This window comes from Schistocerca cancellata, chromosome 10 (assembly GCF_023864275.1).
Source record: "Schistocerca cancellata isolate TAMUIC-IGC-003103 chromosome 10, iqSchCanc2.1, whole genome shotgun sequence".
Taxonomy (NCBI): domain Eukaryota; kingdom Metazoa; phylum Arthropoda; class Insecta; order Orthoptera; family Acrididae; genus Schistocerca; species Schistocerca cancellata.
Window position 1 is genome coordinate 100,075,196 of NC_064635.1, and position 62,153 is coordinate 100,137,348.

The 62,153-nt window shown below is 43.6% G+C and overlaps 1 protein-coding gene and 1 long non-coding RNA gene across 2 annotated transcripts; both read left to right on the forward strand.

Moving 5' to 3' along the window:
- Positions 1 to 4,629: 4,629 nt before the first annotated feature.
- LOC126106171 (GILT-like protein 1) lies at positions 4,630 to 38,201 on the forward strand. The gene is made up of 5 exons (XM_049912410.1): positions 4,630 to 4,759; positions 11,495 to 11,644; positions 23,221 to 23,391; positions 34,637 to 34,783; positions 38,175 to 38,201. The coding sequence occupies exons 1-5, from the start codon at positions 4,700 to 4,702 to the stop codon at positions 38,199 to 38,201; spliced, it is 555 nt and encodes a 184-aa protein (XP_049768367.1). The 5' UTR covers positions 4,630 to 4,699.
- Positions 38,202 to 44,734: 6,533 nt separating this feature from the next.
- Positions 44,735 to 47,904, forward strand: LOC126106553 (uncharacterized). Its single transcript, XR_007523365.1, has 2 exons — positions 44,735 to 45,215; positions 47,762 to 47,904. It is a non-coding gene; the product is annotated as an uncharacterized LOC126106553 (long non-coding RNA).
- The last annotated feature ends 14,249 nt before the right edge of the window (positions 47,905 to 62,153 follow it).

Consider the following 62,153-nt stretch of genomic DNA (forward strand, 5'->3'; position numbering starts at 1 on the left):
GATTACTTTTTTACATCACCATTGTCCTAACTTGCAAAAGTTTAATCTTCAAGAATGGTTTATGAAACACGTATATAAAACTTTTGAAAGTCGCAGAATAGCACCTAGGCCTCTTTGCATCCGAGCTTGGAATCATCACTACCTAGATTTTCGACGATTGAGCCATGAGCTCACAACGAGACCAGCGTGGGAAAAAAATGGTTCAAATGGCTCTGAGCACTATGGGACCCAACATCTTAGGTCATAAGTCCCCTAGAACTTAGAACTACTTAAACCTAACTAACCTAAGGACAGCACACACACCCATGCCCGAGGCAGGATTCGAACCTGCGACCGTAGCAGTTCCGGACTGCAGCGCCAGAACCGCTAGACCACCGCGGCCGGCCAGCGTGGGAAACACGGAAAGATGAGTGCCTAGTTTATCCATTATTTCAAGAAATGACTTTATTAACTGTGCTCTAATGACACCTGCCACATAATATAACTTTGTTGTTGCCCGAAAATGCAATATTTAGCAGCGTGAGCAACACTACAATCATAATTAATTTTTGACCTTTATTATGGTAGGGTTGTTAGAAGTTGCAACGTAAAGTTAAAGCAATAAACATCCCTCGGTCGCAAAATGAAGTCTTTTTATCCTAGGTTTCGGCCACTTCTAAGAGTGCCTTCATCAGAAATAAAACATTGAAACTGGCCTGTAACATAAGTACAAAGTTCTAGGGAAAAAAATGTTGTTTACAAGTGTAAATACTGACTAGCAGTATAAAAAGAAAAGGCATAGTACTTACATGTCACGTATAACTATCAAGCGATAAAGCTTTAGTCACAGAATTTTAAAATAGAAAACATAGAAGGCAACCAACTGTGCGCTGGTTACAGCTGTCGAGCTGCGGTAGCATCAGACTTGGGCGCCCGCCTGGTGAACATTACACCAAAAGTGCCATTAGGAGCCGCAAATACAAACAGGCTACTTAACAGTCAAAATATAGACAGGCTAATATTGTGATGAACATTACCTGATAGATGAAGTAAGAGGCAATACTTTATCTGTCAGCAGCAGACATGGTAACAATTTGTCTACATAATAGCTTACAAGTACTGTTCAAAGGCTGAAATCGCCATTACAGAATTACAAAGGGAGCTGAATAACTCAGCGAGTAGAAATAACGATATAATATGGAATGTAGATAATATAAACCATTTAATGAACAAGAAATTATAAATCGACTTAGAAAAAACATTTCGGTAACTGCACGAAGGAACACGAAATCAAATATCAAGCAACGGCTTCATACCGTTGAAGAAGCTTCTATTACGTAGTTGTAGCTGCTCATGAAGAAGAAGGCCATCATTTAGAGAAAGATGTTTAACAATTTTCATTAACTCTCTGAAAGTAAAGCTCTTCAACCGTTTCTCAGCTACAGCGATAAGCATTCTCTCTTATTTCAGATATGTCGATGATATTTTAGTCATCTACAAAGGAGTTTTTGATGGCATTAACCGTATTTTCAATCTCTTCAAAGAACTTGAACGAGAAAATATCCTTCACCAGCGAATTCGAAAACGAGGCCCTTCAATTGAATTTTCTTGACTTGACGCTTACGGTAGAAGAAAGTAAAATCTCAGTTAATATTTTTCGTAAAGAAACATAAACCGATCGGATCGTATCTACGTCTTCCATGCACTCACAATCTCATAAGAACGCTTTCTTTGACTCGGCTATTCACGGAGCTGCTTCTGTTCTATTGCCGAAAGAAAAATTCGAGGAAGAAATTAATTTAATCAAAACGATAGCAGTTAATAACGAATACGAACCTGCCATAGTGAATAGCATTCTTAAACAGAAAACTGTTAAAAGAGTTACTACACTCGACACCTCTATCATTGAGTCCAGTCTAAAGAAGAAGTTTTTCTCTATTCCTTTCTTGGGGTCCATCTTCTGTCAGATACAACGCCTTCTTCGTAATAAATACAGCTGTAATGTTGCCTTTTCAACCAATAATAGTTTGAAAAAAAACGTGTTCATAATTTAAAATCGACCCGTTCCCCTTTGAAAGACTCTGGTGTATATAAAATTCTTTGCGACACCTGCTCTTCTTACTACGTAGGACAAACAAGACGTGCTTTTACAGTCAGATACAAATATCTTTAAAGAAAAAATGGTACTAGCACTCAGAATTAGTATTTTGCCGACCACCTTCTGATTACAGGTCACTCGCCTAAGCTGTTCATGATATCAGCATTCTGCACACTGAGAAGAAACGCGTAGATTAAATGTTCTCAAAGAATTAGAAGTGGATAGGCCTTGAAAAACTGAACACAGATCAATAGAGAAAACAGGAAGAAGTTGTATGGAACTATGAAAAAAATAAGCAAAATATACAAACTGATTAGTGCATGCGGGGCATAGGCAACATCACGGACAATAGGAGGTCAGAGGCGCCGTGGTCCCGTGGTTAGCGTGAGCACCTGCGGAAGGAGAGGTCCTGGGTTCAAGTCTTCCTACGAGTTAAAATTTCAATTTCTTTATTTTCGCAAAGTTATGATCTGTCCGTTCGTTCATTGACGTCTCTGTTCACTGTAATAAGTTTAGTGTCTGTGTTTTGCGACCGCACCGCAAAAACCGCGCGAATAGTAGACGAAAGGACGTGCCTCTCCAAGGAGAACCGAAAACATTTGATCGCAAGGTCATAGGTCAACCGATTCCTCCACAGGAAAACACGTCTGATATATTCTATACGACACTGGTGACGGCATGTGCTTCACGTGACAGGAATATGTTGTCGACCCACCTAACTTGCACACTTGGCGAAAGGGTAAAAAGATTCTTCTACCTCGCCCGATTTAGGTTTTCTTGTGGATGTGATAATCACTCCCAAAGAAGTGATGAAAACATAACAGTTTGTCACATAAACTGCAACAGATGAATGCAACAGTTTCACAGTCGCACAGTTTTCCCTGTGCTCTGTCAAAACAAACGTTTTTAACGTTTTCAATTTTTTCCGTGTGTAGACCGTCAAATCCTGCATATGTCCAAGTAAATCTGAACATGTCCTGGAATTTTGGAGAGCGTAGTTGATTATGTGTGAGTGCCTGAAGTTTGATAATTGTCTGAAACAAAAAACTAAACATTTCGCTGGAGGGTAGACTTGAACCAAGGACCTCTCGTTCCGTAACTGCTCACGCTAACCACGGGACCACGGCGCTCCTGAGCTCACGTTATCCTTCATGTTGCCTATCCTGCACGTGGACTACTCAGTTTGTATATTTTGCTTATTTTTTTCGTAGTTCCACACAACTTCTTCCCGTTTTCTCGATTGATCTGTGTTCAGTTTTTCAAGGCCTATCCACTGTACCAACTTATAACTAAATCTGAGGGGGGTGTGATGGGGAGGTTCCCTTGTAAGAAGCCTGTTTGTATTTGCGGCTACTAGATGGCACTTTTGGCGTAATGTTCACCTGCCTGGCGCCTAAGTATGATGCTACTGCAGCTCGATAGGTGTGAGCAGCCTACAGTGGGTTGCCTTCTATGTTTTCTATTTTAGAATTCTGTCACTAAAGCTTTATCGCTTAATATTTACTTTATACGTGACATGTAAGTACTGTGCCTTTTCTTTTTATACTGCTAGTCAGTACTTAAACTTATAAAAACATTTCTTCCCTAAAACTTTGCACTCATGTTATAGGCCAGTTTCAATGTTTTATATCTGATGAAGGCACTCTTAGAAGTGACCGAAACCTAGGTCAAATAATTTTGCGACCGAGCGCTGTCTATTGGTTTAATTTTAAGGAGAGGGGTTTTTGGCACCGTTGATTGGAAAATGTAATGACGTCACTGAGTAATGCATAATTTTCCTCGTCTGGTACTGATATCTTGTTACTTTGTTTGTCTCTGTTAAGATGTCACCCGTGGCAGAACGCGAACTTCTCTATGGAAATGACACAGACCAGTGTCTTTTTATGATCGAGTGTTATTCTGTGGTTTTTGCGAGCTTCCGTTCTGGCTTGCCTAAAGGACGGTGCGGTCTTTCATCGCGTGAGTCTGCCAGTTATCCGCTCCGCAATGGAATAAGTCTGCAGACCTTTGTAGCGGGGTGTGTTATCGCCTGCCGGCCGCGGTGGTCTCGCGGTTCTACGCGCGCATTGCCGGCACGGTAGCTCAGCGTGTTCAGTTAGAAGGTTAACAGCCCTCTGTAATAAAAAAACTGAGCTAATCGATCAACAACGAACTTAAACACATGTCTTACGACGTCCGCCCCGAACAGATGCAACGAACAAAAGTGAACAAAAATGAGATTTAAAAAATAAAAAAAAAAAACGCGCGCAGTCCGGAACCGTGCGACTGCTACGGTCGCAGGTTCGAATCCTGCCTAGGGCATGGATGTGTGTGATGTCCTTAGGTTAGTTAGGTTTAAGTAGTTCTAAGTTCTAGGGGACTGATGACCACAGCAGTTGAGTCCCATAGTACTCAGAGCCATTTTTTTTTGTTATCGCCTCGCGAGAAATTACAGGTTTTCCTGCTTGACACGGAGTCACCTCGTCGCAGCTGCGAGTCGCAGGTCAGGGTCTGCACCCGCGTTCCTACGCAACACCCGTCGGTGAGGTTTTGTTTACTTTCCGACGCACACCAGCCGGCGGGCAGCGTATAAATGGACACAGCTGCCGTCCCCTGCACTGTCGCCGCCGCCACACCGCCAAGATGTTTCTGCCACGGGGTGTTCTCTCTGCGTTCGGTTTCGCCATCTTGTTTCACGCACAAGTAAGTACCTCCCAATGTCTTCCTTCGTTCCTTAGCAGGACATTCGAGGATCACTGTAAAAGTGATGGGCGCTTGTTTCTCCATACAATTTTATCAAGACAATGAAAAAAAAAATTTACAATATACTTGATGCCTAACAAACGGGTCCTCACGGAATCGCATAATCAAATTTACTTCCTACAGAATTAGATTAGTGCCCATACATCTATTTTCTAATGCAGTATGCAACAGATCTCAAATGAATAAGTACACTACTGGCCATTAAAATTGCTACACGAAGAAGAAATGCAGATGATAAACGGGTATTCACTGGACAAAAATATTATACTATAACTGACATGTGATTACATTTTCACGCAATTTGGGTGCGTAGATCCTGAGAAATCAGTACCCAGAACAACCACCTCTGGCCGTAATAACGGCCTTGATACGCCTGGGCATTGAGTCAAACAGAGCTTGGATGGCGTGTACAGGTACAGCTGCCCATACAGCTTCAACGCGATACCACAGTTCATCAAGAGTAGCGACTGGCGTATTGTGACGAGCCAGTTGCTCGGCCACCATTGACTGGACGACTTCAGTTGGTGAAAGATCTGGAGAATGTGCTGGCCAGGCAGCAGTCGAACATTTTCTGTATCCAGAAAGGCCCGTACAGGACCTGCAACATGCGGTCGTGCATTATCCTACTGAAATGTAGCGTTTCGCAGGGATCGAATTAAGGGTAGAGTCACGGGTCGTAACACATCTGAAATGTAACGTCCACTGTTCAAAGTGCCGTCAATGCGAACAAGAGGTGAGCGAGACGTGTAACCAATGGCACCCCATACCATCACGCCAGGTGATACGCCAGTACGGCGATGACGAATACGCGCTTCCAATGTGCGTTCACCGCGATGTCGCCAAACACGGATGCGACCATCGTGATGCTGTAAACAGAACCTGGATTCATCCGAAAAAATGACGTTTTGCCATTCGTGCACCCTGGTTCGTCGTTGAGTACACCACCGCAGGCGCTCCTGTCTGTTCGAATGGTTCAAATGGCTCTGAGCACTATGGGACTTAACATCTGTGGTCATCAGTCCCCTAGAACTTAGAACTACTTAAAGCTAACTAACCTAAGGACATCACACACATCCATGCCCGAGGCAGGATTCGAACCTGCGACCGTAGCGGTCACCCAGTTCCAGACTGAAGCGCTTAGAACCGCACGGCCACACCGGCCGGCGCTCCTGTCTGTGATGCAGCATCAAGGGTAAACGCAGCCACGGTCTCCGAGCTGATAGTCCATGGTGCTGCAAACGTCGTCGAACTGTTCGTGCAGATGGCTGTTGTCTTGCAAACGTCCCCATCTGTTGACTCTGGGAGCGAGACGTGGCTGCACGATCCGTTACAGCCATGTGGATAAGGTGCCTGTCATCTCGACTGCTAGTGATACGAGGCCGTTGGGATCCAGCACGGCGTTCCGTATTACCCTCCTGAACCCACCGATTCCATACTCTGCTAACAGTCATTGTATCCCGACCAACGCGAGCAGCAATGTCGCGATACGATAAACCGCAATCGCGATAGGCTACAATCCGACCTTTATCAAAGTCGGAAAGGTGATGGTACGCATTTCTCCTCCTTACGCCAGGCATCACAACGTTTCACCAGGCAACGCCGGTCAACTGCTGTTTGTGTATGAGAAATCGGTTGAAAACTTTCCTCATGTCAGCACGTTGTAGGTGTCGCCACCATGTCCAACCTTGTGTGAATGCTCTGAAAAGCTAATCATTTGCATATCACAGCATCTTCTTCCTGTCGGTTAAATTTCGCATCTGTAGCACGTCAACTATGTGGTGTAACAATTTTAATGGCCAGTAGTGAAAAAAAAGGAAGTAAAATGAAAGTATGGAAAAGTCGGAATTGAAGATTAAAAGATTTCCTATCACTGCTAAGTATCCAGCAACCAAAATTGGCGATTGGTTTCGTGATCAGAAATAAAGAAATACGTGTTTTAGCAATTGTGGAAATTTAACTCCTATGGAGGTAAAAAGAACCGTCGTGTTGCTAGGGCCTCCCGTGGGGTAGACCGGTCGCCTGGTGCAAGTCTTTTGAGTTGACGCCGCTTCGGCGATTTGCGCGTCGATGGGGATTAGATGACGATGATAGAGACAACACAACACCCAGTCCCTGAGCGGACAAAATCTCCGACCCAGGCGGGAATCGAACCCAGGCTCCTTGGTATGCTAGTCCGTTGCGCTGACCACCCAGCTAACGGGGCGGATTTCGTATGGAGGTCTAACAGTGAATGAAAGCTTTCTTGAAATTAAATCATTATTAACCCATTTCTGGCCAAAACTCTATCGGATCATTTTTTGCAAACTTTTATACAAAAGTGCGTTACATTGAATGATTAATTGAATAAAAAGTTGTTTTGGAAATTTTCAGTTTATTAGAACAAAAACTGCAAATCGTCCCATTTTTGGGACATTGGCCAAATGCGCTATGCAAATTCACAACCTTATTCTCCATGGATAATATTGTAAGAATCAACACAAACAATAAATAAAGAATGTTTTAATATTATTGAATGTCTGTTCAGTATGAAATGAAGCAAAACACTTCCCGTGTACACCAACATTGCACCTATCACAATTTTTTTTTCTTGCAGTAATCTCATCTCTTCTGTGTTTTACTCTCTTCTGTGTTTTATGTGACACAATGAAATGATTTCCTGGATCTAGTCGTACATCTGTGCTCACCCGTCTTCCCATCAATTTGCTTCCTTGTGGTCCTCTGCGTTTTGGTACTGATAGGTAAAACATCACTATTCTCTGTCGGACATCCAAAAGTGAGAGGTTCTATCTAAAGTACCGTCTACATCTTGTACATCAGACTCATTGTTCAGTACATTTTCGTCAATGTCTTCTTCATCTGTTATTACATCTACATCGGGTGGAATAATCGTCAGTTCTACGTCATCATCTTCATCGTCACTCTCTTGATGGTTCGCTATTTCTACTAGAATTTCTTCAAGTGTAAGTCCACGCGGCATGTTTTTATCCTGTTGGAATCTTAAAATTCGAATAGAACATGAAAAAAAGCAGATCCAAAGAACGTAAAATGCAAATCTTCTCTGTATAATACATGTATTCAAGAATAGGGCACATCAACAATAAATGATAGTGTAACATGCTATTGTCCCATTATTGGGACGCATAAAATATATCGATATTGCACTTACTTGAAAAAATCTGAAGTATACTTAATCTTACATGGCCATCCATATGTTCATAACAAACACGCCCAGACAACTAAATCACAGCTCATTGTCGTCCAGGAACTACCAGCAGACATACAGTGCTGCCAAGTGCGAGAACAAAAAATCGGCAAGTTTATAATTTTCCTGACGTGAAGTACTTAGAAAAAAGTTATTTATTTTACATTTACAGGCATTATAGCAGTTAGTTGAACCTACAGGTAAGCAAGGTTTACGTAGAAATAAGTAAAATATACGCGTCCCAAAAAAGGGACAATGGCCAGTAATGGGTTAAAGAAGTACTAGAGCAATTTAAATCAATGAAAATTGGAGTTTGACTTGTAAGTTAGAACTAAAAAAATAAGTGTTTCTGTCTTTTTAGAAATACAACCCCTAAGCTTTATGGAAATAAAGCGTGTCATTATGAAAACATTTTCAATGCTAGAGCTGTGAAAATTTGTATTGCGCTTGTCAGTTACAAATAAAAAAATATGTGTTTCAGAGTTTTTTTTGGAAATACAACCTCTGACACATAGTGATATAGGGGATGAAATTTTTATGAAAGTATTTCGTCATATAAAAAATTTTCTTTTAATTTAAATTTATGAAAATCGGATTGTGACTTGTAAGAAAACGTATGTTAGGGGATGAGACTTTCTATGCAAGTGCCACCACGAGAACTCATAAGGCAAGTTTAACAAGGAGCTCCGGCTCCAGCTACCAGAACCGCTTTTTGGTCAGAATTACATCCGGAAAAGACTCCGCTTCTATGGCCTTAATTAGCGTGGAAAGTTTGGGTGATGTTGCGTTTAGTGAAAAACATAATTCCATTAAATAAAAAAAAACTGTTGAGACCATACAGTCTACATGAGCAAAGCAGCGGGTGGTAAGCTAGTTTACTATAAAATAGAAATTTCAACCAAAGATATTGTGTCATAATTGTCTAAATGAAGCCGCACGGAGTGGCCGCGTGGTTTGAGGCGCCGTGTCACGGTTTACACAGCCCCTCCCGCCAAGAGGTTCGAGTCCTCCGTCGGGCATGGTTGTGTGTGTGTTGTTCATAGCATAAGTTAGTTTAAGTAGTGTGTAAGCCTAGAGACCAATGACCTCAGCAGTTTGGTCCCTTAGAAATTCACACACATTTGAACTTTTTTGTCTAAATGAAAATAAAATGTTTTTGTTTCCACTCACTAATCGCATGAAAATGAACTACAATTTGCAGAGAGATAAGAAACGATATATCCTGAAAAACGTAGGTACATAAAGAAATAAAAAAAGCATTTTTTCTATTTGATCTTACACATTTTGGTAAGGAATTTTAATTTGTTTTAACGACTTGCATTTTCATACAGTTAATAACTGAAATTGACAAAATGTTTTGTTTATTAAAAATGATTCAAGAATATGAAGAAATCGCATTACGTAACAATTTGATCTGCTTTACAGTATGGTCTATTTTGGTCGAAGATCATTTTCCAGCACAGACTCCTGCGAACAGTCTAACATTCTCCGTGGTGTCTGTTTGTTCTAAGTCATGTCTCCCTACCACTTTCGCGCAACGACGCTCTGAGCGTGTTTTTTTAGGGAATTGACTAGTTTGAACCTGGGACCTGTTGCTGGTAAGGAGACGCCATACCACACATGACATGTAGAGTTCAGAAGAGTTCAGTGAGACTAGCGATGATATAATCAAATACGTAATGATTTCAGCGTCAGCTCCACTGCACTCCCTGTAAAAGAATCTTAATACTAACTAAATTTAATGGAAGGGGTTCAAGGCTTTCCTATTTTTAGTTAGCTGGTAAAATAACGTCGAAAAAGCAGTTAAGTTTACCATTGGAAATTTTATTCTACTCACAAAACATTGTTTATAAATTGCACTACTGATAAAAGGAAATATTTTAAAACAGGATGATAAAAACCAACTGCATTCAACAAAAATGTGAACGAATATTCCCTGAATGCGTTTCCAAGTTCTACAATGGATCGAAGGATGACCTATGCCATATCACATCTATAATCTTGGTTTAAGTTAAGTTTCATAAAAGAGAAAACTATCAAAACGGTCTACAGTGACCCTCAATTATCTTTAATTACTTATTTAACTTGGCGTAAATTAAGGTGGCTGATGTGGCTTCTCAATAATTATATAACAGAAAAATCATCGGGTTTCAGAATTTAACTTCTAGTAGCAAATGTGAATACCATGAGCTTTAATTGACGATCGACACTAGTATTACGCAAAAAGGGGATGTAACAGATGAGACTTCCGCAGCTCTGAGTGAAGCCTTATGACTCTTATGCGGCATCGCGTGTGTTCATTACCTTGTCGTTGGTTAGGCAGCGTCAGGGTGCGGCGGGCGGTGCAGCTCCACACACCTCGCCGTCTCGGAAACAACTCTCTCTAACTTCTCCTTACTACAATTTACTGAAGTTGGTTTAAGAAAAGCTATCTGGCTACCCGGCATGTAATATCACGAAAAATATAAGCCTCTCATTAACACTCCCTTAGTGTGTGTGTGTGTGTGTGTGTGTGTGTGTGTGTGTGTGTACTGTGCCGCGCGGGATTAGCCGAGCGGTCTAGGGCGCTGCAGTCATGGACTGTGCGGCTGGTCCCGGCGGAGGTTCGAGTCCTCCCTCGGGCATGGGTGTGTGTGTTTGTCCTTAGGATAATTTAGGTTAAGTAGTGTGTAAGCTTAGGGACTGATGATCTTAGTAGTTAAGTCCCATAAAATTTCACACACATTTGAACATTTGTGTGTATTGTGTCTGTTGAACAGGGACCTAGAAACAACGGAGAGGCTCCGTCCCACCATAACCCGCAGTGGTCCACAACCCCACAACAGTCCACCCACCCTACTGCCGCCCTACACCAAACCAAGAGTTATTGTGTGGTTCCACCTTCGGCCCCCAGTGGACACCCCATTCCCGGGAACGTTTCATACCAGACGAGTGTAGCCCCAAATGTTTGCTTGGTAGTGTACTTATGGTGTGCGCATACGTGGAAACAGTATTTGCGCAACAATCGCCGACATAGTTTAATTGCGGCGGAATAACGGGAACCAGCCCGCATTCGCCGCAGATGGAAAACCACCTTAGAAACCTTCCACAAGTTGGCCGGCACACCGGACCTCGACACAAATCCGCCGGGCGGATTCGTACCAGGGACCGGCATGCCTTCTCGCTCGGGAAGCAGCGCAACAGACCGCGCGGCTAGCTGGGCGGGCTCCCTTAGGGTACTTCCACATCTAATAATTCTGCTCCGTTTAGAGCGCCGTGCAAAGTTGCATCCGCTAATAAGTCCTGAATCCATCACAAATCTGGCCGACATTCTTATTTTGTTCACTAAGCGACTGCCGTACACGGCTTTTACCTACGCCAGGGAATTCACAACCAGACCCTTGCCTTTGTCCGTCTTCAGTGCGTTTTATCGTGTAAGGCAGCTTCATCATGAATGTGTACTGCCAGTCGTTACGGAAGATATTATGTTACAGGTATTTGCTGATAACACAGTGACAATTGGCGTCTACTATGAAACGCTAAACCCAAACTGCAGTGAATTCTTCATAAACCAGCTGCTTCCGGCGTATACACGTGCTCCAGGTCGTATCAACGTTACACTGGTGCCATTTGGCAAAACTGTGGTAAGTAACACTTTCTCTCTACTTTCTACTGTTTAAGACGATTGAAACACAGTAAACTACACGTAAAGCTTTATTTCACACCACTCATCAGTGTTACATTACACACACACACACACACACACACACACACACACACACACCTGCTGCAGAGGACAGCACATTCTACTCCATACATCTACATCTACATTTACATCTGCATACATAGCCCGCCAACAACCCTACGGTGCATGGCGGAAGGTATCTTGTACCACTCTTTTCCTTTGCTGTTCCACCCGCAGACAGAGCGCTAGAAAAACGACTGCCTATATGCATTATACTATTCTCAAAATGAAAAAATTCGACACATTTCAGTCTTAGCATCACAGAAAGGGCTCATTCCTTATCAAGATCAAGCTTATGCCAGAAACAGACATCTTAAATAACACTTGATATGAAATCAGCTGGAACGTTTTGTATTTCCATTTCCCTTCTTAAAAAAATGAACGTAACATGTATCTTCATATCACAGCTTAAAAGGCACTTCCTATAATACACAGCGAACAGCGCCACAAGTAAAAGCATAAGGAATTGCAAAGCATGAAAATGGGTGTTACCCACATAATCAGCCATATTCCCAATACCAAAACACCAGACTAGTCAAGAAATAAATTACTGTCCAAGGCAAAAGTGGATCCAAACCATTTTCCACAGCACAGCGACGCTCCAGGAGGTTCTATGGTGGGAAGACCACTAGCCCAGACACATCACACTACAGCCCGGCAAATGCCAAATCCAGCTGCCCGACTGTACGAAGAAGCACTCCCTGTGTCTAACCACTTAGCGTCGAATGGCGTTGCCACAGTGGTAACATCGGTTCCCACCGGATCACCGAAGCTTAGCGCTGTCGGACTTGGCTACCACTTGGGTGGGTGACCTTTGGGGTCTGCCGAGCACTGTTGGTAAAACAGTGTGCAATCAGCCTGTGAGGCCAGTGTGGTGTGCGTACTGTAAGACCTTCGGTGCACACACCATCAGATTATTTGACTTGTCGCTCAAACGAAGTAGGCGAGTGTCAGCAATATGTCTCGTGGTCTTATCGTGGCGTGTTTATCTTCTGCCGTTAGGTCAGACAATAGAAATGCCACTTGCACGCTTAGAGTAGCAGATTGATGGTGACCAACTTTAAACAGAACTTGATTAATTTTCACACACATTTATTAAAATCATAAAAAGCATAGACATTACGTAACTTGATTCTGGATGCTGTTTACAATTGACAATCTGAAGTTCCTTTGGTCTTGGTACGTTAATCTTATTCTCACATATCTGTGATACTTGACAAAAGTGTCTATTCATTTATCTTCATAGCTATGTACAGGAATATGGAAATCTTATTAGGCGCAGACTGAAACTTGACTATAGACTGGTACAGACTGGTGCAGTCAAATGAAGACTGGTACAGACTGACTAATCAGAGGTCTGTACACTCGTTATAATACCTCGCGCGTTCATGTATCACTGCGCGAGTGTGATCCACGAGGAGAAAAGGTTCTACGTTAGCAGCAATCTCATTGGCTGCGTTACATATTAATACACGGATCGGCGGAAGCAGAATTTGGTCCATCTCTAAGGCAGCGCCATCTCGTAGTGCGGAGATGGACGAGCGCTGCGCCTGCGCTGTTGTGCTTAGCGGGGCGCGCTCTAGTGGGAAAGCTGTGTACGCGCTGACTACACGGAACTATGTACACAACAGCCAGTTTAAGAGCTGCTTGACTGAGAAGTAGCGGCTCTGGTCACAAAAGCTCACAACGGCCGGGAGAGCGGTGTGCTGACCAAATGCCGCTCCACATCCGCTTCCAGTAACGCCTAACGGCTGAGGATGACACGGCGGTCGGTCGGTGCCGCTGTGCCTCGAGAGGCATGTTCATACGGAGTTAGAGGCTATTCGCACCCGCCACCCGTACTCGCCATCTTCCTGTACATCAGCAAACAGCTGTTAAATTCTGCTCACCCTGTTCGTCGGGACGTTTTTGTGTGTGGAGAATAAGAGTGGTCCACCTACTCTTCCATGGGGGACTCCTGACCATACCCTCGTCTCTGACGATTCGAGAAGCTGGACGTTCCTCCTGCGATATTTCAGCCACTGTACATAATTACTGGCAGCGCTGGTCACGAGAATGTACGACCATGCTCTGGACAGCCACGTGGCACTACCGAGAGGGAAGACCATCGTGTTTGGAGTATGGCTATGGCGCATTGCATCTGCAGCAGAAATCTGAGCAGCAGTTGGCACAACAGTGAGACAACAAACCGTTACAGATTGGTTACTTGATGGACAGTTCCGACCCCGACTCCCTGTAGCGTGCATTCCACTGACCCCGAACCACCACCATTTTCGACTTCAGTGGTGCCAAGTGAGTACTCATTCGAGGGCAGGGTGGAGGTCTGTTGTGTTTTTCGATGAAAGCTGATTCTCTCTCTCGGTGCCAGCGATGGCCATTCGTTCGTTAGGAGGCCAGATTGTCTGCGAGCTAGACACACTTTACATACACCTGGAGTCACGGTCTGGGATCATTAATGAACAGCATTCCAGTGAGCGTTTTCCAACAGGACAACGCTCGCCCGCATAGCGCTGTTGTAAACGAACATGCTGTACAAAATGTCGACATGTGCCTTGACCTGCTAGAACACCAGATCTGTCTCCAGTCCAGCACAAACGAGACATGATGGGGCAGCAACTCCAGTGTTACCCACAAATAGCATTAAGTGTTCCTATATGGAACGACCAAGTGTAAAACTGGCGTGGAACTCCATCCTACAAACTGACAACCGTACCTATACAGCACAATGCATGCATGTTTGCTTGCTTGCGTTGAACATTCTTGCAGTTACACCTGTTGTTCATGCACCTGCTTTCACAGTTATAATGGCTTATCTCGCGCTTATATTACCTGTGATCTAGCAATGTTAATCACTTAAATTGTTACCTATACAAACGTGTTCCCGAAATTTCATTACTCTATTTTCATCATCATCATCATCATCATCATTTAAGACTGATTATGCCTTTCAGCTTTCAGTCTGGAGCATAGCCCCCCTTATAAAATTCCTCCATGATCCCCTATTCAGTGCTAACATTGATGCCTCTTCTGATGTTAAACCTATTACTTCAAAATCATTCTTAACCGAATCCAGGTACCTTCTCCTTGGTCTGCCCCGACTCCTCCTACCCTCTACTGCTGAACCCATGAGTCTCTTGGGTAACCTTGCTTCTCCCATGCGTGTAACATGACCCCACCATCTAAGCCTGTTCGCCCTGACTGCTACATCTGTAGAGTTCATTCCCAGTTTTTCTTTGATTTCCTCTTTGTGGACACCCTCCTGCCATTGTTCCCATCTACTAGTACCTGCAATCATCCTAGCTACTTTCATATCCGTAACCTCAACCTTGTTGATAAGGTAACCTGAGTCCACCCAGCTTTCGCTCCCATACAACAAAGTTGGTCGAAAGATTGAACGGTGCACAGGTAACTTAGTCTTGGTACTGACTTCCTTCTTGCAGAAGAGAGTAGATCGTAACTGAGCGCTCACTGCATTAGCTTTGCTACACCTCGCTTCCAGTTCTTTCACTATGTTGCCATCCTGTGAGAATATGCATCCTAAGTACTTGAAACCGTCCACCTGTTCTAACTTTGTTCCTCCTACTTGGCACTCAATCCGTTTATATTTCTTTCCCACTGACATTACTTTCGTTTTGGAGATGCTAATCTTCATACCATATTCCTTACATTTCTGATCTAGCTCTGAAATATTACTCTGCAAACTTTCAATCGAATCTGCCATCACAACTAAGTCATCCGCATATGCAAGACTGCTTATTTTGTGTTCACATATCTTAATCTCACCCAGCCAGTCTATTGTATTCAACATATGATCCATAAATAATATGAACAACAGTGGAGACAGGTTGCAGCCTTGTCTTACCCCTGAAACTGCTCTGAACCATGAACTCAATTTACCGTCAACTCTAACTGCTGCCTGACTAGCCGTCTAAAGACCTTTAGCTGCTTGCAAATACTCTATTTTTTGAGTTCTAATTTTTTTCCGCCAATGTATCGTAGTGGACAGTGATAGTTAAAACTTCACGATCGGTGGAGGTTTTTTCTGTCTTTAAAGTCAACTTCACCAAAGATATCCGTGCATATTGATATCCGCTCAGACATCAAATCACTTGTTTGTGACCTGGTGTCTGGTGTTAACCAAATGACATATAGGAAACTTAGAACAGTTACGTAATGGCCTTGCCGCAGTGGATACACCGGTTCACGTGAGATCACCGAAGTTAAGCGCTGCCGGGCGTGGCCAGCACTTGGATGGGTGACCTTCCCGGCCACCATACGCTGTTGCTATTTTTGGGATGCACTCAGCCTCGTGATGCCAATTGAGAAGCTACTGGGCCGAATAGTAGCAACTCCGGTCGGAGAAAACAATCATAACGGCCGGGAGAGCGGTGTGCTGACCCCACGCCCCTCCTGTCCGCATCCTCACCTGAGGATGACACGGCGGTCAGATGGTCCCGATGGGCCACTTTTTGCCTGAAGATGGAGTGCTATGCTATAACAGTTACGACAGGCGAAAACTGTTTTCTGACCATAAATTTACCACTTAATCTTATTAACTTTTTAATTAATTAAGCCGTAGGCCTGTAACTACATAACTGAGATCGTGAGTATGTATGCAGTAAGAATCCGCGATTGGGAACAAGGTGTTTATTTTCTTAAACTCTCTTTCTTTGTTAAGTGTCCCGAGTGGAGAGAAGCTGAGGCCTTTCCACGCGGTTTATACGCCTGAGGTATGTCTGCGTTTCACACGCCGACTTCGTTTACTGCATGTAATTCATTACCACATGAGTGGACAAACGCTCTTCCTCTTTTAAAGACAGGAAAGTGGGAAATCAGCTGTCTCAATCCTCATCCCATCTTCCTGCCCAAAATTTTTGACAGATGAATGCATTCTCACTCTTTTAACAAGAACATTGTAAATAATTTAACCCAGTCTCTCTTTGTAGTTAAGCGTTCGTACAAAGCCTCTCCCTCTAACTGCCACTATCCACATATGTCCCTTTCCCACTGTTTCCTTTACCTCCCATTGATTTACAGTATATCCCACTATCACTCCTATCTCTCTTTCTCTCTCTCCCTCTTACAATGTCTCCTTCTGTCTTTCTTTCGCACTACTATTGTCTCCACCATAAGTTGGTAGCGTAATAATTCTGAGTAGTCCAGCTCCTGCTCACGCATCTTTAAATTTTCGGCCCAAAATGCGTCCTCCCCTATTTTACTCTCCAATTTGCCGGTCTGGGAGTGTCCAGACCCCCAAGACTATGTATGATCTAGACCCATCTGTATTTTTAAGTTCCACTGTCTGTTGTCTCTTTCGGTCCCAGTGCACCTGTCTCCATCTATTTCTCGTTCTCTTTCACTGACGTTTTTTTCTCCTCCTTTCCCTTCCTCTCACACTGCCAGTGCCTCCTTTCTCTGCCACCGCCACCGTCTCTTTGCTGCTGTGTTCCAGAACAAAAAGTTTTGGGAGGAAGACGGAATGGGTACTGACTCTTTCCGAGAGGAACATATCCGCCATATTTGCGCTCTGACAGGAGTATTTTTCTGCTACTCCCCTTCTTTTCCTTGCTATAGTAGTGTGTGCTGCTTATATAAAACGAATTATGTACGTCACCAAAGTTTTGACTGTTTGTTTATGTGCTTGGAAATACTGTATACTTTGATACATACAAATAACAAATAAGTTCGCATCGTAAGAGATTAAGACAAAATAGTTTGCTTTGTATTTCTTCTGAATACTTTGCTCGCCGATCGCATTTCATCGAAAATTCGCAGTTAATGATTTGTAAAAATGTTATTAGAAATATTTCACTGAATTTTCAGTCATGCCAAATTTATAAAATCTCTGACATTGATTTTAAGTTCTGTTTGGTATGTTAAGACCTTTTTCAGCACATTTTTTGCAGCACTACGCTCGGCATATTTGTGAAGGCATGAAGTGTCCACCTTAGAGAAAGCAAGTCACAAGGTTTTATTCGTGAGAAGATGCCGACTAAAAACTTAGTTTGGTGACGTCCGAACTATTTCGATGAGCCTTTAGTCCTTGCCATGTGTTCACTGCGTCAGTTAAAATTACATTTACGCCTAAGACCGAATATCAGGCGCATATTTTATGTGTGTAAGGTTTAACATAGACCTCGGTAACGGATAATGATTTCGAAAAAAGTGTCAAGGTCCTCAGAAAATTGTCTTAAGGATTTATGGTACAAATTTCGACGATCTGCTATGAATATCAATCATAAAAGTTACCATTCCCACAATTGGTACTTTTCGTACTCAAAAATCATGGTTTTTTTAGTAGTTTCCTCACGGACCGCTGATGAACAAATAGAGCCTAAGGTCGGTGTTAGACCGCCCCTAACGCAGAAGAATCAACTGGTCTGCCCAATTTGGCTGGACCGGAGGACGTATGTAATGTTTAAATTTTGACCCTGTAATGCAGGGCACCTGCAGTATGCCCGTTCTTCAGATATAGATACAAACGGTCGTTAGGCAAAGGGTTCTCCAAAACATATGACCACTTACCTCTGTTATGAATAGGAGCCAAGATATGAGACCTTGAAAAGTCGCATGTTCCCGCACAGACGGATAAGTACACTAGCGGAAAAAAATTAGTACACCCTTTCAGGGATTTCCAATTCACTCAAGATTTATTGTTGCAACACTGTATATGGAGTACACGAAATGATTACATTTACACATCAATAGCACAGGCGGTTCTGAGGTGTGAGGTATCGAGCCATGCTGGAACACCCATATTAGTACGTGGTGCAGTCTACACAGGCGGCAATGCAGGCGCTGAATCTGGCATCCAGTCGATCGTACAAAGGGAAACGTTATGCCACGACTGCTCGGCGTGTTCACGTAATTCTGTAATAGTTGTTGGTTGATGAGCCGCACCAGTCACTCCTCGTCCCATCGTAGCCCACACGTGCTCGTTTGGAGACAAGTCCGCAGATCGTAGTGGCCAGGGAAGCTGCGGCGCGTCTTGCACAACACGGGCAGCGTGTGGGCGGGCATTATCTTGTTGGAGCAATACGTTACCTTTCTTTTTCAAAGAAGGCAGAAGAATGGGTATAACAACATACTGCAAGTACCGAGCGCTGATTAACGTCCCCTCCAGAAACACCACATGTGAGCGACAGTTGTAGCTTAGTGCACGCCACACCATAAGGCCTGGGTTTGGGTCAGTATATCTTGGACGAATGCACTCTAAGAGACAGCACTGACCAGGTCTACGTCGTACGCGCAAGCGACCATCACTTGCGTGCAGGTAGAACCTCAACATCTACGTATATACTCCGCTAGCCACCAAGCGGTGTGTGGCAGAGGGCACAATTCGCGTCAAAGTCATATTCCGCCCCCTCTGTTCCACTCGCGGATCGCGCGAGGGAAAAACGACTGTCTGAACGCCTCAGTACGAGCTCTAGTTTTCCTTATCTTTGAATGGTGATCATTGTGCGATTTGAAAGTTAGTGGCAATAATATATGCTCTACATACTCGGTGAAGATCGGATTTCGGAATTTAGTGGGCAGCCCCTTCCGTTTAGCGCGCCTTCTATCTGCAAATGTGTCCTACTTCAAACTTTCTATGAGATTTGTAACGTTCTCGCGATAGATAAATGTACCAGTAACGAATCTTGCCGCTCATCGTTGGACCTTCTCAATCTCTTGAATCAGATCCCACTGGTAAGGGTCCCATACAGACAAATAATACTCTAAGACTGGACGAACTAACGTATTGTCCTTGTTGAAGGACTTCGTCGCTTCAAGATTTTACCAATACAACGCAATCTAGAGTTCGCCTTACCCGTTACTTGTGTAATCTGATCATTCCATTTGAGATCATTTCGAATAATCACACCCAGATACTTGGCGGATGTTACCGCTTCCAAAGACTGGGCATTTATTTTGTACCCGTACATTAATGGGGATTTTCGCCTTGTTATACGCAGTAGGTTACACGTACTAATATTGAAAGATAACTGCCAGTCATTACACCACGCATTTATTTTCTGCAAATCCTCATTGATATGTTCACAACTTTCGTTTGATACTACTTTCCTGTAGACTACAGCATCATCGGCAAACAGTCAATACCATCAACCAGATCGTTTATGTAAATCGCAAAAAGCAGCGAACCTATTACGCTGCCCTGGGGCACAGTTGACGTTACCCTTGTTTCTGTTGAAATCTCCCCGATCAGGACGATACACTGCTCCCTGTCTGTTAGAAAACGTTCTATCAAATCTCTTATCTCATCGGATAGACCGTAAGCGCGCACTTTTTGGAGCAAGCGACAGTGCGGCACTGAGTAGAACGCCTTTTGAAAGTCGAGAAATATGGCATCAACCTGGGAGCCGGTATCTAGAGCCTGTTGTATATCACGCACAAAGAGGTCCAGCTGTGTCTCGCATGACCGCTTTTTCCTAAAACCGTGCTGGTTTCTGCAGATCAGCTTCTCAGAGTCTATAAAGGTCACTATGTCTGAACACAACAAATCGATGTCAGTGAAATGGGCCAGTAATTATGTGCATCCGATTTTCTACCCTTTCTTATAGATTGCTATGACTGGGCCTTCTTCCAGTACAATGGGACCTTCATTGCTCAAGACCACGGCGCACAATTTCCTCTCCCGAACGATCTTCTAACGACACCACGCGAATCGTGTACCTGTCCCCACCGCTAATAAACAGTTCGCAACAGTTCTTGTTGACACGTCTGGACTCACAAGCTTTCTCGTGAGCCACTTGGTAGCTGTACCATTCGCCTCTGCTGCCCTTGCAATACCACGATCCTGGTGGGCGTCTGTGGTGCGTCAACGTCCAGGACGTCACCTACGGTTTATGAGAACGTTCACGTGACTGAAACTTCCTGGCCGATTAAAACTGTGTGCCCGACCGAGGCTCGAACTCGGGACCTTTGCCTTTCGCGGGCAAGTGCTCAACCATCTGAGCCACCGAAGCACGATTCACGCCCGGTACTCACAGCTTTACTTCTGCCAGTATCTCGTCTCCTACCTTCCAAACTTTACAGAAGCTCTCCCGCGAACCATGCAGAACTAGCACTCCTGAAAGAAAGGATACTGCGGAGACATGGCTTAGCCACAGCCTGGGGGATGTTTCCAGAATGAGATTTTCACGCTGCAGCGGAGTGTGCGCTGACATGAAACTTCCTGGCAGATTAAAACTGTGTGCCTGACCGAGACTCGAACTCGGGACCTTTGCCTTTCGCGGGCAAGTGCTCAACCATCTGAGCCACCGAAGCACGATTCACGCCCGGTACTCACAGCTTTACTTCTGCCAGTATCTCGTCTCCTACCTTCCAAACTTTACAGAAGCTCTCCTGCGAACCATGCAGAACTAGCACTCCTGAAAGAAAGGATACTGCGGAGACATGGCTTAGCCACAGCCTGGGGGATGTTTCCAGAATGAGATTTTCACTCTGCAGCGGAGTGTGCGCTGACATGAAACTTCCTGGCAGATTAAAACTGTGTGCCTGACCGAGACTCGAACTCGGGACCTTTGCCTTTCGCGGGCAAGTGCTCTACCATCTGAGCTACCGAAGCACGACTCACGCCCGGCGTGAAAATCTCATTCTGTTCACGTGACGCCACAATCTGATCCCTGTGACTCACGCTCATTTGGCTGTAGGTGGCACGAGTGCCTGTCCGTGGCATGGTTGCCTGCCTGCTTCACACTTTTGCACCATACTGAGCCTTCTGGGTGGGAGCATTCCCGATTGAAGTGTAGACGCAGACGGCGCTCTCGTAGCTACGCCACTTGCTGTGGGACAACATTCAGTGTCAGTACATCTACACTCACGCTCATAAATTAAGGATAACTGAAGAATGTGGTGCCACACAACGTGGCACTACGCAAAACTGGCGCTGATAGCATAGGCACATAGGGAATACACACCACACAGATCTGTAAGTCCATGGTATTGGTGATAAGTTGAGAAAACTGTCCAGAAACACATGTGCTACAAAACGCCACTGTTTCCTGCGCATGTACCCCGACATCAATATGGGATATGACCACCATGCACACTACACAGGCCGCACAACGGATTGGCGTACTCTGGAGCGGGTGGTCGAGCAGCTGCTGGGGTGTAGCCGCCCATTCTTGCACCAGTGCCTGTCGGGACTCCTGAAGTGTCGTAGGGTTTTGAAGACGTGCAGCGATACGTCGACCGAGAGCATCCCAGACGTGCTCGATGGGGTTTAGAACAGGCAGGCCACTCCATTCGCCTGATATCTTCTGTTTCAAGGTATTCCTTCACGATGGCAGCTCCATGGGGCCGTGCGTTATCATCCATCAGGAGGAAGGTGGGATCCACTGCACCCCTGAAAAGGCGGACATACTGGTGCAAAATGACGTCCCTATACACCTGACCTGTCACAGCTTCTCTGTCAAAGACATGCAGGGGTGTACGTGCACCGATCATAATCCCACCCCACATCATCAAACCACGACCTCCATAAAGGTCCCTTTCAAGGACATTAAGGGGTTGGTATTTAGTTCCTGGTTCACGCCAGACGAAAAGCCAGCGAGAATCACTGTTCAGACTATACCTTATCTCGTCCGTGAACATAACCTGGGACCACTGTTCCAGTGACCTTGTACGGTGTTCTTGACACCAGAGGTCAGTGGAATGCACCTTGTAGGTCTCTGGGCGAATAAATTGTGTCTATTCAGTCTTCTGTAGACTGTGTGTGTGGAGACAACTGTTCCAGTGGCTGCGGTAAGGTTCCGAGCAAGGATACCTGCAGTTCTCCGTGGCCGTCTGCGGGCACTGATGGTGAGATATTGGTCTTCTTGTACACTGTGGACGTCCCGTACTGTAGCGCCTGGACAAGTTTCCTGCCTGCTGGGATCGTTGCCATAATCTTGACATCACACTTTGTGGCACACGGACGGCCTGTGCTACGACCTGCTGTGTTTGACCCCTCCTAACGTCATCAATATGTGCTCTTTGAGCCATTTTCAGCACACAGTCACCATTAGCACGTCTGAAAACGTCTGCACACTTATTCGCTGCACCGTACTCTGACATGCACCAAGACACCTCTGCATATGTGGACTTCTGCCAGCGCCATCGTGCAACGACCGCAGCTCAAATGCACCGCATGGTCTTATCCGGAGGTGATTTAAACCCGCAAAGCGCCCACCAGAGCGTTGTTTCATCATGTATCAGCATTATCTTCAATTTATGAGCATGAGTGTATCCCAGGTCTCATACGCTGTCATGGATGGAAATCGACGTCGTCTTTCCACGTGTGTGAATTTTTTTCTTTTTTGTTTTTTTAGCAGTGTACAGAAACTCAGCTACAGATTCGATGACTTGTTACTAATTAATGAAAAGCACCAAGAAATGACGGAAGATTCTCTTAACTTTGTTACTAACTTATACAGTTTTTACTTGCTTGTGTTTATTACAGACTGTGTGTGTCAATTGCTTTTACTTTCACAGGTTAATAGCACGGTTCCTCTCACTTTCATATGCGAGCACGGTGAAAAGGAGTGTGAAGGACTCAAAATCCACTCGTGTGCCATAGCCCTCGTCCAAGACCAGATCTCGCTGCTATGGCTGGCGGAGTGCACCATCCGCAACCAGACACTCCCAGGAGCAAGACTGATTGAGGTAAGCCAGCCGTGAATTCTGACTGAGGTAAGCCAGCCGTGAATTCGCATCGATTATCGTTCAGTAGACTCAGATTAGCTGAGCTGGGGCGGTGAGAACGACTTAACCAAGCGCTCCCCGCCTTTGTAGCCTTGCAGATATTGCTTCTTATTTTTATAGTTTTTTATTTTCTTATTTACCAGCTGCGGGCACGTAATAAATTCAGATACTCTCCTTTCCTTGTATTCTGTTATTGCAGTACTCCTTCACCTTCTCCTTATGTTGCCTTCTCCTTTCTTCTTTCCATGTTGTTCCGAATTTCGTATTTTGTCTCCACTGAAAGCCTTCTGAATGTAGTATTTTATTGTTAAAAAGATTTCGTTTTGCTATTTCCGATTTTTTATTCTAATTTTTTTCTACTCCTTTCCTTGTTTCTATAATTCATGCTGTTATTATTTCTTCTTCCAGAAATACAGAAACATTTATTTCGCGAGCCTGTTCTCATTTATTCGGTAGAGGTGTCCAAAAAAGATTAATCTTCTTGTAACCATTGCTTCTGATATTTCCTTTGTATTTTTGTCGATCTCCTCACTACTTATCATTTTCCAGGTATCTGTAGTTTGTATTGCGTCCATCATTTTTTTTCAACAATGCATATTCCAGGAACCTCTATCCTATCCAGCTTATAGTTCATTGTTAGGCATTCAGATCCATATAATATTCTGGTAGTATTATTGTGGTAATGTATTTTAGTTTTGTTTTTCTAGATATGTATTTCTTGTTGTAAGTATTCTTTGTCAGATCATATGCTCCCTCCTTATCGTTACCTCTTACATACATTTCAAAATTTTCTAGTCCCCTCTGTTGTATAGCTTCTCCAAGATATTTAAATTTACTTACTCGCTCTATTTTACCTACCTGTTTTTCTATGAATTTTGGTGCATTTTTTTATATTTGTCATGAATTTGGTTTTTTTTCAGCTAAAATTTTGAGACCACATTTTTCACTATTTCTTCCAGAAGATTTATTTGAATAACTGCGTCTCTTGTGTTCCAAAATGGGCTCCAAAAGCCAGGCAGTTTACCTTAATACCATTTGTCTTCCTTCGTGGAATTATTGATTCAATTTTGTGATCTTTCTAGCTCCAAATTCCAGATCCTTACTACACTACCGGCCATTAAAATGGCTACACCAAGAAGAAATGCAGATGATAAACGGGTATTCGTTGGACAAATATGTTATACTAGAACTGACATGTGATTAATTTTCACGCAATTTGGGTTCATAGATCCTGAGAGATCAGTACCCAGGACAACCACCTCTGGCCGTAATAACGGCCTTGATACGCCTGGCTGGCTGGCTCTAAGCACTATGGGACTTAACATCTATGGTCATCAGTCCCCTAGAACTTAGAACTACTTAAACCTAACTAACCTAAGGACATCACACAACACCCAACCATCACGAGGCAGAGAAAATCCCTGACCCCGCCGGAAATCGAACCCGGGAATCCGGGCGTGGGAAGCGAGAACGCTACCGCACGACCACGAGATGCGGGCGATACGCCTGGGCATTGAGTCAAACAGAGCTTGGATGGAGTGTACAGGTGCAGCTGCCCATGCAGCTTCAACACGATACCACAGTTCATCAAGAGTAGTGACTGGCGTATTGTGACGAGCCAGTTGCTCGGCCACCATTGACCGGACGTTTTCAATTGGTGAGAGATCTGAAGAATGTTCTGGCTAGGGCAGCAGTCGAACATTTTCTGTATCCAGAAAGGCGTGTACAGGACCTGCAACATGCGGTCGTGCATTATCCTGCTGAAATGGAGCGTTTCGCAGGGATCGAATTAAGGGTAGAGTCACGGGTAGTAACACATCTGAAATGTAACGTCTACTGTTCAAAGTGCCGTCAGTGCGAACAAGAGGTGAGCGAGACGTGTAACCAATGGCACCCCATACCATCACGCCGGCTGATACGCCAGTATGGCGATGACGAATACACGCTTCCAATGTGCGTTCACCGCGATGTCGCCAAACGCGGATGCGACCATCATGATACTGTAAACAGAACCTGGATTCATCCGAAAAAATGACGTTTAGCCATTTGTGCACCCAGGTTCGTCATTGAGTACACCATCGCAGCCGCTCCTGTTTGTGATGCAGCGTCAAGGGTAACCGCAGCCATGGTCTCCGAGCTGATAGTCCATGCTGCTGCAAACGTCGTCGAACTGTTCGTGCAGATGGTTGTTGTCTTGCAAAAGCCCCCATCTGTTGACTCAGGGATCGAGACGTGGCTGCACGATCCGTTACAGCCATGCAGATAAGATGCCTGTCATCTCGAGTGCTAGTGATACGAGGCCGTTGGGATCCAGCACGGAGTTCCGTAATACCCTCATGAACCCACCGATTCCATATTCCGCTAACAGTCATTGGATCTCGACCAACACGAGCAGCAATGTCGCGATAAGATAAATCGCAATCGCGATACGATAAATCGCAATCGCGATAGGCCACAATCCGACAAAGTTGGAAACGTGATGGTACGCGTTTCTCCTCCTTACACCAGCCATCACAACAACGTTTCACCAGGCAACGCTGGTCAACTGCTGTTTGTATATGAAAAATCGGTTGGACACTTTCCTCATGTCAGCACGTTGTAGGTGTCGCCACCGGCGCCAACCTTGTGTGAATGCTCTGAAAAGTTAATCATTTGCAAATCACAGCATCTCCTTCCTGTCGGTTAAATTTCGCGTCTGTAGCACGTAATTTTAATGGTGTAGCAATATTAATCGCCCGTAGTGTACTTTTTCTAGAACGCAGTGAAACAGTAAACGGGACGAACCGTCCCCTTGTCTAATAGCAACTTTTATTTCAAATGGCCGAGGTAGTGCTCCTACAAATTTATCTTTAGATATTGTCAGTGTTAGTGTTTCAAGAATTGTGTTTGCTGATTTTGCCTTATAGTTTGTTCGCTTAATTTTTTGAAAACTCAATTTCTTGATTAATGTAATCATTTGAAGGATGGTTTGATAGTGAAAAGTTTATATCAACAGTTGTATAACATTGTAGCTCATTGTATTTTAGTGCAATAAAAGAATCTGGGAAAAAATAACTCGCTAACGCACACCAGTTGGGCGGCACTCCGCTCGGAAGTAAGCCGATTCAAATCCTAGAGGTGGATGAAATTTTAACTGCCAGTATCTGGTGGGCAGTAAAGGGGAGGACAGGTCGTCGCGTAAATTTTCTGATCATCAGAGTTTGCGCCAATGTCCGATATTAAATTCCAGAACCGTGTGTAGTGTCTTATCAAGTGAGGGCATGCCACACTGTTGATGGTACAAAGACTTCTTTTCGTTGTATAACCACAACTGTATATGCCCATTTTCTCAAAATGGAGTAAAATCGCAACTGTTGGTGAACCAGTAATATTTTGTTGTTTATTTTGAACAATAAAATAATACTGGGTTAGATAGAGCAGCAATCAGTCTTAGAATTAAGTCGCTTTAATATGACATTTATAGTCACAACGCAGATCAGATTTCGACCTGTGTCAGGTCATTATCAATGCTAAAAACAAATACAAGAGTATATATTACAATGTGATTTACAAAAGTTACAAGTCTATGACATGGTTGTCTTTTAATGTTCATATTATATACCAGTGCGGAATTGTAGCAGTTGTTCGAGCTCAAGTGAATGCTTACACAGTTCAACCATTACTGTCGTAAAATTATATGTTGGTTTCACAGTACAGATCGGTTTTGCGTATGGCGCCCTCTATGAGCTGCGCCTGAAGTTTACAGTTTTCACGACGTTTTTTGTAATATTTATATTGTATACTAACTAAGTAGTAACATGAAATTATTATGAGTAAAACTATGTAAAATTACAATTCTTACTTTTTCTCATGTCTGTAATGTGCTAGATGTTTAAAATTACTATAGCACGTAACAGTGACATTTTACGCCTCATGGGCTAAAATTAATTATAAAACTGCTATGGCTATGTAAAGTACGTTATTGGAAGTATTGCATATTTTGCCGTGTTGGGAACTGTCTTACCTTAATTAGTTGTTACTTAACGAAAGATATAACGTGAACGTATTTACAAAATGCACTTTGTTTGCGCTAGAAGCGCTTGTAAGCTTCATTTCAATACGTCGCACTTAGTGGCCGAGAAATAAAACACAAACTCATGAGGGTAACTATTAGCAAAAATTAATACGTGAAACTGTCACTTTTCAAAATAAGTGTTCAAAAGATCACGCTTTGTCATATTGTTTTTATATTGGCCAAACCGTTCGCTCGAATTTTCCAGAATTTCCTCCACACCAATTGCTAACAATTGTGGCCCAGTGACAGGGCGCATTATCACGAAAACACGAAGTCCGTGTATGGCTACAAAGGGTTTCTAAGTAGCCGAGCATGCCCATTTACACTCAACGATTCGTTCAGTTGGACCGGAGGACCCAGTTCATTCTATGTAAATACAGTGCAAGACATTGTGGAGCCAACACCAGCTTGCACAGTGCCCTATTTTGTCTAACAAAACAAGGCCCATGGCTTTGTGGGGTCTGCGCTACACCCGAGCCCTGTCATCAGCTCGCAGAAACTGAAATCGGAGCTTACCAGACGGGGCCACGGTTTCCTAGTCGTCTAGGATCCAACTGATATTCACAAGGCCAGGAGAGACACTGTAGGCGATGTCGTGCTGTTAGCAAAGGCACTCGCGTGTGTGTGGTTTGAGGTTTTCGGGCGCTAAACAGCATGGTCATCAGCGCCCAAACGCATAGAAACAGGAACACATACGAGGAAGGGACGAAGACGGACATCGGACATGGAGAACGGCTAAAAGACACAGACCTGACGCAGTTCCAAATCCTCACATACAGAGGCAAAACAAGAGGAGAAGAAACGCACTAAAAAAGGAAAGGAAACACAAGGAAAAGAGAACAGAAACCGAAGGGAAACAAGGAGGTAATCGTGACTGGCGGACCTCTTACCTAAAACCTGGGTGAGCCAGTCACCCAGCAGCACATTAAAATCCTCTCCCTAAAATCCGAGGCAACAAATTGGACAGGACACAAAACCGTAAGACCTTAACCACAGTCGTTGCGTCGTCTTGCAAAATAGAGGGCAAATCCGGTGGCAAGGAAAACACCACCCTCTGGTCAGAGAATAAAGGACAGTCAAGTAAAATGTGGCGGACAGTAATCTGGACGCCACAAGCACTGCAGATTGGGGGGTCCTCCCGCCGGAGTAAAAAACCATGCGTTAAGGGACTGCCCGATGCGGAGGCGAGTGAGGAGAACCTCATCCCGCCATGGCCGCGTGGTGGCCTTGACCAGACGCAGCTTATTTTCACCGACTGGCAGCCACTTCTCTTCCCATTGACGCATAACACGAAAACGCAGGAGGGAGGTAACAGCATGGAGGGGGACGGCACATTCAACAACGTGAGGGAGGGAACATGCATCTTTGGCAGCCACATCCGCCAGTTCTTTTCCCCTGATATCCACTGGGTACAAGTGTTGCATGGTCTGAAGGGCACTCAGGGAGTCAGAACAGATGAGAAACTTAAGACTGGGAACACATCTCATCTGCTTCAATGCCCACAAGATCGCAAAAAATTTGGCATCAAAGATGGTAAACGATGCAGGAAGCCGTAACTTGATGACTCGATCAGGGAAAACAACAGCACAACCAACAGAGTCCCCTTGTTTAGAGCCATCCGTAAATACTGGTACACGCTCGGGATGCTGGTGTAAAATATCGTAAAATAAGGAGGTAAAAACAAATGCAGGAGTGCAGCTCCTCCGGTACTCTGACAAGCCTAAAAGGACGCTGGGCCTCTGGAGCAATCAGGGAGGCAGGAGGGTAAAACCCTGGAGTTGGGGTGCCACACGCTCCACACCAAGGGAGTCAAGCAAATGTTTGGCACAAATCCCAAATGGTCTCGTTGCCCTGGGGCAACTGGAAAAGAGACGTTCCATAGGCGGTTGGGCAAGGTAGGGTACGCAGGGGAGGTAGGACAGGCAAGGAATTGGCACACCCGTCGCACCATGAGGAGGCTTACTCAGGCAAGGCACTCACGTTCGTCGCCTGCTGCCATAGCCCATTAACGCCAAATTTCACTAGAGACGGGATTCGTAACTCCCTGTCCGACAAGAATGATGATGGCGTAGTGGTCTGCCTAGTGAGCAGCAGACCTGGATTCGAATCCAAGTCTTGGTATAAAATTTTCGTTCGTCGCTTCAGTCTGCATATCTGAGATGGATATCAAGAAGGGACCCCTTATCAGAGAAGCAAAATTCTCGGCGCGAGCGAAAACGTTCTACAATGTCTAAAAAATCCACTTCTGTAGTTTTGTGTTTTACAATAATTCACTTCTTTCTGTACATGCTCGTGTCGACTTGAATGCTGTTCGTATCCGACAGGAGTGAACAACAGCATTGAATGCAATAGATATGAATCTTCTGAAAACAGATCTTCCGTCGTTATGTGGAAATAACACTGACCGGAAAAAGACACTTTATTTTTTTTCAAATCTCGTAGCGGGGTATGTAATGCCTCACAAAGTTCCATATCCGAAATTTCAAAGGCATTTTAAGGAACTCAGAGTAGCTTTGTATAAAAAAGAACATTTTGTGATTACACTGGCGCCAAAGTAGACAAATAGTTCCTTGTTATATGAGAGTTATCAATGCCTACAGATGTTGCCAGTTTATAGTTGGTCATAACACAGAATAATAACATGAAAATTTTGTAAAAAAAGGCAGCACAGCATTGACTAATTTCACGCAATCTGGAACCAGTTTACTTGGTTTTAAATTTATGTATAGTGTAATTTGCTATAGGTCTGAAGGGCTGACCTCATAATGTGAAACGTTATTGTAAAAACTCCATATCATTTGCCAAAGGACGTTTTAAGGGTAATATATGTGCAGAAGTTGTTTCTTAAGTATGTCAAACAATGGTAATAAAGTGATACTTTAAAACTCGTTATCTCAAAACACCTATTGCCGCAACAAACATCCAACCTGTCACAACTCACTCCATATTTCTTACAAACTGTTCTGAATTTGATTAACTTCTCATGGTTGGGATTCACAGTCATATAATATTTCTTAAAAGACATCATAGTCGCCATTGACTGTATAAAATATTTATTGTTACTATTGCAATTTCGGCCTTATGGCCATTTCCAAGTAACACTGCAAAGTCACCTAAACTCAAAAATACAAAAGTGAAGCACAGGGTGTATCTACATAATTAAGGAAACATTTCATTAATAAAGTAGCTCAATTACAAAAATTGGAGAGAGATATACATTACTTACATTCTGTCAGAATGTCGTCGTTTTTTTTCCCTTCTTTATCGTGATTTCATTCCCCTGCCCCATATGGGCAGGGGAGGGCTGTCAGCGGCACAATCTGCCGCTCTTCAGCCGAGTAACATGACAACTTAAAATAAGAATAATATGTTATAAACATAAGGCGATAAAGGGGAACTTTAAACAGAATAATGGGAGAAAATGGAGGTAAAAAATAGACTAACACGGAGACGTTCATGGAGGACAGTTAAAAAAAAAGGTCACCAGAAAGTTAAAAAACACAGTTGGCGATTCTTCAAAACTCAGAGAAGACACTGAATGGACATGCACACGTTAAAAGTCGGCCACAGTGGCAAAAACACTCCGGAATAACACACTTAAAACCCATTTGGAGCACACACGATGAAGAATAAAACTGCCAGGCGGGACCTGCCGAGGGAAAGGGCAGAGAGGATGGAAAAGGAGGGGAGAGCAAGGGTCAGCAGGGGAAGCGGCGGGATGAAGAGAGGAGGGGCATCAGTGGGTACACGAAGAGGCAGGAGACACGTGAGGCAGGAGATGAAGAGGGAAGACAGGGCAGAAGAGAGTACAGAGACACTGAAAGGAGGCAGAAGAGATGGAGGAGAAGTAGGAGGGGCAAGCCGCTCAGGAGGAGGGAGGGGGAGGAGAGGGAGCCCTGAGGAGGAGGCAGGAAGATGGGGTTAGTTGGTAGGAAGGGTAGATGTCAGGGCGAAGCTTATCATCTGGGAGGGGTAGATGGTGGAAGTTGCATTGGGAAAGGAGATGAAGGGTGTGGAGATGGAGAGAGGGTGGGACACAAAGGGAAAGGTGCGGCAACTGGATGGGGGTGGAGAGGAAGGGAGACACCAGGGGGTGAGGGGGATCAAGGCGGTGGACAATATATAGTGTGCGGATGTGTTCAAGGAAAAGGAGAAGGTGGGGAAAGGGGATGAGGTCGTAGAGGATGCACGTTGGGGACGGAAGGCTGATGCGAAAGGCGAGGTGGAGCGCATGGCATTCGAGGATTTGGAGGGCTTTATAGAACCGGGGAGGGGCGGAAATCCAAGCTACGCTGGCATAACAGAGGATGGGGCGGATCAAGGATTTGTAGGTGTGAAGGATGGTGGAAGGATGCAGACCCCACATCCGGCTGGACAGGAGTTTCAGGAGGCGGAGGCGGTTGTCAGCTTTGTTTTGGATGGTAAGGAGATGGGGAGTCCAGGTGAGGTGGAGGTCGAGTGTGAGGTCAAGGTATTTGAGGGCTGGAGTGAGGTGGATAGGATGGCCATAAATGGTAAGTAGAAATCACGGAGGCAGAAGGAGCGGGTGGTGCGACCTATGAAGATCGCCTGGGTCTTGTAGGGATTAACATGGAGGAACCACTGGTTGCACCAAGCGGTGAATTGGTCAAGGTGGGTTTGGAGGGTACGTTGGGACCGTTGAAGGGTAGGATAAAGGGCTAGCGAACTGGAGAAGATGAACAGGAGGGGGAGGTTTGGGCATATCAGCAGTGGACAGGATATAGAGGAGAGGGGAAAGGACAGAACATTGGGGCACGCCGGTGGAGGGAAAGAAAGTACGGGAGTTGGAATTGTGGATAGTCACATAGGAGGGACGATGGGAGAGGAAGGAAGCAACGAGACGGACAAAGTTGATGGGGAAAGCATAGGTCTGGAGTTTGAAGAGAAGCCTGGGATGCCAGACACGGTCATAGGCGTTCTGGAGATCAAGGGAAACAAAGACAGCAGAGCGACAGGAGTTGTTGGAGGGAAAGACATGTCGTCAAAATGCAGCTTTTTGATTGAGAGTCCCACAAGGTCCGATGAGTACGACACTTATTACATCGTAATATGTTGTTAAATATATACTGAACTGTCGATGTTACCATCGTTCTAATAATCTATCACACATACAAGTTCAGGTGCACTGACAACATGTGGAGCTAAGTCAGTTGGCGCGAAAATACATTTACTAAAGATACTGCCTGTGCACGTAGCAAAGATAGTGCACACCAAGGATACAACTTATAAGCTTTATATCGTAAAGTCTTTTCATCTGTCGACATCATACAGCTTACTAAATAGTGCTATGATTGTCATGGGCAGTAGGATAAGATAGGAATATTTATTTATAACATAATAGAGGATAATACATGTGTTATCTGTTAATACGCTCTCACATTGACTTAAGTGCCCGTAAATGAGATGAAGACAAAGCTCTGATATACAGGTTGTTACAAAAAGGTACGACCAAACTTCCAGGAAACATTCCTCACACACAAATAAAGAAAAGATGTTATGTGGACATGTGTCCGGAAACGCTTAATTTCCATGTTAGAGCTCATTTTAGTTTCGTCAGTATGTACTGTACTTCCTCGATTCACCGCCAGTTGGCCCAATTGAAGGAAGGTAATGTTCACTTCGGTGCTTGTGTTGACATGCGACTCATTGCTCTACAGTACTAGCATCAAGCACATCAGTATGTATCATCAACAGGTTAGTGTTCATCACGAATGTGGTTTTGCCGTCAGTGCAATGTTTACAAATGCGGAGTTGGCAGGTGCCCATTAGATGAATGGATTAGCACGGGGCAATGGCCGTGGCGCCGTACGTTTCTATTGAGACAGATTTCTAGAACGAAGGTGTCCCGACAGGAAGACGTTCGAAGCAATTGATCGGCGTCTTAGGGAGCACGGAACATTCCAGCCTATGACTCGCGACTGGGGAAGACCTAGAATGACGAGGACACCTGCAATGGACGAGGCAATTCTTCGTGCGGTTGACGATAACCCTAATGTCAGCGTCAGAGAAGTTGCTACTGTACAAGGTAACGTTGACCACGTCACTGTATGGCGAGTCATGCGGGAGAACCAGGTGTTTCCGTACCATGTACAGCGTGTGCAGGCACTATCAGCAGCTGATTGGCCTCCACGGGTACACTTCTGCGAATGGTTCAGCCAACAACGTGTCAATCCTCATTTCAGTGGAAATGTTCTCTTTACGGATGAGGGTTCATTCCAACGTGATCAAATTGTAAATTTTCACAATCAACATGTGTGGGCTGGCGAGAATCCGCATGCAATTGTGCAATCTCGTCATCAACACAGATTTTCTGTGAACGTTTGGGCAGGCATTGTTGGTGATGTCTTGATTGGGCCCCATGTTCTTCCACCTACGCTGAATGGAGCGCGTTATCATGATTTCATACGGGATACTCTACCTGTGCTGCTAGAACACGTGCCTTTACAAGTACGACACAACATGTGGTTCATGCACGATGGAGCTCCTGCACATTTCAGTCGAAGTGTTAGTACGCTTCTCAACAATAGATTCGGTGACCGATGGATTGGCAGAGGCGAACCAATTCCATGGCCTCCACGCTGTCCTGACTTCAACCCTCTTGACTTTCATTTATGGGGGCATTTGAAAGCTCTTGTCTACGCAACCCTGGTACCACATGTAGAGACTCTTCGTGCTCGTATTGTGGACGGCTGTGATACCATACGCCATTCTCCAGGGCTGCATCAGCGCATCAGGGATTCCATGCGACGGAGGGTGGATGCATGTATTCTCGCTAACGGAGGACATTTTGAACATTTCCTGTAACAAAGTGTTTGAAGTCACGCTGGTACGTTCTGTTGCTGTGTGTTTCCATTGCATGATTAATGTGATTTGAAGAGAAGTAATAAAATGAGCTCTAACATGGAAGGTAAGCGTTTCCGGACACATGTCCACATAACATATTTTCTTTCTTTGTGTGTGAGGAATGTTTCCTGAAAGTTTGGCCGTACCTTTTTGTAACACCCTGTATAATACTTTGTATGCGTATAAATTCAGCACGAGTTATACTTTGTAAATCCATGTGGATTTGTACATAAACGCTTTTATCCCTCAAGAAAATTTATTGTTGTTTATTGTTGGGTTTGTTTTCAGTGTGCCACGCGCCTGGGGATCGAATGGAGGCCGATAGCGGACTGCGCCAAGACGACGAATGGCAGCCAACTGCTGAAAGTCAACGGAGACAAAACTAAAGAGCTGAATCCGAAACTTAAGAACGTACCCACCATCACGTTGAACGGGGTGAGTGGGTGACCGACCACGACGGGAATTATCCTTTTTATTCGCCTATTTGAACGAGGTTTTATTTTCGGTGAAATTGCTTGGTTACGATGATTACAACGATCATGTGTTCTGCTAATTAGCCAGGTCTATCACCGCACAACACAGCATTCTTTAAGGTTGAAACACCTGTTTGTGGAGATAATGCTGCGGAAAGAGACTTCCGCCGGGAATGGGGCTCTTGTCTCATAAGCGGCTTTTCGCAGATGGCAGGTTACTGTCAGGATCTTCAGTCCCAAGAATGATTTGATGCAGCTCTCCAAGCTTCTCCATCCTATGCAAGCATCTTCATTTCCAAATAACTGCTGCAACCTACATCCTTCTGGATCTGCTTAATGCATTCACCTTTTGTCTCCCTCTACGATATTTACGCCCCCCTCCCCCAATCCCCCTCCCCCCCCCTCTCCCACACACACACACTCCCCTCCAGTACAAAATTTGTAATCGATTAATGTCTCACAATGTTCCCTATCAATTCATCCCTTCTTCCAGTCAAGCTGTGCCAAAAATTTCTTGTCTCCCCAATTCTATTCAATACCTCCACATCAGTTACATGATGTCCGCCCCGCTAGCTGATTGGTCAGCGTGACGGATTGCCGTCCTACGGGCTCGATTCCCGGCTGGGTAGGAGATTTTCTCCGCTCAGGGACTGAGTGTTGTGTTGTCTCATCATCATTTCATCCCCATGTGAACATGTTCACTGATTCTGCTGTAACACCAAATTCGATTGTGATTTTATCTGTTGTTTCTCTATCTTTGAAATGAAATGCATTCTAGTAGTTTTTTGTTATAAAGTCATGTCTCATGCAGTGGCCTAGCCAATTTCTTTTGGTCCTCTAAACTGTTTCCAGTATTTGTCTTTTCTCGTTCAGCTTTTGTAACACAATAATACTCTTTGCTACATCTGCCCATTGCACACCGCCCATTCATCTCCACTTCTACATCTCAAAAGCTTCTACGTATTTCTACTCTCTTCACCGTATTGTTCATTTTTCGTCACAATAGACGATAGCACTCCATCTAAAACACATATGTTTTCTTTAACTGTTTATTTAAAGGACCATGGAAAATACACCTCCTTGTGTAAGACACAATTCTGCAATAGCAATCCTTAATTTTATTTCTTGATTAAACATCATGTTTCTAGCAATTTTGCAACCTATGTACCGAAGTTATCAACTTGTTCCACTACCTCATCACTAATTTTTACTTTTAATTTTCGTTGATTGCCCTGTAAAAATCATTGCCTTAGTCGTCTTCACATTAATCTTCATCCATATTCCACACAGCTGGTGCCTAGCCTTTTTACTGCTCCAGAGCTGGCGCTGACTGTTGTGGACACCCTGCACATTAAAAACCGGTCATATTACTGATTTTCATAACTGTCTTAAACTCCTGTTATCTTTCTATCCACCAGCTGTGTAAATAATTAAAGTGTAATGCATTAACTTTCATATATCATCCAGTGGAGCGGTGCCTTCATTGAAAATACGGAAGCGTCCGATCCCGCCCGTCTGCTTTGACCCATGACGTCACAAATATGGCGGAAACGACCATAAACCATGAGTCCAATATGGCGCATATAAAGTCGTTACGTACACATTATGAGGACGAAAATACATCGAAAAACAAACACACACACGTTCCACAAAACGCCTAATGACACTAACGGTACAAGCGCGGGAAATAGGGGGTTTTAGGGTGGGGACATACTAAATATAAACAAATTTAGACACCCACCCCCACGCAAAACGACGAAAAAAACCGACATCACAAAACTCCCCAAATACCACTAAACACATCATCATCTGGAATCGGACACTTCCCTTGATCTATATAGCTCAACAGCAGCTCCCGATCCCATAAATTAGGACCTAACACATCCCTTGACCTATATAGCTCAAAAACATCTCGCGATGCCAATACCAACATTCGCAGCCACACATTGGGATCGAACACTTCCCTTGACCTGTTATCCTTACGACATCTCCACATACCGCCGCCCCTTGTCCGAGACGCCGGAACTTTAAGTAAGCCCCATTTCTTCACGACATACTGAACACGACTTCATCCAAAAATTCGAATAGTTGAAGAAATTTTATTAGAGACAACGCACTGTCCCCCATCATAGCCGACAACCGAAAACTGTTGACCCTGTCAGTCATATCCATACCTACCAAAGACATAAAAAGAATCAATTTACCAAAATTCACACACGACACCACACTCGCAAACTAAACCAAAAACATCACCTAACGCACCACCAGAGAGCACCACCGATCGTATCAAAACGACACCTACAAACACGCCACTCTCACAAACTAAATTCCACGCCGTCGTGACGTCACACACCACAACAGCCTTACGTTACTGCTCAAAGCCGACAGGTGGGATCGGACGCTTCGGTCGACCCCCTTCATTTTACAGCGTCTTTAAAGTTCGATGTAACATACCTTCTTACATGCATGCATTTCTGGAGGAGCAGCCATATTAAACTATGAAATGCATTCGCCAATGGAGAACACGATTGTACAATGGCTATACGATTTTCTAGTAACATATGAAATTTTGTACCAGACAGAAACATGAACCCCGATCTCCCACTACACGCAAGCGGTCACCTTAACCACCTACGCTGTCTGAGGACATCTACAGGACCGAAATAACTTCCATGTGTCTTGGTGTCTACGTCCCTTGGTGCTCGCACACAAATCGTGTGATTCCCACACACGGAGAGAATCTGTTTTTCGTCAGGCTGCTTGCTTTGCCATGAAATACAGTAGGTCAGTGTCTGTATTTTACATTGTCTGTATATTTTGACGCAATTTTACCAGTTCCATAGTGATATTACGAAATACAAAAATAACTCTGTCTTTTGTTTTCACGACTAAACTGCTAATCCAGTTCGATGAAATTTGATATCTTGATAGCATACAACAGTCTAATCCTAAGAGGGTGAAGTAGGCAATGGAATATCTTTCTTATATTAGTGAAGGTAAACCATGTTAAAAAATTATTAAATTTGTTGTATAGTCTAAGCGCTGTGTACTCCGTAGCTACTTCAATAGCACAATGCATAGACGTGCACTCCTGCCCCTAACCCCCTGCATACACTGGTTTGGCAGCGACGACGTACGTGCTACCACGCCACGTGTTAGATCAGTTGACTGGGTGGGGGTGGGGGGATGCACAGGACAAGCCATGCTCAACTGAGCAGGGAGACACTTGAGAACAGCTGACGTCATTGCATGTACAACTGCCCACTTACTCACCATCACTCGCCATAACGAAACTACTAATGTGGGAGTGCAGCTATAAGTGACAGCTGGTTCCAAATCTTGTTTCATTGCAGACAGCTGATGGTGTTTTACATGAATAAAACTAAATGCAAATTTTGTTTTAATTACACACACAGAATTTAAACAACTTTAGTAAGGTTGTTCCCCCCCCCCCCCCCCCCCCCGCCACCCATGAACCACAGACCTTGCTGTTGGTGGGGAGGCTTGCATGTCTCCTCGATACAGATAGCCGTACCGTAGGTGCAACCACAACGGAGGGGTATCTGTTGAGAGGCCAGACAAACGTGTGGTTCCTGAAGAGGGGCAGCAGCCTTTTCAATAGTTGCAGGGGCAACAGTCTGGATGGTTGACTGATCTGGCCTTGTAACACTAACCAAAACGGCCTTGCTGTGCTGGTACTGCGAACGGCTGAAAGCAAGGGGAAATTACAGCCGTAATTTTTCCCAAGGGCATGCAGCTTTACTGTATGGTTAAATAATGATGGCGCCTCTTGGGTAAAATATTCCGGAGGTAAAATAGTCCCCCGCTGGGATCTCCGGGCAGGGACTACTCAAGAGGACGTCGTTATCAGGAGAAAGAAAACTGGCGTTCTACGGATCGGAGCGTGGAATGTCAGATCACTTAACCGGGGAAGTAGGTTAGAAAATTTAAAAAGGGAAATGGATAGGTTAAAGTTGGATATAGTGGGAATTAGTGAAGTTCGGTGGCAGGAGGAACAAGACTTTAGGTCAGGTGAATACAGGGTTATAAATACAAAATCAAATTGGGGTAATGCAGGAGTAGGTTTAACAATGAATAAAAAAAACAGGAGTGCGGGTAAGCTACTACAAACAGCATAGTGAACGCATTATTGTGGCCAAGATAGACACGAAGCCCACGCCTACTACAGTAGTACAAGTTTATATGCCAACTAGGTCTGCAGATGACAAAGAAGTTGAAGAAATATACGATCAGATAACAGAAATTATTCGGACGGTGAAGGGAGACGAAAATTTAATAGTCTTGGGTGACTGGAATTCGATAGTAGGAAAAGGAAGAGAAGTTAATGTAGTGAGTGCATATGGATTGGGGGTAAGAAACGAAGCCGCCTGGTAGAACTTTGCACACAGCATAACTTAATCATAGCCAACACTTGGTTCAAGAATCATAAAAGAAGGTTGTATGCATAGAAGAAGCCTGGAGATACTGACAGGTTTCAGATAGATTACATAATGGTAATAGAGAGATTTAGGAACCAGGTTTTAAATTGTAAGACATTTCAAAGGGCAGATGCCGACTCTCACCACAATCTATTGGTTATGAACTGTAGATTAAAACTGAAGAAACTGCAAAAAGGTGGGAATTTGAGGAGATTGGACCTGGATAAACTGAAAGAACCAGATGTAGAGAGCTTCAGGGAGAGCATTAAGGAACGATTGACACGAATGTGGGAAAGAAATACAGTAGAAGAAGAATGACTACCTTTAAGAGATGACATAGTGAAAGTAGCAGAGGAACAAGTAGGTAAAAAGACGAGGGCTAATAGCAATCCTTGGATAACAGAAGAGATATTGAATTTCACTGACGAAAGGAGAAATATAAAAATGCAGTAAATGAAGCAGGCAAAAAGGAATACAAACGTCTCAAATATGAGATCGACAGGAAGTGCAAAATGGCTAAGCAGGGATAGCTAGAGGACAAATGTAAGGATGTAGAGGCGCAAATCACTAGGGGTAAGATAGATACTGCCTACAGGAAATTAAAGAGACCTTTGGAGAAAAGGGAACCACTTGTATGAATATCAAGAGTTGTTGTTGTTGTTTTTCAGTCCTGAGACTGGTTTGATGCAGCTCTCCATGCTACTCTATCCTGTGCAAGCTTCTTCATCTCCCAGTACCTACTGCAACCTACATCCTTCTGAATCTACGTAGTGTATTCATCTCTTGGTCTCCCCCTACGATTTTTACCCTCCACGCTGCCTTCCAATACTAAATTGGTGATCCCTTGATGCCTCAGAACATGTCCTACCAACCGATCCCTTCTTCTGGTCAAGTTGTGCCACAAACTTCTCTTCTCCCCAATCCTATTCAATACTTCCTCATTAGTTATGTGATCTACCCATCTGATCTTCAGCATTCTTCTGTAGCACCACATTTCAAAAGCTTCTATTCTCTTCTTGTCCAAACTATTTACCGTCCATGTTTCACTTCCATACATGGCTACACTCCATTCAAATACTCTCAGTAACGACTTCCTGACACTGAAATCTATACTCGATGTTAACAAATTTCTCTTCTTCAGAAACGCTTTCCTTGCCATTGCCAGTCTACATTTTATATCCTCTCTACTTCGACCATCATCAGTTATTTTGGTCCCCAAATAGCAAAACTCCTTTACTAATTTAAGTGTCTCATTTCCTAATCTAATACCCTCAACATCACCCGACTTAATTCGACTACATTCCATTATCCTCGTTTTGCTTTTGTTGATGTTCATCTTATCTCCTCCTTCAAGACACCATCCATTCCGTTCAACTGCTCTTCCAAGTCCTTTGCTGTCTCTGATAGAATTACAATGTCATCGGCGAACCACAAAGTTTTTATTTCTTCTCCATGGATTTTAATACCTACTCCAAATTTTTCTTTTGTTTCCTTTACTGCTTGCTCAATATACAGATTGAATAACATTGGGGAGAGGCTACAACCCTGTCTCACTCCCTTCCCAACCGCTGCTTCCCTCTCATGCCCCTCGACTCTTATAACTGCCATCTGGTTTCTGTACAAATTGTAAATAGCCTTTCGCTCCCTGTATTTTACCCCTGCCACCTTTAGAATTTGAAAGAGTGTATTCCAGTCAACATTGTCAAAAGCTTTCTCTAAGTCTACAAATGCTAGAAACGTAGGTTTGCCTTTCCTTAATCTTTCTTCTAAGATAAGTCAGGTCAGTATTGCCTCACGTGTTCCAGTATTTCTACGGAATCCAAACTGATCTTCCCCGAGGTCAGCTTCTACTAGTTTTTCCATTCGTCTGTAAAGAATTCGTGTTAGTATTTTGCATCTGTGACTTATTAAACTGATTGTTCGGTAATTTTCACATCTGTCAACACCTGCTTTCTTTGGGATTGGAATGATTATATTCTTCTTGAAATCTGATGGTATTTCGCCTGTTTCATACATCTTGCTCACCAGATGGTAGAGTTTTGTCAGGACTGGCTCTCCCAAGGCCGTCAGTAGTTCTACTGGAATGTTGTCTACTCCGGGGGCCTTGTTTCGACTCAGGTCTTTCAGTGCTCTGTCAAACTTTTCACGCAGTATCGTACCTCCCATTTCATATTCATCTACATCCTCTTCCATTTCCATAATATTGTCCTCAAGTACATCGCCCTTGTATAGACCCTCTATATACTCCTTCCACCTTTCTGCTTTCCCTTCTTTGCTTAGAACTGGATTTCCATCTGAGCTCTTGATGTTCATACAAGTGGTTCTTTTATCTCCAAAGGCCTCTTTAATTATCCTGTAGGCAGTATCTATCTTACCCCTAGTGAGATAAGCCTCTACATCCTTACATTTGTCCTCTAGCCATCCCTGCTTAGCCATTCTGCACTTCCTGTCGATCTCATTTTTGAGACGTTTGTATTCCTTTTTGTCTGCTTCATTTACTGCATTTTTATATTTTCTCCTTTCATCAATTAAATTCAATATTTCTTCTGTTACCCAAGGATTTCTACTAGCCCTCGTCTTTTTACCTACTTGATCCTCTGCTGCCTTCACTACTTCATCCCTCAAAGCTACCCATTCTTCTTCTACTGTATTTCTTTCCCCCATTCCTGTCAATTGTTCCCTTATGCTCTCCCTGAAACTCTCTACAACCTCTGGTTCTTTCAGTTTATCCAGGTCCCATCTCCTTAAATTCCCACCTTTTTGCAGTTTCTTCAGTTTTAATCTACAGGTCATAACCAATAGATTGTGGTCAGAGTCCACATCTGCCCCTGGAAATGTCTTACAATTTAAAACCTGGTTCCTAAATCTCTGTCTTACCTTTCGTCTCCCTTCACTATCTGAATAATTTCTTTTATATCATCATACATTTCTTCAATTTCTTCGTCATCTGCAGAGCTAGTTGGCATATAAACTTGTACTACTGTAGTAGGTGTGGGCTTCGTATCTATCTTGGCCACAATAGTGCGTTCACTATGCTGTTTGTAGTAGCTTACCCGCATTCCTATTTTCCTATTCATTATTAAACCTACTCCTGCATTACCCCTATTTGACTTTGTGTTTATAACCCTGTAGTCACCTGACCAGAAGTCTTGTTCCTCCTGCCACCGAACTTCACTAATTCCCACTATATCTAACTTTAACCTATCCATTTCCCTTTTTAAATTTTCTAACCTACCTGCCCGATTAAGGGATCTGACATTCCACGCTCCAATCCGTAGAACGCCAGTTTTCTTTCTCCTGATAACGACATCCTCTTGAGTAGTCCCCGCCCGGAGATCCGAATGGGGGACTATTTTACCTCCGGAATATTTTACCCAAGAGGACGCCATCATATTTAATCATACAGTAAAGCTGCATGCCCTCGGGAAAAATTACGGCCGTAGTTTCCCCTTGCTTTCAGCCGTTCGCAGTACCAGCACAGCAAGGCCGTTTTGGTTATTGTTGCAAGGCCAGATCAGTCAATCATCCAGACTGTTGCCCTTGAAACTACTGAAAAGGCTGCTGCCCCTCTTCAGGAACCACACGTTTGTCTGGCCTCTCAACAGATACCCCTCCGTTGTGGTTGTACCTACGGTACGGCTATCTGTATCGCTGAGGCACGCAAGCCTCCCCACCAACGGCAAGGTCCATGGTTCATGGGGGGGAATATCAAGAGCTCAGATGGAAACCCAGTTCTAAACAAAGAAGGGAAAGCAGAAAGGTGGAAAGGGTATATAGAGGGTCTATACAAGGGCAATGTTCTTGAGCACAATATTATAGATGTGGAAGGGAATGTAGATGAAGATGAAATAGGAGATATGATACAGCGTGAAGAATTCGACAGAGCACTGAAAGACCTCAGTCGAAACAAGGCCCCGGGAGTAGACAACATTCCATTAGAACTATTGACAGCCTTGGGAGAGCCAGGCCTAACAGAACTCTACCATCTAGAGAGCAAGATATACGAGACAGGCGAAATACCCTCAGACTTCAAGTAGAATATAATAATTCCAATCCCAAAGAAAGCAGGGGTTGACAGATGTGAAAATTACCGAACTATCAGTCTAATAAGTCACGGCTGCAAAATACTAACGTGAATTCTTTACAGGCGTATGGAAAAACTGGTAGAAGCCGACCTCGGGGAAGATCAGTTTGGATTACGTAGAAATATTGGAACACGTGAGGCAATACTGACCCTACGACTTATCTTAGAAGCTAGATTAAGAAAAGGCAAACCTATGTTTCTAGCATTTGTAGACTTAGAGAAAGCTTTCTACAATGTTGACTGGAGTACTCTCAAATTCTGAAGGTGGCAGGGCTAAAATACAGGTAGCGAAAGGCTATTTACAATTTGTACAGAAACCAGATGGCAGTTATAAGAGTCGAGGGACATGAATGGGAAGCAGTGGTTGGGAATGGAGTGAGACAGGGTTGTAGCCTCTCCCAGATGTTCTTCAATCTGTATTTTGAGCAAGCAATAAAGGAAACAAAAGAAAAGTTCGGAGTAGGTATTAAAATCCATGGAGAAGAAATAAAAACTTTGAGGTTCGCCGATGATATTGTAATTCTGTCAGATACAGCAAAGGACTTGGAAGAGCAGTTGAACGGAATGGACAGTGTCTTGAAAGGAGGATATAAGATGAATATCAACAAAAGCAAAACGAGGATAATGGAATGTAGTCAAGTTAACTCGGGTGATGCTGACGGAATTAGATTAGGGAATGAGATATTTAAAGTAGTAACGTAGATTTCCTACTTGGGGAGCAAAATAACTGTTGATGGTCGAAGTAGAGAGGATATAAAATGTAGACTGGCAATGGCAAGGAAAGCGTTTCTGAAGAAGAGAAATCTGTTAACATCGAGTATAGATTTAAGTGTCAGGAAGTCGTTACTGAGAGTATTTGTATGGAGTGTAGCCATGTATGGAAGTGAAACATGGACGATAAATAGTTCGTACAAGAAGAGAATAGTAGGTTTCGAAATGTGGTGCTACAGACGAATGCTGACGATTAGATGGGTAGATCACATAACTAATGAGGAGGTACTGAATAGAATTGGGGAGAAGAGGAGTTTGTGGCACCACTTGAGTAGAAGAAGGGATCGGTTGGTAGGACATGTTCTGAGGCATCAAGGGATCACCAATTTAGTATTGGAGGGCAACCTGGAGGGTAAAATCGAAGAGGGAGACCAAGAGATTAATACCCTGAGCAGATTCAGAAGGATGTAGGCTGCAGTACGTACTGGGAGATGAAGTAGCTTGCACAGGATAGAGTAGCATGGAGAGCTGCATCAAACCAGTCTCAGGACTGAAGACCACAACAACAACAATAAGGTTGTTCCACACAGCTCATTCTACTGGTGTGTGAAATGTCATTTCTAATATTGTGGCCGGCCGTTGTGGACGAGCGGTTCTAGGAGCTTCAGTCCGGACGCGCGCTGCTGCTACGGTCGCAGGTTCGAATCCTGCCTCGGGATGTCCTTAGGTTAGTTAGCTTTAAGTAGTTCTTAGTTGTAGGGGACTGATGACCTCAGATGTTAAGTCCCATAGTGCTTGGAGCCATTTGAACCATCTAATATCGTATTTGAAGTTTCCCCTACTTCAGTATTTGTCATTCTTTCGATTTTAGCCCGACACTATGCTTTCGTGGCCAAAACCCTGTTTCACTTCTGTGAAGCATATACAGCACATATTTTCACATTATGAAAATTATTCATTCCTTTTCTTTCAATTTATTCTTTTTTAAATTAGAAATTGCTAATTTTTGACGGTCGTATATATTTAAATGTAGATTATTAGCTCGACACTAGCGGTGTTTGTAATCATCTTCAACTGACTTCCCGTTTATCTGCTTTCAGCGCCAGGACGAACAACGACAATTACGCACAAACCTCTGGAATGAGATTTGTAAAGTGTTGGTGAGTACTATATAAGAAATAATATCAGTGAACACTTGTTTGATAACCAAGGTAGATTTCATTTGCTTAAGTTTATATTAGACTTACGTTATATTGCTGAGAATATTTAACTGAAATAGACAAATAACTGTAATAAGTCGATTTTATTGATATTCCCATTATCAAGTGGACTTATTTCGATCAAAATACCAGTATGCACACACGCACGCACGCACGCACACACACACACACACACACACACACACACACACACACACACATCCTCTTCTTACCCTCTTATCTGCATTAGGGACCAGAAGGTTGTCCTCCAGCGTCAATGTCAACAAACAGGGAGGATATTCGGATCTGCCTGGTGCAATTGGTGTCATGTAAAGTGGGGTAGGTGGGTGCTGCCACAGAGCTCTGTTCTCGGTAGCGCTTAATGTGAGCACATGGCTTTCGAAGAAAGGATCAAGTCTTAACAGCCACAAAATGCAGTGCACGCATTTTCTGGCACATAGCTCCTGTAAAAGAAAAAAATTATTGTTCCAAGGTGACCAAAGAGTCAGTGAAATCTACCATTTTAAATTCTTAGGACTGTGAATAGATCAAAAATTTACTTGGGAGCTTAGATTCAAGACCTTGCGCAGGTGCCGAATGCTGCAATCTCCACTATGTCTCACACTGAAGCATTCGAGCTCCTTTGCTTAATTTTATTATCATACTATTATTTTCTGTGGTATCAAATGTTCGAACAACTCTGTGCACCCATCAAGACTATTCTTCGGGCAAAAAAATGGTATTCAGATTGGTCTAGTGCGTTAGCTTACGAACTTCATCTAAGACATCGTTCGGGTGCCTCTGAATTATAACTCTGCCATCTCTGTACACATATTCCATCACGGGGTTTGTTGTTCACAGTACTGACTTAACTGGGTGAAACCGCAACATGCATTCAGTGAACTCTAGGCACTCAGACAACACTTGCATTTAGATACTTCTTTAAGTACTATACAGAATGCTATCAGTTTCAATAGCCTTCCAACACAACTGACAAAATTTAATAATACAACCTAAGCCTTCAGATGTAAGCTGTAAAACTTCCTTGTGAATAACTTCTTCTATTCTGTACAGGAGTTCCTTCTGGTAGATATGAACTTTCCTTTGTAATGTCTTGTTTATTTCTCTACTCTCATAATTTTTCTCTGTTTTAATAATTCTTTAATATTATGAGTATTGATATTTGTAAATTTTCAAATCAGTATTCTGTCGTATACATACGGTTTCATTCCATAACAGTGTGCCATGGCTCACATTGTCCAAGCCACTTTTAAAAAAAAAGGTCACAAAATAAGTACAAAATGTAATATAACTAACAGACCCAGTAACGCAGTTGCTAAAGATGTAGGAGAATTCGATACACACCCTATTCTCCTTCTTCTCCTCTTTCTGTTCACCTCCCGCTCCCCCTCTCTCTTTACATTTCCGACTTCCTCCTACTTATGTCCATTTCCTCCCCCTACCCTCTCTGTCCACCTCCTATTAACACCTGTCCTAGACTCTGAGTCTTGTTTATTGTTATTGAAAGTTCAGATTCCGTAGTAGTATTCTAATCATATGCCGATAAGACATCAATACAAGTTTCCTGTTCTTTGTGAAAACCGAATGTGAGGAGGAAAACAAAACAACAAGTTGTTGTGGGCACAATTTTTGCTTAAAATATGTATAGCGAGAAAATATATGTACGGGAGAAACATTTTGTTTGATGGTTGAAGCGCCTGCTTTTGTAGTTAAAAATATAACAAAACCACACGTTTTCACAGCAGAGCAGAACACTGCACAACATTCTCTTTCTTGAAGTCGCTTTTAATAGAGTGCCTGTACACTGTTGTTTCAAAAAATGTATTCTATGTTCGACTGAATGATTATTACAGTATCGTGTCAAAATTTTCAGTAAGTCGGTCAAGAACTTCTCAAGAATTTCGGTAGCAACACCTCTGTATAGTTGTATATATTTCATATATATATATTTGTATGCCATATACATTTAAAAATATTTAGCTTAGGTCTACCTGAACACTTATTAGACTATTGCGTTAAAATTTGAAGTAAATCGGTCAAGAACTTTTCGAAGTTTTTCATAAAAACATTTCTCCTTTGTGTAGTGCGTTTAACTTTATACACCACATATATTTTAAAATGTGTGAGCTATGTCTGTCCGAACATTTATTAAAATATCATGTAAAAATTTGATGTATATCACTCAAGAACTTTTCCAGATATTTGCTAACAACTTTAAACAACAACTTGTCTTTACATGGTATTATACATAACAATATTAAGAAACGATTAAAAGTGTTTCATATATTTATCAGATTTCTGCCATTGTTACGGAATCGAAGGGTAGATTAGACTGTTAACTCATTAGACTGAATGAATATGTTAACTCCATCAGAATCAGGCAAAGAATCTTGATGTATACACCAAATTTCATTACGTATTGTTATTGTTTGAGAGAACTCTAATGTGTGAAGTACGACTAATTGACAATGTACAAATTGTTCCAGCAACCGAAGCCTTTAACTTGTCCATGACTTGAATCACGCTCCAGTGGCTAACACTAAGGAATAGAAGACGATGGCAGAGCACGGATTCTGATTGTCAGCCCACATTATATTACTGTATAAAATAAAATGTTATTATGAACATATATAGTCACTGTTTCATTCGTTGCTAAATACAGAATTATTCATAAGACCCAAAAACATTTTGTGACCATTCAAATTTTAAATATGATACAAGTAACTGCTTACAATGATCTTAACCAGGACTGCGGAAAGATACCAAACTAAAAAAGAACACACAGAGTATGACAAGTGAGCAGTACACCATATAATCCTTTGAAAATGTTACACTGAAATCATTATCAATAGACTAGTTCGACTCACTGGAGCTAAGCCTTAAGTCTCCCTTCACAATTATTACCCTCCCCACTTGCCCAGTGGCACCCACTACCAAACTGTCACATTTTAAAACGCTCCTTCACACCTCAGTATGTGCCCTATCTCTTTGTTTCCCCTTACATTTTAATTTAAGGCCACCCATTCATTATTTTCGAGAAGCACGTGTGAAAACTGCATGCACGCTTAATATACTGAAACTTGTTGAAAAACCTTGAGCATAATACCATGTAACATCACATCCATAACGTCTTGGGAAGTAGCGTCATAAAACTCTTTCTCACTATTTAGATCAGTAGATCTTCTATTGTTCCTCAATCTACATGTATAATCTTCAGTAGTCAAGTGTAGCATCATATTTAAAACGCTTATGTTGTCATTTTGTTCGTCCTATTTGCTGTCCACATTTTACTTGACACATTAGACTACATTTGGTATTAAAATTACACCTTTAACAAAACATTTTTCATTTATTATTGATGTACACATGTTTGGACACCTATGTGTCATCTTCAGTGGGTCTAGCTTTATTCCTCTAAAATACTTCACAAAAGATTTGACTGGTTTACTGTTTTAGACCTTAAAATATGACTTGTGCATTCCTATCCGAGCAAGATGACATAAGTCTACACACCTGTTACATACATTCAAAACAGACTTCGTAACACATAAACCACACTGCAGTTGTAAGAGTCGAAATACCTTAATGGAAAGCATTGGCTGAGATGGGAGTGAGACACGGTTGTGACCTACCCCTTATGGTTTATAATTTATATAAAAAACAGCTACCAGCCACATGTAGCTGTTTTTTATATAAATTATAAACCTTAAGTACAACAGCCACGTTTCTCAACATGTCGACTTTCGACAAAATAGCTACCCCTTATGTTATTCACTCTGAACACTGAGCAAGCAGTTCAGGAAACAAAGGAGAAAACTTAAATTAATTTTCTGACAGAAGTAACAGTGACTTGCAGATTTGCTGATGACATTGCAATTCTGCCAGAGACGCAAAAAGAATTGGAGGAGCGGTTTCACGCAATGGATAGTGTGTAGCAACGGAATGGATAGTGGGTAGCACAGAAAGTTTCCGGCTGCCACGTTTCATGTCCGCTTGAGCCATGGGCTGTTCTCACCGATACACCTGTTGGTTGATTCGGCCTTATGTCACTGCAACACGGGGGAGGACATCGACTGTGTTACTGCGACACCACGGGCAGCAGACATCATCTTCGTATCAGTGTGACGTCACTAATCGCACTGCATCGAGATAAATTTCACTTTTTGGCAGATGAACGCATCATCGTTTAATTGTTCTGATAAACCATTGTAAACATTTTGTATGAGTCTTACTACTGGCCATTAAAATTGCTACACCACGAAGATGACGTGCTACAGACGCGAAATTTAACCGACAGGAAGGAGATGCTGTGATATGCAAATGATTAGATTTTCAGAGCATTCACACAAGGTTGGCGCCGGTGGCGATACCTAAAACTTCCTGACATGAGGAAAGTTTCCAACCAGTTTCTCATACACAAACAGCAGTTGACCGGCGTTCCCTGGTGAAACGTTGTGATGCCTCGTGTAAGGAGGAGAAATGCGTACCATCACGTTTCCGACTTTGATAAATGTCGGATTGTAGCCTATCGTGATTGCGGTTTATCGTACAGCGACATTGCTGCTCGCATTGGTCGAGATCCGATGACTGTTAGCAGAATATGGAATCGGTGGGTTCAGGAGGGTAAAGCGGAACGCCGTACTGGATCCCAAAGGCCTCGTATCACTAGCAGTCGAGATGACAGGCATCTTATCCGCATGGCTGTAACGGATCGTGCAGCCACGTCTCGATCCCTGAGTCTACAGATGGGGACGTTTGCAAGACAACAACCATCTGCACGAACAGTTCGACGACATTTACAGCAGCATGGACTATCAGCTCGGAGACCATGGCTGCGGTTACCCGTGACGCTGCATCACAGACAGGTGCGCCTGTGATGGTGTACTCAGCGACGAACCTGGGTGTACAAATGGCAAAACGTAATTTTTTCGGATGAATCCAGGTTCTGTTTACAGCATCACGATGGTCGCATCCGTGTTTGGCAACAACGCGGTGAACGCACATTGGAAGCGTGTATTCGTCAGCGCCATATTGGCGTGTCAGCCGGTGTGATGGTATGGGGTGCCGTTGGTTACACGTCTCGGTCACCTCTTATTCGCATTGACGGCACTTTCAACAGTGGACGTTACATTTCAGATGTGTTACGAGCCGTGGCTCTATCCCTCATTCGATCCCTGCGAAACCCTACATTTCAGCAGGATAATGCACGACCGCATGTTGCAGGTCCTGTACGGGCTTTTCGGGCAGATCTCTCACCAACTGAAAACGTCTGGTCAATGGTGGTCGACTAACTGGCTCATCACATTACGTCAGTCACTACTCTTGATGAACTGTGGTATCGTGTTGAAGCTGCATGGGCAGCTGTACCTTTACACGCCATCCAAGTTCTGTCTGACTCAATGCCCAGGCGTATCAACGCCGTTATTACGGCCAGAGGTGGTTGTTCTGGGTACTAATTTCTCAGGATCTATGCACCCAAATTGCTTGAAAATGTAATCACATGTCAGTTCCCAGTTCTAGTATAATATATTTGTCCAATGAATGCCAGTTTATCATCTGCATTTCTTCTTATATATATATATACATACAGGGTGAGTCACCTAACATTACCGCTGGATATATTTCGTAAACCACATCAAATACTGACGAACCGATTCCACAGACCGATCGTGAAGAGTGGGGCTAGTGTAATTGGTTAATACAAATCATAAAAAAATGCACGGAAGTATGTTTTTTAACACAAACCTACGTTTTTTTAAATGGAACCCCGTTAGTTTTGTTAGCACATCTGAACATATAAACAAATACGTAATCAGTGCCGTTTGTTGCATTGCAAAATGATAATTACATCCAGAGATATTGTAAACTAAAGCTGACGCTTGAGTACCACTCCTCCGCTGTTCGATCGTGTGTATCGGAGAGCACCGAATTACGTAGGAATCCAAAGGGAACGGTGATGGACCTTAGGTACAGAAGAGACTGGAACAGCACATTACGTCCGCATGCTAACACTTTTTATTGGTCTTTTTCACTGACGCACATGTACATTACCATGAGGGGTGAGGTACACGTACACACGTGGTTTCCGTTTTGAATTACGGAGTGGAATAGAGTGTGTCCCGACATGTCAGGCCAATAGATGTTCAATGTGGTGGCCATCATTTGCTGCACACAATTGCAAGCTCTGGCGTAATGAATGTTGTACACGCCGCAGTACATCTCGTGTAATGTCGCCGCAGGCTGCCACAATACGTTGTTTCATATCCTCTGGGGTTGTAGGCACATCACGGTACACATTCTCCTTTAACGTACCCCACAGAAAGAAGTCCAGAGGTGTAAGATCAGGAGAACGGGCTGGCCAATTTATGCGTCCTCCACGTCCTATGAAACGTCCGTCGAACATCCTGTCAAGGGTCAGCCTAGTGTTAATTGCGGAATGTGCAGGTGCACCATCATGCTAATACCACATACGTCGATGCGTTTCCAGTGGGACATTTTCGAGCAACGTTGGCAGATCATTCTGTAGAAACGCGATGTATGTTGCAGCTGTTTGGGCCCCTGCAATGAAGTGAGGACCAATGAGGTGGTCGCCAATGATTCCGCACCATACATTTACAGTCCACGGTCGCTGTCGCTCTACCTGTCTGAGCCAGCGAGGATTGTCCACGGAGCAGTAATGCATGTTACGTAGATTCACTGCCCCGTGGTTTGTTAAACCCGCTTCATCGGTAAACAGGTAGAGCTGCAACACATTCTCTGTTAATGCCCATTGACAGAATTGCACTCGATGATTAAAGTCATCACCACGTAATTGCTGATGTAGCGACACATGAAACGGGTGAAAGCGGTGACGATGCAGTATACGCATGACACTACTTTGACTCAGTCCACCGGCTCTCGCAATGTCCCGTGTACTCATGTGTGGGTTCATGGCAACAGCAGCTAACACACCAACTCCACCCGCTTCTCCTGTGACGGGCCTGTTACGGACCCGTTTGCGTGCTACGACCATACCTGTTGCATACAGTTGGCGGTAGATGTTTTGCAATGTGCGGGCGGCACGTTGGATGCTCTCTGTCCGGGTACCGTTCTGCATACACCCTGCAGGCTTCAGCTGCATTTAGTCGACACTCGCCATAGATGAGTATCATCTCCGCCTTTTCAGAGTTCGAATACACCATGGTCACAGTTCCTACAACACTACACTATCACAGACGTCTGGTAACACGGTTTACTACAGTTGGTCTGCGTGCGGAGACGAATGCAGAATAACAATAGCAGCAAGTGCTACATGCGGACACTGCGACAGCTAGACCAAACCACAACAGTGTACTACAGCCACACTCGTAAACACGGTCGACATCGTAAACATGTCCCTGCAGATGCTGCTCGCAGACCGTGGCCCATGTTTGTTACAACACGCAACTGAACGTCGGAGGTTTCAAGCGTCTACTTTAGGTTACAATATCTCCGGATGTAATTAACATTTTACAATGCAACAAACGGCACTGATTACGTATTTGTTTATATGTTCAGATGTGCTAACAAAACTAACGTGGTTTCATTTTAAAAAATGTAGGTTTGTGTTAAAAAACATACTTTCGTGCATTTTTGTATGGTTTGTATTAAACAATTACACTAGCCCCTCTCCTCAGGTTCGGTCTGTGGTATCGGTTCGTCAGTATTTGATGTGGTTTACGAAATATATCCAGTGGTAACGTTAGGTGACTCACCCTGTATATGTGTGTGTGTGTGTGTGAGAGAGAGAGAGAGAGAGAGAGAGAGAGAGAGAGAGAGAGTGTTCTCTGTGTGATGAATATGATTGGATGTACCTTTTAAAATCTAACATACTTAAATTATAACATATCAAATATTTGAGACTGGCTAAATGAATAATGTCTGAAAACAACAATAAACAAAAAATGGGGATCAGTAAAAGTAGAACAAGGATGATGTAATGTCGGTGAATGAAATTAGACTGTGAGAATCACACACACATCAAAAAAAGTTTTGCTTCACCTCGGTTCCGAGGGTGCCGGAACTTCCACAGAAAATTAGAATGGAGATCAACATAAACATCACTTCTGCCCTTTTTATTGGTCATGAAAACCACACATTGCATGTTGTACCACCATACAGCGAGACGCTCAGAGGTGGAGGTCCAGAATGCCGTACACACCGGTACCTCTAATACCCAGTGAGACGTTCTATTTCACTGATGTATGCCTGTACTCGTCGTACTATCCACAAGGCACTGTTGGTCCAGATTGTCCCACTCCTCAACGGCGAATCGACGTAGATCGCTCAGAGTCGTTGGTGGGTCACGTCGTCCATAAACAGCTCTTTTCAATGTATCCCAGGCATGTCGATAGGGTTCATGTCTGGAGAACATGATGGCCACCCTACTCGAGCGATGTCGTTATCCTGACGGAAGTCATTCACAAGATGTGCACGATGGGGACGCGAATTGTCGTCCATGAAGACGAATGTCTCGCCAGTATGCTGCCGATATGGTTGCATCATCGGTCGGAGGATGGAATTCACGTACCATACAGACGTTACGGCGTCTTCCAAGACCACCAAAGGCGTCCATCGGCCCCTCATAATACCACCCCGAAACAGCAGGGGACCTCCAACTTGCTGCACTCGCTGGACAGTGTCTAAGGCTTAAAACCTGGCCGGGTTGCCTCCAAACACGTCTCCGACGATTGTCTGGTTAAGGGATATGCGACACTCATCGGTGAAGAGAACGTGCAGCCAGTGCTGAGCGGTCCATTCGCCATGTTGTTGATTGATCTTGTAATTTTCAATTGGAGGCGCAGCGAAATCTCTATTATTACCAGTTACCACAGATGATTAATTCTTCATATCAGAATGTGTGTCTGTTTTGCTATTTTTATTTCCCAATTTATAAATCGCTTTTGTTGTTCTGGTTTCTTTGAAGCCAGTACTAAAGGTCTACGCTGTCTAAGATATTACATGGTGTGTCTGTTCTATGTAAGTCGCTCAGATAGATTTTAGACCATTCCAGAAAGCATTTGTTCTTTCCGAACGGCTATGGACTAATGTGAATACTGAAGAGCTTTGAATATCATGCAAGTATCCTTGTGGCTGTGCTAATGGTTTGCTGCAAACAAATTTTTTTTTATATTACCTTCTTATTGCTGCAACAACTTTTTTAAAATATTTGTTGTTGGTTTGTTAAATCTTTTGGTTAACTTATTAAAAAGCAGTTAACTTTTATGGTGTTGGGTTAGAGTTCAGAGTAATTAATTCTACTCTGAGACTTACGAGGGTTATCCAGAAAGTAAATTCCGATCTGTCGCGAAATTCAAACCACTGGGGAAGTCCGGTAAAGCTTTGCACAGATGTGTTGGGCAGTGTCTCTAGTACGCCCGTCGATCGTGTCGCGTCGCTCTTTTCAGTTTTGAATGAACAGTGAGCACGTAAAGACGCGTATTGAATAGCGTCTCCGCCAAGTATGAGGGCCTGGTTTGAGATTTCGCCTGTGTCATGCAGCCCACATAACACAACTGTCGAGCAGTTCCTTCGTCATGCCAATTCTCGGCCGCACACTGCAGGGGCAATGAAGACGCTCCTGCAACGTTTCCGACCAGAAGTGTTTGATCACCCACAATACAGTCCGCAATTGGCTCCCCCTGAGTCTCATCTCTGCTCACAAGAACCGCTGCCTATGAAGACAAAATTTTTCCACAGACAACGAGCTGCAGACCAGGGAGGATAACTGGCCGAAAGCACAGGCGGCTGCTTTCTATGACGAGGATATTGGAAAGTTGATAAAACACTACGACAAAACTCAAAGTTGGAGACGCGACTATGTAGAGAAGTAGGATGAAGGTGTACCTAACTGCTCGAAATAAAACGTTTCTGGTTTTCACTGTGATTTCCATTTCGCGACCGATCGGAACTTACTTTCTGGACAACCCTCGTATCTATTTGATGCACAGCTGTGTGTTGGAATTCCGTCTAATTAAAATAATCTGTGCTGCGGGGAGCCGTCGTTAGTAAGTCTCTTGTCCCCCATTGCTCGTGCGTGCTACGCACGGTCGGGACCCGCTTACTTACGCCCCGTCGGCTTGCTCAGCCGGGCTCTTCACGTCATCTGGTGTGCGTACGCTCGGCAGCCCTCGCCGCTGTCTGATTTTCTACATCTACATCTACATCCATACTCCGCAAGCCACCTGACGGTGTGTGACGGAGGGTACCTTGAGTACCTCCATCTGTTCTCCCTCCTATTCCAGTCTCGTACTGTTCGTGGAAAGAAGGATTGTCGGTATGCCTCTGTGTGGGTTCTAATCTCCCTGATTTTATCCTCATGGTCTCTTCGCGAGATATACGTAGGAGGGAGCAGTATACTGCTTGACTCCTCGGTGAAGGTATGTTCTCGAAACTTCAACAAAAGCTCGTACCGAGCTACTGAGCGTCTCTCCTGCAGAGTCTTCCACTGGAGTTTGTAACCTCCCCACAAAAATGTAATAAATGAATGATGATAATAAAAATGTGTCAGAATGTTAACTTCCCTACAAAATTAAAGAATGATGATTGATCATAAACCCACAATAATATTAATTACATAATGAACCATGAACCGTATGTAACATCTCAACAGAAATAATTAAGCCTGATAAATTTTATAAGGACAGCAGCGGTGACCTTCGGGCCTGTATTCAGAATAAAAAAGCAAAAATTCTTACCTCAATAAAAAACTGCATCTATATCTGCTCTTAATGACATTCTTCTACATAGCTTCGTGCAGTGCTGGCGTATATTTAATTTTGATTCTTGGAGGAAATGCATAGGAAATATTCTTTAAATTGAAATGAATGTTTTTCTTTAAAAAAGTTACTTTATAAAAAAATTATTATTGGGGCATTTTTTGAACAAATTAATTACAATTAACATACATTACTAGATGTGCGCAGTGCTGCGTCTTTACCTTCTATAACAATATACATCGTCCCGAACCGTGACCAGAGTGCGAGAAGAGCACGCCGCCGACGCATGCCGACTTCTGCTCAGTACAACTATCCACTCGCTACTACTGTCGACTGACTACAACTTCTCCCGACTCGCTACACACAACAACTGTTCCTGCCGAGTCGCTACGTGCTACTACGATAAATAACTCTCTGGTCAGAGATTCTGTCATGCCCTGCCATCGCTGGTAATGAATACATACGTGTTTCAAGTTTATCTATCATCTCCGTAGCGCTTTCGTAATTATTAAATGATCCTGTAACGAAGCGCGCTGCTCTCCGTTGGATCTTCTCTATCTCTTCTATCAACCCCACTTGGTACGGATCACACACTGCTGAGCAGTATTCAAGCAGTGGGCGAACAAGCGTACTGTAACCTACTTCCTTTGTTTTCGGATTGCATTTCCTTAGGATTCATCCAATGAATCTCAGTCTGGCATCTGCTTTACCGACGATCAACTTTATATGATCATTCCATTTTAAATCACTCCTAATACGTACTCCCAGATAATATATGGAATTAACTGCTTCCAGTTGTGGACCTGCTATATTGTAGCTAACTGATAAGGGATCTTTCTATGTATTCGCAGCACATTACACTTGTGTACATTGAGATTCAATTGCCATTCCCTGCACCATGCGTCAATTCGCTGCAGATCCTCCTGCATTTCAGTACAATTTTCCATTGTTACAACCTCTCGATATACCACAGCATCATCCGCAAAAAGCCTCAGTGAACTTCCGATGTCATCCACAAGGTCATTTATGTATATTGTGAATAGCAACGGTCCTACGACACTCCCCTGCGGCACACCTGAAATCACTCTTACTTTGGAAGCCTTCTCTCCATTGAGAATGACACGCTGCGTTCTGTTATCTAGGAACTCTTCAATCCAATCACACAATTGGTCTGATAGTCCATATGCTCTTACTTTGTTCATTAAACGACTGTAGGGAACTGTATCGAACGCCTTGCGGAAGTCAAGAAACACGGCATCTGCCTGGGAACCCGTGTCTATGGCCCTCTGAGTCTCGTGGACGAATAGCGCGAGCTGGGTTTCACACAATCGTCTTTTTCGAAACCCCTGATGATTCCTACAGAGTAGATTTCTAGTCTGCACAAAAGTCATTATGCTCGATCATAAAACGTGTTCCAAAATCTACAACTGATCGACGTTAGAGATATAGGTCTATAGTTCTGCACATCTGTTCGACGTCCCTTCTTGAAAACGGGGACGATCCGTGCCCCTTTCCATTCCTTTGGAACGCTACGCTCTTCTAGACACCTACGGTACACCGCTACAAGAAGGGGGGCAAGTTCCTTCGCGTACTCTGTGTAAAATAGAACTGGTATCCCATCAGGTCCAGCGGCCTTTCCTCTTTTGAGCGATTTTAATTGTTTCTCTATCCCTCTGTCGTCTATTTCGATATCTACCATTTTGTCATCTGTGCGACAATCTAGAGAAGGAACTACAGTGCAGTCTTCCTCTGTGAAACAGATTTGGAAAAAGTCGTTTAGTATTTCGGCCTTTAGTCTGTCATCCTCTGTTCCAGTACCATTTTGGTCACAGAGTGTCTGGACATTTTGTTTTGATCCACCTACCACTTTGACATAAGACCAAAATTTCTTAGGATTTTCTGCCAAGTCAGTACATAGAACTTTACTTTCGAATTCATTGAACGCCTCTCGCATGGCCCTCCTCACATTACGTCTTTCGCGCTGTTTCCTCCAACTGCTTACTGTCGCTGTTCAAGTGAAGTTTATACTTGGAATAATTCTCGATTTGTATCCGTTAGCTTGTGACCTTCACCTTAAGCAAATTTTACCTGTGTTGGGATGCCAACATATACAGGGCTATTACAAATGATTGAAGCGATTTCATAAATTCACTGTAGCTCCATTCATTGACATACGGTCACGACACACTACAGATACGTAGAAAAACTCATAAAGTTTTGTTCGGCTGAAGCCGCACTGCAGGTTTCTGCCGCCAGAGCACTCGAGAGCGCAGTGAGACAAAATGGCGACAGGAGCCGAGAAAGCGTATGTCGTGCTTGAAATGCACTCACATCAGTCAGTCATAACAGTGCAACGACACTTCAGGACGAAGTTCAACAAAGATCCACCAACTGCTAACTCCATTCGGCGATGGTATGCGCAGTTTAAAGCTTCTGGATGCCTCTGTAAGGGGAAATCAACGGGTCGGCCTGCAGTGAGCGAAGAAACGGTTACAGGACATGCTGGAAAATTGGCTCACGCCACAACTGGAGACCGACAGCGCCCACTTCATCTTTCAACAGGATGGTGCTCCACCGCACTTCCATCATGATGTTCGGCATTTCTTAAACAGGAGATTGGAAAACCGATGGATCGGTCGTGGTGGAGATCATGATCAGCAATTCATGTCATGGCCTCCATGCTCTCCCGACTTAACCCCATGCGATTTCTTTCTGTGGGGTTATGTGAAAGATTCAGTGTTTAAACCTCCTCTACCAAGAAACGTGCCAGAACTGCGAGCTCGCATCAACGATGCTTTCGAACTCATTGATGGGGACAAGCTGCGCCGAATGTGGGAGGAACTTGATTATCGGCTTGATGTCTGCCGAATCACTAAAGGGGCACATATCGAACATTTGTGAATGCCTAAAAAAACTTTTGGAGTTTTTGTATGTGTGTGCAAAGCATTGTGAAAATATCTCAAATAATAAAGTTATTGTTGAGCTGTGAAATCGCTTGAATCATTTGTAATCACCCTGTACCTCAATCTGTTGTAACTTAATTATTCTTGTGCTATAGAAAAAAAAAGTGTTTAATCTTCAATTGATGTGTGTTCCTCAGCTTAAAACTGTCATGCCGAGATACTGGAGCTAAATTGTTTTTCATTGTTTCAGGTGTGGTTCCAGCGTTTTTTTTCTAATCAGTCATGTATAAATCATGTTTTATTTTCACCATTCGGTATTTAAGGCCCTTCTAATCTGTTCTCGTACTGTTGTATAAATTTACTTCTGCCTTTATTACGGCTTTACACTTATTAAATTCTGTATCTCATACAGGGTGTTACAAAAAGGTACGGCCAAACTTCCAGGAAACATTCCTCACACACAAATACAGAAAAGATGTTATGTGGACATGTGTCCGGAAACGCTTAATTTCCATGTTAGAGCTCATTTTAGTTTCGACAGTATGTACTGTACTTCCTCGATTCACCGCCAGTTGGCCCAATTGAAGGAAGGTAAAGTTCACTTCGGTGCTTGTGTTGACATGCGACTCATTGCTCTACAGTACTAGCATCAAGCACATCAGTACGTAGCATCAACAGGTTAGTGTTCATCACGAACGTGGTTTTGCAGTCAGTGCAATGTTTACAAATGCGGAGTTGGCAGATGCTCATTTGATGTATGGATTAGCACGGGGCAATAGCCGTGGCGCGGTACGTATGTATCGAGACAGATGTCCAGAACGAAGGTGTCCCGACAGGAAGACGTTCGAAGCAATTGAACGGCGTCTTAGGGAGCACGGAACATTCCAGCCTATGACTCGCGACTGGGGAAGACCTAGAACGACGAGGACAGCTGCAATGGACGAGGCAATTCTTCGTGCGGTTGACGATAACCCTAATGTCAGAGTCAGAGAAGTTGCTGCTGTACAAGGTAACGTTGACCACGTCACTGTATGGAGAGTGCTACGGGAGAACCAGTTGTTTCCGTACCATGTACAGCGTGTGCAGGCACTATCAGCAGCTGATTGGCCTCCACGGGTACACTTCTGCCAATGGTTCAGCCAACAATGTGTCAATCCTCATTTCAGTGCAAATGTTCTCTTTACGGATGAGGCTTTATTCCAACCTGATCAAATTGTAAATTTTCACTATCAACATGGGTGAGCTGACGAGAATCCGCACGCAATTGTGCAATCACGTCATCAACACAGATTTTCTGTGAACGTTTGGGCAGGCATTGTTGGTGATGTCTTGATTGGGCCCCATGTTCTTTCACCTACGCTCAATGGAGCACGTTATAGTGATTTCATACGGGATACTCTACCTGTGCTGCTAGAACACCTGCCTTTACAAGTACGACACAACATGTGGTTCATGCACGATGAAGCTCCTGCACATTTCAGTCGAAGTGTTAGTACGCTTCTCAACAATAGATTCGGTGACCGATGGATTGGTAGAGGCGGACGAATTCCATAGCCTCCACGCTCTCCTGACCTCAACCCTCTTGACTTTCATTTATGGGGGCATTTGAAAGCTCTTGTCTACCAACGCCGGTACCAAATGTAGAGACTCTACGCGCTCGTATTGTGGACGGCTGCGATACAATACGCCTTTCTCCAGGGCTGCATCAGCGCATCAGGGATTCCATGCGACGGAGGGTGGATGCATGTATCCTCGCTAACGGAGGACATTTTGAACATTTCCTGTAACAAAGTGTTTGAAGTCACACTGGTACGTTCTGTTGCTGTGTGTTATCATTCCATGATTAATGTGATTTGAAGAGAAGTAATAAAATGAGCTCTAACATGAAAAGTAAGTGTTTCCGGACACATGTCCACATAACATATTTTCTTTCTTTGTGTGTGAGGAATGTTTCCTGAAAGTTTGGCCGTACCTTTTTGTAACACCCCGTATAGAGAATGTTCTATCGTAAAAAATATTAAGTCATCTTGGGTTAAAATTTTCTGTAAATTATTTAAACTTGCATTGGATTTTAAATGACAGTCTCAGTGCTTGTCCTTTCAATTAACTAACAAAATAACTAAGGCTAGGCGCAAATTGAGCCGCGTATAGCGCGTGTGGCGCGACGCAGCGCAGCGCGCGTTTTTGCAACTTCATAGGTTCAGATGTGACCGCGCAAACTGCGACGCGACGCGATTGGGACGCGACACGCGCCTGCGCCAGGTCGCGCGGCGTTGTGGTTGAGGCACAGTTTCTCGCGCCACGCGTCGCGCTTGCCACGCTAGCATCAAGGGAAATTTGAGGAGGGGAGCGGAAAAGTAGCCTGGCCATATGCTCACATCGGAACGGCGCATATCAGCAGTGGTAGTATTACCCATACGATAAATTTTGCCTTACTGTGTACTGAATTTTATTGCCTTTGGGTAGTGTTCCGTTTTTCGCCATTTAAACGCTCCAGCTTTCTTCGTTAGCACGTTACACTTTTCTGTTATTTATATCTGCATAGTTTTGTTTTGTTTTTATTCTGTCAAGAAAAATGTATACTTCAGTAACTGATGAGCCATTGGCCGCTGGAATTGCACCATATGTCTCCGTGATGTTTTCAGATCGCAAGAAGGGACAGAGGGTAGTGAATAAGGAAGCAAGGAATATTATAAAATCATGTGATTAAGAATCAAGGCAGGAAAGTAAAGTAAGGTTACATTCTCGCTGCCTAGTATGCTAGCCTTTCTGTACGATCTGTTACAAAAATTTAGAAAGGGATAATCTCCACAGGTGTGATCCCTTTGTTCTTGTGGTAAAAAGCGTCCAAGATCTGAAGTATAGAAGTTTCACTGTGATTACTCTGATATGTATGTAATAATGTAATACGACACACTGTACTACATGCATGTGAACAAAATATTTCCACTGCAAGCTAGAAACAGTCGAAAAGCAGTCACAAATAACAATGTTTTAATTGGTTCGCCGTGATGAGAAAAAGCATTTCAATTGTTGCATGGACATTATCAGCATTAATAAACTAATTATACAACAACAGGCTACACAAATGAAGAAAATGGTCGGTATTATTACGAAAGCAGGAATATCCTAAAAGAGTGTTATGATTAGATATATTTAATTTGTTGAAATGTGCTGCTGACAAAGGCAGATCTACTTTCATGACAATGTTTTTCTAACTCCATCTCACAAGGCACACT

Bases quoted from the DNA above. Each gene is read 5' to 3' on its own strand.
- LOC126106171 (XM_049912410.1), top strand. From the start codon at position 4,700: ATGTTTCTGCCACGGGGTGTTCTCTCTGCGTTCGGTTTCGCCATCTTG. The intron at 4,760-11,494 runs GTAAGTACCTCC...ATTATGTTACAG, and splicing joins CCATCTTGTTTCACGCACAA to GTATTTGCTGATAACACAGT. The intron at 11,645-23,220 runs GTAAGTAACACT...TTACTTTCACAG, and splicing joins TGCCATTTGGCAAAACTGTG to GTTAATAGCACGGTTCCTCT.